Source organism: Pseudophryne corroboree, chromosome 10 (genome assembly GCF_028390025.1).
Source record: "Pseudophryne corroboree isolate aPseCor3 chromosome 10, aPseCor3.hap2, whole genome shotgun sequence".
NCBI lineage: Eukaryota > Metazoa > Chordata > Amphibia > Anura > Myobatrachidae > Pseudophryne > Pseudophryne corroboree.
The window spans coordinates 93546939-93619027 of record NC_086453.1 but is presented as its reverse complement, the minus strand read 5'-3'; the positions used below and the strand labels follow the sequence as shown (position 1 = coordinate 93619027).

The following is a 72089-nucleotide window of genomic DNA, read 5'->3' as shown; positions in this document are numbered from 1 at the left end:
GACTCAGTCTGTGTGCACTGCTCAGCCCAGTGTGCTGCACATCAATGTATTGTATATAAAGCTTATAATTGTGGGGGAGACTGGGGAGCACTGCAGGTTGTTATAGCAGGAGCCAGGAGTACATGATAAATAATATTATATTAAAATTAAACAGTGCACACTTTTGCTGCAGGAGTGCCACTGCCAGTGTGACTAGTGGTGACCAGTGCCTGACCACCAGTATATTAGTAGTATTGTATACTATCTCTTTATCAACCAGTCTATATTAGCAGCAGACACAGTACAGTGCGGTAGTTCACGGCTGTGGCTACCTCTGTGTCGGCACTCGGCAGGCAGTCCGTCCATCCATCCATAATTGTATTATAATATATACCACCTAACCGTGGTTTTTTTTTCATTCTTTATACCGTCGTCATACTAGTTGTTACGAGTATACTACTATCTCTTTATCAACCAGTGTACAGTGCGGTAGTTCACGGCTGTGGCTACCTCTGTGTCGGCACTCGGCAGGCAGTCCGTCCAACCATAATTGTATTATATACCACCTAACCGTGGTTTTTTTTTCATTCTTTATACCGTCGTCATACTAGTTGTTACGAGTATACTACTATCTCTTTATCAACCAGTGTACAGTGCGGTAGTTCACGGCTGTGGCTACCTCTGTGTCGGCACTCGGCAGGCAGTCCGTCCATCCATAATTGTATTATAATATATACCACCTAACCGTGGTTTTTTTTTCATTCTTTATACCGTCGTCATACTAGTTGTTACGAGTATACTACTATCTCTTTATCAACCAGTGTACAGTGCGGTAGTTCACGGCTGTGGCTACCTCTGTGTCGGCACTCGGCAGGCAGTCCGTCCAACCATAATTGTATTATAATATATACCACCTAACCGTGGTTTTTTTTTCATTCTTTATACCGTCGTCATACTAGTTGTTACGAGTATACTACTATCTCTTTATCAACCAGTGTACAGTGCGGTAGTTCACGGCTGTGGCTACCTCTGTGTCGGCACTCGGCAGGCAGTCCGTCCAACCATAATTGTATTATAATATATACCACCTAACCGTGGTTTTTTTTTCATTCTTTATACCGTCGTCATACTAGTTGTTACGAGTATACTACTATTTCTTTATCAACCAGTGTACAGTGCGGTAGTTCACGGCTGTGGCTACCTCTGTGTCGGCACTCGGCAGGCAGTCCGTCCAACCATAATTGTATTATAATATATACCACCTAACCGTGGTTTTTTTTTCATTCTTTATACCGTCGTCATACTAGTTGTTACGAGTATACTACTATCTCTTTATCAACCAGTGTACAGTGCGGTAGTTCACGGCTGTGGCTACCTCTGTGTCGGCACTCGGCAGGCAGTCCGTCCATCCATAATTGTATTATAATATATACCACCTAACCGTGGTTTTTTTTTCATTCTTTATACCGTCGTCATACTAGTTGTTACGAGTATACTACTATCTCTTTATCAACCAGTGTACAGTGCGGTAGTTCACGGCTGTGGCTACCTCTGTGTCGGCACTCGGCAGGCAGTCCGTCCAACCATAATTGTATTATAATATATACCACCTAACCGTGGTTTTTTTTTCATTCTTTATACCGTCGTCATACTAGTTGTTACGAGTATACTACTATCTCTTTATCAACCAGTGTACAGTGCGGTAGTTCACGGCTGTGGCTACCTCTGTGTCGGCACTCGGCAGGCAGTCCGTCCATCCATAATTGTATTATATACCACCTAACCGTGGTTTTTTTATACCACCTAACCGTGGCAGTCCGTCCATAATTGTATACTAGTATCCAATCCATCCATCTCCATTGTTTACCTGAGGTGCCTTTTAGTTCTGCCTATAAAATATGGAGAACAAAAAAGTTGAGGTTCCAAAATTAGGGAAAGATCAAGATCCACTTCCACCTCGTGCTGAAGCTGCTGCCACTAGTCATGGCCGAGACGATGAAATGCCAGCAACGTCGTCTGCCAAGGCCGATGCCCAATGTCATAGTACAGAGCATGTCAAATCCAAAACACCAAATATCAGAAAAAAAAGGACTCCAAAACCTAAAATAAAATTGTCGGAGGAGAAGCGTAAACTTGCCAATATGCCATTTACCACACGGAGTGGCAAGGAACGGCTGAGGCCCTGGCCTATGTTCATGGCTAGTGGTTCAGCTTCACATGAGGATGGAAGCACTCAGCCTCTCGCTAGAAAACTGAAAAGACTCAAGCTGGCAAAAGCACCGCAAAGAACTGTGCGTTCTTTGAAATCCCAAATCCACAAGGAGAGTCCAATTGTGTCGGTTGCGATGCCTGACCTTCCCAACACTGGACGTGAAGAGCATGCGCCTTCCACCATTTGCACGCCCCCTGCAAGTGCTGGAAGGAGCACCCGCAGTCCAGTTCCTGATAGTCAGATTGAAGATGTCAGTGTTGAAGTACACCAGGATGAGGAGGATATGGGTGTTGCTGGCGCTGGGGAGGAAATTGACCAGGAGGATTCTGATGGTGAGGTGGTTTGTTTAAGTCAGGCACCCGGGGAGACACCTGTTGTCCGTGGGAGGAATATGGCCGTTGACATGCCAGGTGAAAATACCAAAAAAATCAGCTCTTCGGTGTGGAGGTATTTCACCAGAAATGCGGACAACAGGTGTCAAGCCGTGTGTTCCCTTTGTCAAGCTGTAATAAGTAGGGGTAAGGACGTTAACCACCTCGGAACATCCTCCCTTATACGTCACCTGCAGCGCATTCACAATAAGTCAGTGACAAGTTCAAAAACTTTGGGTGACAGCGGAAGCAGTCCACTGACCAGTAAATCCCTTCCTCTTGTAACCAAGCTCACGCAAACCACCCCACCAACTCCCTCAGTGTCAATTTCCTCCTTCCCCAGGAATGCCAATAGTCCTGCAGGCCATGTCACTGGCAAGTCTGACGAGTCCTCTCCTGCCTGGGATTCCTCCGATGCATCCTTGCGTGTAACGCCTACTGCTGCTGGCGCTGCTGTTGTTGCCGCTGGGAGTCGATGGTCATCCCAGAGGGGAAGTCGTAAGCCCACTTGTACTACTTCCAGTAAGCAATTGACTGTTCAACAGTCCTTTGCGAGGAAGATGAAATATCACAGCAGTCATCCTACTGCAAAGCGGATAACTGAGGCCTTGGCATCCTGGGTGGTGAGAAACGTGGTTCCGGTATCCATCATTACTGCAGAGCCAACTAGAGACTTGTTGGAGGTACTGTGTCCCCGGTACCAAATACCATCTAGGTTCCATTTCTCTAGGCAGGCGATACCGAAAATGTACACAGACCTCAGAAAAAGAGTCACCAGTGTCCTAAAAAATGCAGCTGTACCCAATGTCCACTTAACCACGGACATGTGGACAAGTGGAGCAGGGCAGGGTCAGGACTATATGACTGTGACAGCCCACTGGGTAGATGTATGGACTCCCGCCGCAAGAACAGCAGCGGCGGCACCAGTAGCAGCATCTCGCAAACGCCAACTCTTTCCTAGGCAGGCTACGCTTTGTATCACCGGTTTCCAGAATACGCACACAGCTGAAAACCTCTTACGGCAACTGAGGAAGATCATCGCGGAATGGCTTACCCCAATTGGACTCTCCTGTGGATTTGTGGCATCGGACAACGCCAGCAATATTGTGTGTGCATTAAATCTGGGCCAATTCCAGCACGTCCCATGTTTTGCACATACCTTGAATTTGGTGGTGCAGAATTTTTTAAAAAACGACAGGGGCGTGCAAGAGATGCTGTCGGTGGCCAGAAGAATTGCGGGACACTTTCGGCGTACAGGCACCACGTACAGAAAACTGGAGCACCACCAAAAACTACTGAACCTGCCCTGCCATCATCTGAAGCAAGAAGTGGTAACGAGGTGGAATTCAACCCTCTATATGCTTCAGAGGTTGGAGGAGCAGCAAAAGGCCATTCAAGCCTATACAATTGAGCACGATATAGTAGGTGGAATGCACCTGTCTCAAGTGCAGTGGAGAATGATTTCAACGTTGTGCAAGGTTCTGATGCCCTTTGAACTTGCCACACGTGAAGTCAGTTCAGACACTGCCAGCCTGAGTCAGGTCATTCCCCTCATCAGGCTTTTGCAGAAGAAGCTGGAGGCATTGAAGGAGGAGCTAACACGGAGCGATTCCGCTAGGCATGTGGGACTTGTGGATGCAGCCCTTAATTCGCTTAACAAGGATTCACGGGTGGTCAATCTGTTGAAATCAGAGCACTACATTTTGGCCACCGTGCTCGATCCTAGATTTAAAGCCTACCTTGGATCTCTCTTTCCGGCAGACACAGGTCTGCTGGGGTTGAAAGACCTGCTGGTGACAAAATTGTCAAGTCAAGCGGAACGCGACCTGTCAACATCTCCTCCTTCACATTCTCCCGCAACTGGGGGTGCGAGGAAAAGGCTCAGAATTCCGAGCCCACCCGCTGGCGGTGATGCAGGGCAGTCTGGAGCGACTGCTGATGCTGACATCTGGTCCGGACTGAAGGACCTGACAACGATTACGGACATGTCGTCTACTGTCACTGCATATGATTCTCTCAACATTGATAGAATGGTGGAGGATTATATGAGTGACCGCATCCAAGTAGGCACGTCACACAGTCCGTACTTATACTGGCAGGAAAAAGAGGCAATTTGGAGGCCCTTGCACAAACTGGCTTTATTCTACCTAAGTTGCCCTCCCACAAGTGTGTACTCCGAAAGAGTGTTTAGTGCCGCCGCTCACCTTGTCAGCAATCGGCGTACGAGGTTACATCCAGAAAATGTGGAGAAGATGATGTTCATTAAAATGAATTATAATCAATTCCTCCGCGGAGACATTGACCAGCAGCAATTGCCTCCACAAAGTACACAGGGAGCTGAGATGGTGGATTCCAGTGGGGACGAATTGATAATCTGTGAGGAGGGGGATGTACACGGTGATATATCGGAGGGTGAAGATGAGGTGGACATCTTGCCTCTGTAGAGCCAGTTTGTGCAAGGAGAGATTAATTGCTTCTTTTTTGGGGGGGGTCCAAACCAACCCGTCATATCAGTCACAGTCGTGTGGCAGACCCTGTCACTGAAATGATGGGTTGGTTAAAGTGTGCATGTCCTGTTTTGTTTATACAACATAAGGGTGGGTGGGAGGGCCCAAGGATAATTCCATCTTGCACCTCTTTTTTCTTTTCTTTTTCTTTGCATCATGTGCTGATTGGGGAGGGTTTTTTGGAAGGGACATCCTGCGTGACACTGCAGTGCCACTCCTAGATGGGCCCGGTGTTTGTGTCGGCCACTAGGGTCGCTAATCTTACTCACACAGCTACCTCATTGCGCCTCTTTTTTTCTTTGCGTCATGTGCTGTTTGGGGAGGGTTTTTTGGAAGGGACATCCTGCGTGACACTGCAGTGCCACTCCTAGATGGGCCCGGTGTTTGTGTCGGCCACTAGGGTCGCTAATCTTACTCACACAGCTACCTCATTGCGCCTCTTTTTTTCTTTGCGTCATGTGCTGTTTGGGGAGGGTTTTTTGGAAGGGACATCCTGCGTGACACTGCAGTGCCACTCCTAGATGTGCCCGGTGTTTGTGTCGGCCACTAGGGTCGCTAATCTTACTCACACAGTCAGCTACCTCATTGCGCCTCTTTTTTTCTTTGCGTCATGTGCTGTTTGGGGAGGGTTTTTTGGAAGGGCCATCCTGCGTGACACTGCAGTGCCACTCCTAGATGTGCCCGGTGTTTGTGTCGGCCACTAGGGTCGCTAATCTTACTCACACAGCTACCTCATTGCGCCTCTTTTTTTCTTTGCGTCATGTGCTGTTTGGGGAGGGTTTTTTGGAAGGGACATCCTGCGTGACACTGCAGTGCCACTCCTAGATGGGCCCGGTGTTTGTGTCGGCCACTAGGGTCGCTTATCTTACTCACACAGCGACCTCGGTGCAAATTTTAGGACTAAAAATAATATTGTGAGGTGTGAGGTATTCAGAATAGACTGAAAATGAGTGTAAATTATGGTTTTTGAGGTTAATAATACTTTGGGATCAAAATGACCCCCAAATTCTATGATTTAAGCTGTTTTTTAGTGTTTTTGGAAAAAAACACCCGAATCCAAAACACACCCGAATCCGACAAAAATAATTCGGTGAGGTTTTGCCAAAACGCGTTCGAACCCAAAACACGGCCGCGGAACCGAACCCAAAACCAAAACACAAAACCCGAAAAATTTCAGGCGCTCATCTCTACTAGACATGGCAGATTAGTACAGACGATTCGGACAAGAGCACACAAGGCACATCAGGCAAAGTACATACAATTCTGGAAAATAGAAGGGCAAAGAAGTTGACAATATCAACAACAATAGTCTCCTGGGAGACCCTTTTAAAAACTGAGATCATTCTTTAAAATCAGGGACGGATTGTGAAACTGTAATAATTACAATTACCTTTATCTCTAATAATTTGATTCTTATCCATTATCCATTTTTATCCATTATAGCTCATTAAGAGCAATTAACGAAGTTTGCAACAATGCTGCGTTCTGTGCAAATGCTGTTTTGTGACATGGACCGCCTATTTCTGCTGGGGTATGCCAATATATATATGTGTGTGGCCTAGTGGGTCAAGATGGCGGTTACAAGGAAAGTGCAGCATTTTATATCTTTGGATATAAAGAACCTGGATGGATTGAGATTAGTTCTTCTTAACAAACAATGGAGGCTTCTTTTATGCTAGGGGCTGCCCATGTGCTGCAGTCCTAGCAGCAGTCTAACCCCTGTTCTGATTAGCGGCTGCCAGGGCCCATGGCCGTCATATGCACACAAATGATAGCTTAAAAGGGGCTACATTGGCTGCAGACCCTAGAAGCAGTGTAGAGCTGTTGGAAAGGCAGAGAAGTGGCTTCCTTTTGAAAGTACTCTTGGCCCTGGACTGACAGTCCAAAGAAAAGAAAACACCTCTCCCTGGGTCTGCCTGTCTGACGTTTGAATAGCAAATAACACTTCTAATAGGAAGCACTCCCACTGCCCGAAGACTCAGGGGCCCATTTATCATTGATTGCATATTGAATGCGATCTGGGCTTCATCTTTCCGCCCACAATCGTATTGCAATATGTGATCTCTTTGTCTGGATGTGCCTTCCAGCACCTGCAGGCAGGGGCGGATCCAGAAAAAAATTACAGGGGGGGCACCATAAGGGGCGTGGCTTCATTGGAATGGGCGTGGCTTCGTTTGAATGGGCGTGGTATTGCAGGAAAAGACTACCTTATACCCCAGTTTTGCAACCTGCACGCCCAGACGTTGGCCACCACAGGAAAGAAAAATAATCCTGATTCATGCCCCTTACATTATTTGTCATTTTTCCTCCTTATAGTAATGCCCAGTATACATTATGCCACATACTGCAATGGCCCTTAGACATTATGCCACACACAATAATGCACATGACACAGTATGCACACACCGTAATGCCCCCGACACATTATGCCACACACCGTAATGCCCCCGACATATTATGCCACACACTATAATGCCTGTGACACATTATGACAGGAATTGCAATGCCCGTTATACATTATGCTACACACTGCACTGCCCCTGATACATTATAGCACATACAATGTCTGTGACACATTATGCCACACACTGCAATGACCTTGAGACATTATACCACAATGCCCGTGATATAGTATACCATACACCGTAATGCCTGTGACACATACCGCAATGCCCGTTATACCCTATGCCACACACCGCAATGCCCGTTATATATTATGCCACACTGCAATGACCCTGAGACATTATACCACATACCACAATGCCCGTGATATAGTATACCACACACCGTAATGCCTGACACATTATGACACACACCGCAATGTCCGTGATACATTATGCCACACACTGCAATGACCCTGAGACATTATACCACATATCACAATGCCAGCGATATAGTATACCATACACCGTAATGCCTGTGACACATTATGACACACACCGCAATGTCCGTGATACATTATGCCACACACCGTAATGCCCATTACACATTAAGTCCTACAGTAAGGCTTCTAATTACTTTTCAAATACCTGCTCGTTGTCAGGGGTTTCATGCACTGGGTGTCATGCTCGTTGCCAGGGGTTTCATGCTCTTGGTTCCATGCACGGTGCCAGGGGTTTTCATGCTCAGGGTGTCATGCTCGTTGCCAGGGGTTTCATGCACTGGGTGTCATGCTCGTTGCCAGGGGTTTCATGCACTGGGTGTCATTGCTCGTTGCCAGGGGTTTCATGCACTGGGTGTCATGCTCGTTGCTAGGAGGTAGTCCTTGTTGCTAGGGCTGTGCTCCCAGTGCCACATATGTCCCCAGTGCCAGATATTCCCCCACGGTGCCAGGTACTCACATGCCCCCAGTGCCAAATATAGCCCCCCCCATGTGCCAGGTACACATATACCCCCCCAGTGCCACATATGCCCCCAGTGCCAGATATTCCCCGACAGTGCCACATATGCCCCCAGTGCCAGATATCCCCCCCCAGTGCTATATATGCCCCCAGTGCCACATATGCCCCAGTGCCAGATATTCCCCCCCAGTGCCACATATGCCCCCAGTGCCAGATATTCCCCCCCCAGTGCCACATATGCCCCCAGTGCCAGATATTCCCCCCCCCCAGTGCCACATATGCCCCAGTGCCAGATATTCCCCCCCAGTGCCACATATGCCCCCAGTGCCAGATATTCCCCCCCCCAGTGCCACATATGCCCCCAGTGCCAGATATTCCCCCCCCAGTGCCATATATGCCCCCAGTGACAGATATTCCCCCCAGTGCCATATATGTCCCCAGTGCCAGATATTCTCCCCCCCCTCCCTGCCAAATATGCCCCCAGTGCCAGATATTCCCCCCCAGTGCCAGATATGCCCCCTCAGTGCGTCCCCCCCCCGCTTCCTCCGCCGCCGCCGCCGCTGCTCCCCCCGCTCCCCTGCTGTTAGGAGGGACACGGAGGGCACAGTGCATGCCTCCCTGTGTCCCTCCTGTGTCTCCGGCGGCCGCGGGTCACTCTAATAAAGGAAGTGCTCACGAACGGCACTTCCTTTATGAGACCCGCGGCCGCCGGAGACCCAGGAGGGACACAGGGAGGCGTGCACTGTGCCCTCCGTGTCCCTCCTAACAGCAGGGGAGGAAACGAGACTGCAGACTGACATGCGGACGCTCGTCCGCATGTCAGTCTGACAGCACTAAATCAGTGGCGCCCCCGCAGCCCCTCGCCCCCAAGCCACCGCGAGGGCTGCGGGCTGCGGCGTGCGCATAAAATAAAAATACACAAATCAACTAAAAATGACAGGGGGGGCACGTGCCTTGGTGCCCCCCCCCCCCCTAAATCCGCCACTGCAGGCTGCAGGGACAGGGGCTCCAAACAGATCCTGTACCTGCGATGTGCTCAGATGTCTGCCGGGGGATCTGCGCATGGGCGGTCACACGTAACCATTTCCAGGGAGGGTTCTGGGGGAACCCTCTGCCCGGACACAAGTGCGGTGAGTAACCCATAGGCTACAATGGGCTACTGCCATCTTTAGGTGGCAGTAGCCCTGGGGACCAATATCAGGAATGCTTCGCATTTCGGATATTGGTAAATATGGCAGCATTGCATTCCCCATAGAAACCTGTGGGGGATGCGGCTGCCAGCATACTTGCTGCGATCCCTCCTACATACATTCAGGAGAAACCTTTAATTTGCAGCTAACCCCCGAAAACAAGTGTTTTCAGTGATATAGCCGCAAATATACTTTGATAAATGGGCCCCAAAATGTCCACAGAGTAGTGCCTTTTACTGGTGTAGCACTTAGGTAAAATAGGCCACTGGTTCTCACTGAATACAGACTATATACACCCATGTACTATTATGTCCACGTTCAAGAACAAGATTCTCAGGAAAGGATATTTAAATGTAGGGGTGGAAAGTATGCTGCAGAGCTTTATCTCCTGGTACAGTAACCAGATTCCTTCCTATATGTGCTTAGTGGCAGCTGGACACCTTTTTTATCAACCAGGTTAATTTTAGACATGAAAGCTATATTTTATGTGATACATGAAACAAAGAAATGTGGCAGTATTTGAGGTGAAAATGTGAAAGTTGAAACTAGGGACCAGTGACGGCCACAAAGTGCAGGTGGGGGACCGCTTAGCATATATAAACATACATGTTATCGTGTATGTAATATATGTTCAAGCTGGTTCCCCAAGGGATCGGCAGCGTTGTGTGCCTCAGGTGCCTACTGGGGACTCGACATAAGGCGTCACACTGCTTCTAAGCCTGCCCCCAAACTACTGTGAAACTAGCCAATGGGAGTCTAGAGGCGGGCTTAGAAGCAGTGTGACGCCTTATGCCGAGTCCCTTGTGCCACACGGCGCCTAATGCATGCAGCGCTGCCGATATCCGGGGTAACAAGTCAACATATATATTATATACATCATAACATGTACATGTATTGCTAAGCAGTTCTCCCTGCACGATGTGGGCGGTGCTGCAGCCTGCGCTGGTCCCTAGACTCCATTTATCCATTTAAATTCAAGAGTGCTTTCAGGGGAGTGGAGAAGCACTGGACACCCACATGAAGCCTGATTAGGCCATGTTCAAAAAAAGTATCTGCACCTCCATAGGGCTGGAGCAATATTTTATGGTGCGACTGATGATGAGCACAATATGGATTTGCACCACAGCCAGTGGGTGGAAGACCATCGGCAGTAGCATTAGCATAAATATTAGAGATGAGCGCCTGAAATTTTTCGGGTTTTGTGTTTTGGTTTTGGGTTCGGTTCCGCGGCCGTGTTTTGGGTTCGAACGCGTTTTGGCAAAACCTCACCGAATTTTTTTTGTCGGATTCGGGTGTGTTTTGGATTCGGGTGTTTTTTTCAAAAAACACTAAAAAACAGCTTAAATCATAGAATTTGGGGGTCATTTTGATCCCAAAGTATTATTAACCTCAAAAACCATAATTTACACTCATTTTCAGTCTATTCTGAATACCTCACACCTCACAATATTATTTTTAGTCCTAAAATTTGCACCGAGGTCGCTGTGTGAGTAAGATAAGCGACCCTAGTGGCCGACACAAACACCGGGCCCATCTAGGAGTGGCACTGCAGTGTCACGCAGGATGTCCCTTCCAAAAAACTCTCCCCAAACAGCACATGACGCAAAGAAAAAAAGAGGCGCAATGAGGTAGCTGTGTGAGTAAGATTAGCGACCCTAGTGGCCGACACAAACACCGGGCCCATCTAGGAGTGGCACTGCAGTGTCACGCAGGATGGCCCTTCCAAAAAACCCTCCCCAAACAGCACATGACGCAAAGAAAAAAAGAGGCGCAATGAGGTAGCTGTGTGAGTAAGATTAGCGACCCTAGTGGCCGACACAAACACCGGGCCCATCTAGGAGTGGCACTGCAGTGTCACGCAGGATGTCCCTTCCAAAAAACCCTCCCCAAACAGCACATGACGCAAAGAAAAAAAGAGGCGCAATGAGGTAGCTGTGTGAGTAAGATTAGCGACCCTAGTGGCCGACACAAACACCGGGCCCATCTAGGAGTGGCACTGCAGTGTCACGCAGGATGTCCCTTCCAAAAAACCCTCCCCAAACAGCACATGACGCAAAGAAAAAAAGAGGCGCAATGAGGTAGCTGACTGTGTGAGTAAGATTAGCGACCCTAGTGGCCGACACAAACACCGGGCCCATCTAGGAGTGGCACTGCAGTGTCACGCAGGATGTCCCTTCCAAAAAACCCTCCCCAATCAGCACATGATGCAAAGAAAAAGAAAAGAAAAAAGAGGTGCAAGATGGAATTGTCCTTGGGCCCTCCCACCCACCCTTATGTTGTATAAACAAAACAGGACATGCACACTTTAACCAACCCATCATTTCAGTGACAGGGTCTGCCACACGACTGTGACTGATATGACGGGTTGGTTTGGACCCCCCCCAAAAAAGAAGCAATTAATCTCTCCTTGCACAAACTGGCTCTACAGAGGCAAGATGTCCACCTCATCTTCACCCTCCGATATATCACCGTGTACATCCCCCTCCTCACAGATTATCAATTCGTCCCCACTGGAATCCACCATCTCAGCTCCCTGTGTACTTTGTGGAGGCAATTGCTGCTGGTCAATGTCTCCGCGGAGGAATTGATTATAATTCATTTTAATGAACATCATCTTCTCCACATTTTCTGGATGTAACCTCGTACGCCGATTGCTGACAAGGTGAGCGGCGGCACTAAACACTCTTTCGGAGTACACACTTGTGGGAGGGCAACTTAGGTAGAATAAAGCCAGTTTGTGCAAGGGCCTCCAAATTGCCTCTTTTTCCTGCCAGTATAAGTACGGACTGTGTGACGTGCCTACTTGGATGCGGTCACTCATATAATCCTCCACCATTCTATCAATGTTGAGAGAATCATATGCAGTGACAGTAGACGACATGTCCGTAATCGTTGTCAGGTCCTTCAGTCCGGACCAGATGTCAGCATCAGCAGTCGCTCCAGACTGCCCTGCATCACCGCCAGCGGGTGGGCTCGGAATTCTGAGCCTTTTCCTCGCACCCCCAGTTGCGGGAGAATGTGAAGGAGGAGATGTTGACAGGTCGCGTTCCGCTTGACTTGACAATTTTGTCACCAGCAGGTCTTTCAACCCCAGCAGACCTGTGTCTGCCGGAAAGAGAGATCCAAGGTAGGCTTTAAATCTAGGATCGAGCACGGTGGCCAAAATGTAGTGCTCTGATTTCAACAGATTGACCACCTGTGAATCCTTGTTAAGCGAATTAAGGGCTGCATCCACAAGTCCCACATGCCTAGCGGAATCGCTCCCTTTTAGCTCCTTCTTCAATGCCTCCAGCTTCTTCTGCAAAAGCCTGATGAGGGGAATGACCTGACTCAGGCTGGCAGTGTCTGAACTGACTTCACGTGTGGCAAGTTCAAAGGGCATCAGAACCTTGCACAACGTTGAAATCATTCTCCACTGCGCCTGAGACAGGTGCATTCCACCTACTATATCGTGCTCAATTGTATAGGCTTGAATGGCCTTTTGCTGCTCCTCCAACCTCTGAAGCATATAGAGGGTTGAATTCCACCTCGTTACCACTTCTTGCTTCAGATGATGGCAGGGCAGGTTCAGTAGTTTTTGGTGGTGCTCCAGTCTTCTGTACGTGGTGCCTGTACGCCGAAAGTGTCCCGCAATTCTTCTGGCCACCGACAGCATCTCTTGCACGCCCCTGTCGTTTTTTAAAAAATTCTGCACCACCAAATTCAAGGTATGTGCAAAACATGGGACGTGCTGGAATTTGCCCATATTTAATGCACACACAATATTGCTGGCATTGTCCGATGCCACAAATCCACAGGAGAGTCCAATTGGGGTAAGCCATTCCGCGATGATCTTCCTCAGTTGCCGTAAGAGGTTTTCAGCTGTGTGCGTATTCTGGAAACCGGTGATACAAAGCGTAGCCTGCCTAGGAAAGAGTTGGCGTTTGCGAGATGCTGCTACTGGTGCCGCCGCTGCTGTTCTTGCGGCGGGAGTCCATACATCTACCCAGTGGGCTGTCACAGTCATATAGTCCTGACCCTGCCCTGCTCCACTTGTCCACATGTCCGTGGTTACAGCTGCATTTTTTAGGACACTGGTGACTCTTTTTCTGAGGTCTGTGTACATTTTCGGTATCGCCTGCCTAGAGAAATGGAACCTAGATGGTATTTGGTACCGGGGACACAGTACCTCCAACAAGTCTCTAGTTGGCTCTGCAGTAATGATGGATACCGGAACCACGTTTCTCACCACCCAGGATGCCAAGGCCTCAGTTATCCGCTTTGCAGTAGGATGACTGCTGTGATATTTCATCTTCCTCGCAAAGGACTGTTGAACAGTCAATTGCTTACTGGAAGTAGTACAAGTGGGCTTACGACTTCCCCTCTGGGATGACCATCGACTCCCAGCGGCAACAACAGCAGCGCCAGCAGCAGTAGGCGTTACACGCAAGGATGCATCGGAGGAATCCCAGGCAGGAGAGGACTCGTCAGAATTGCCAGTGACATGGCCTGCAGGACTATTGGCATTCCTGGGGAAGGAGGAAATTGACACTGAGGGAGTTGGTGGGGTGGTTTGCGTGAGCTTGGTTACAAGAGGAAGGGATTTACTGGTCAGTGGACTGCTTCCGCTGTCACCCAAAGTTTTTGAACTTGTCACTGACTTATTATGAATGCGCTGCAGGTGACGTATAAGGGAGGATGTTCCGAGGTGGTTAACGTCCTTACCCCTACTTATTACAGCTTGACAAAGGCAACACACGGCTTGACACCTGTTGTCCGCATTTCTGGTGAAATACCTCCACACCGAAGAGCTGATTTTTTTTGGTATTTTCACCTGGCATGTCAACGGCCATATTCCTCCCATGGACAACAGGTGTCTCCCCGGGTGCCTGACTTAAACAAACCTCCTCACCATCAGAATCCTCCTGGTCAATTTCCTCCCCAGCGCCAGCAACACCCATATCCTCATCCTGGTGTACTTCAACACTGACATCTTCAATCTGACTATCAGGAACTGGACTGCGGGTGCTCCTTCCAGCACTTGCAGGGGGCGTGCAAATGGTGGAAGGCGCATGCTCTTCACGTCCAGTGTTGGGAAGGTCAGGCATCGCAACCGACACAATTGGACTCTCCTTGTGGATTTGGGATTTCGAAGAATGCACAGTTCTTTGCTGTGCTGCTTTTGCCAGCTTGAGTCTTTTCATTTTTCTAGCGAGAGGCTGAGTGCTTCCATCCTCATGTGAAGCTGAACCACTAGCCATGAACATAGGCCAGGGCCTCAGCCGTTCCTTGCCACTCCGTGTGGTAAATGGCATATTGGCAAGTTTACGCTTCTCCTCCGACAATTTTATTTTAGGTTTTGGAGTCCTTTTTTTACTGATATTTGGTGTTTTGGATTTGACATGCTCTGTACTATGACATTGGGCATCGGCCTTGGCAGACGACGTTGCTGGCATTTCATCGTCTCGGCCATGACTAGTGGCAGCAGCTTCAGCACGAGGTGGAAGTGGATCTTGATCTTTCCCTAATTTTGGAACCTCAACATTTTTGTTCTCCATATTTTAATAGGCACAACTAAAAGGCACCTCAGGTAAACAATGGAGATGGATGGATTGGATACTAGTATACAATTATGGACGGGCTGCCGAGTGCCGACACAGAGGTAGCCACAGCCGTGAACTACCGCACTGTACTGTGTCTGCTGCTAATATATAGACTGGTTGATAAAGAGATAGTATACTCGTAACTAGTATGTATGTATAAAGAAAGAAAAAAAAACCACGGTTAGGTGGTATATACAATTATGGACGGGCTGCCGAGTGCCGACACAGAGGTAGCCACAGCCGTGAACTACCGCACTGTACTGTGTCTGCTGCTAATATAGACTGGTTGATAAAGAGATAGTATACTCGTAACTAGTATGTATGTATAAAGAAAGAAAAAAAAACCACGGTTAGGTGGTATATACAATTATGGACGGGCTGCCGAGTGCCGACACAGAGGTAGCCACAGCCGTGAACTACCGCACTGTACTGTGTCTGCTGCTAATATAGACTGGTTGATAAAGAGATAGTATACTCGTAACTAGTATGTATGTATAAAGAAAGAAAAAAAAACCACGGTTAGGTGGTATATACAATTATGGACGGGCTGCCGAGTGCCGACACAGAGGTAGCCACAGCCGTGAACTACCGCACTGTACTGTGTCTGCTGCTAATATATAGACTGGTTGATAAAGAGATAGTATACTCGTAACTAGTATGTATGTATAAAGAAAGAAAAAAAAACCACGGTTAGGTGGTATATACAATTATGGACGGGCTGCCGAGTGCCGACACAGAGGTAGCCACAGCCGTGAACTACCGCACTGTACTGTGTCTGCTGCTAATATAGACTGGTTGATAAAGAGATAGTATACTCGTAACTAGTATGTATGTATAAAGAAAGAAAAAAAAACCACGGTTAGGTGGTATATACAATTATGGACGGGCTGCCGAGTGCCGACACAGAGGTAGCCACAGCCGTGAACTACCGCACTGTACTGTGTCTGCTGCTAATATATAGACTGGTTGATAAAGAGATAGTATACTCGTAACTAGTATGTATGTATAAAGAAAGAAAAAAAAACCACGGTTAGGTGGTATATACAATTATGGACGGGCTGCCGAGTGCCGACACAGAGGTAGCCACAGCCGTAAACTACCGCACTGTACTGTGTCTGCTGCTAATATAGACTGGTTGATAAAGAGATAGTATACTCGTAACTAGTATGTATGTATAAAGAAAGAAAAAAAAAACCACGGTTAGGTGGTATATACAATTATGGACGGGCTGCCGAGTGCCGACACAGAGGTAGCCACAGCCGTGAACTACCGCACTGTACTGTGTCTGCTGCTAATATATAGACTGGTTGATAAAGAGATAGTATACTACTAATATTATATATACTGGTGGTCAGGTCACTGGTCACTAGTCACACTGGCAGTGGCACTCCTGCAGCAAAAGTGTGCACTGTTTAATTTTAATATAATATTATGTACTCCTGGCTCCTGCTATAACCTATAACTGGCACTGCAGTAGTGCTCCCCAGTCTCCCCCACAATTATAAGCTGTGTGAGCTGAGCAGTCAGACAGATATATAATATATATAGATGATGCAGCACACTGGCCTGAGCCTGAGCAGTGCACACAGATATGGTATGTGACTGACTGAGTCACTGTGTGTATCGCTTTTTTCAGGCAGAGAACGGATATATTAAATAAACTGCACTGTGTGTCTGGTGGTCACTCACTATATAATATATTATGTACTCCTGGCTCCTGCTATAACCTATAACTGGCACTGCAGTAGTGCTCCCCAGTCTCCCCCACAATTATAAGCTGTGTGAGCTGAGCAGTCAGACAGATAGATATATATAATATTATATATAGATAATAGATGATGCAGCACACTGGCCTGAGCCTGAGCAGTGCACACAGATATGGTATGTGACTGAGTCACTGTGTGCTGTGTATCGCTTTTTTCAGGCAGAGAACGGATTATAAATAAAACTGGTGGTCACTGGTCACTATCAGCAAAACTCTGCACTGTACTGAGTACTCCTAATGCTCCCCAAAATTAGTAAATCAAGTGTCTCTCTAATCTATTCTAAACGGAGAGGACGCCAGCCACGTCCTCTCCCTATCAATCTCAATGCACGTGTGAAAATGGCGGCGACGCGCGGCTCCTTATATAGAATCCGAGTCTCGCGATAGAATCCGAGCCTCGCGAGAATCCGACAGCGTCATGATGACGTTCGGGCGCGCTCGGGTTAACCGAGCAAGGCGGGAAGATCCGAGTCGCTCGGACCCGTGAAAAAAAACATGAAGTTCTGGCGGGTTCGGATTCAGAGAAACCGAACCCGCTCATCTCTAATAAATATTAGTCAGTTAAGTGGTTAATTATATTAAAATGGATGGGTTTTATTAGTTTACATTTCATTGGGTTAGATCCCTAAAAAGCATACCTCGCAAAGTCCAGATACAGAGGGTCATTCACCATGAATCAGAGAAGTGCGCAAATCACTATTTGATGATTTCCGTATTTCGGCACATGCATGCACACAGCTGCGCGCATGTGTGAGGACTTAAACTGCGATTGCAGACTGAGTCCCGGCGGTGGGCGGGGACAGGGCATCCCCAAGATGTTTTAGGGGCAGCGTGCAAGGTTGAGGGGCCATGGTCCGGATTGAGATGGTCAGGAACGGCCAAATTTGGCCGTTCATTGAATAGCCCTTTTCGGATCCATTCCGACAAATGCATGTTGGAATAGATCCAACTTTCATTGAATATATCCATAAGCCTTTAATCAATTTTGTAGCTCTTCTCTGAACCTTTTCTAGTTCTACTATGTCTTTTTTATAATGAGGAGCCCAGTATTCTTGATGGGGGGTGTAGTATGTTATGATGGCGGTTGGGCTCCCGGCGGCCAGCATACCGGCGCCGGAATCCCAACCGCCGGCATGCCAACAGCTGGGCAAGCGCAAATGAGCACCTTGTGGGCTTGCTGCGCTCGCCACGCTGCGGGCACAGTGGCGCACTATGCGCGCAACACTATCTATTCTCCCTCCAGGGCGGTCGCGGACCCCCAAGAAGGAGAAAAGCTGTTAGTATGCCGCTGGTCGGGATTCCGCGACCGGTATGCTGGTCGTCGGGAGCCCGGCCACCAGCAAACTGAAGACCACCCCTAGATGGGACCGTACCAATGATTTATACAGTGGCAGGATTACACTTCCATCCCTAGTCTTTATTCCCCGTTTTATGCATGCTAATACCCTATTGGCCTTAACTACAGCATCTTGACATTGTGAACTACTGCTAAGTCTACTGTCAATGATCACCCCCAAATCCTTCTCCATTACTGATTTTCCAAGAATTACCCCATTCAATGTATAGATTGCCTGTTTGTTTTTGATCCCATATTGCATAACTTTACATTTCTCTATATTAAACCTCATACTCCACTTTTCTGCCCGAACCCCCAGTTTAGTTAAGTCTCTTTGGATAGAGTCAACATCCTGATCTGATCTAATTATCTTACAAAGGGGTGGGTCTATGATCCAGTGAGGAGTGATTAGCTTGGTTTGTCTGCCCACTGTGAGACAGCTAATTGGCTAAGCTTGAAGAATCATGCTTGCCACAGCCAAGAAGGAGGACTCACTCACTAGGGCCCTCTTCTCCTCCTGTGATGTGGGACTGTCCTCCTGCAATGCCAATCTGTTAAATGTTCTCTGAATCTTCTCCTCTATCCAGTGCTGGGTGCAGCTCCCTCCTCTCTCTCACTGGGCAAAGTTCCAAAGCGCCAGCCATTTTCAGATACAGTACATGGTGCCACTCCTAGTTCCCATTTCTGTTGACTTTCATGTCCAATGCCTGGACCATTTCTTAATGTGTTTGCACCTTAGTGAATTATCCTCATTGCCTGAATACTAAAATAAAGATTTATCATATAGCCAAAGAATCAACTAGAAAGCATAAACTGTTGTTCCATTGTGATTCAGGATTGGCATTTCTACAAATACTCAGCATTCCTCATAGTATACTGAAAGCTCTCTCTCTGATCAAGGGAATTAGCCATATTTACTAAATGTGAATGATTTTAATTTAATTGTGACAAGAACACTGGAATAGTGTTGGAAGGCAGGTATATTTGCCCCAGGTTTCTTTCTTATGTGTTTTAAAACCTCAGGAATGTTGTGTTGGTTCTGCTGAGAGTTTTTTGGCTTTAAGTAAGAGCTGGTTAAGGGGTCCCGGGGTATGGATGTGAGAAAGGAGGGTGGGCTCCAACCAGGGCCGGATTAAGGGAAGGGAAAAAGTGGCGGTAGTCCTGGGGCCCCCACACATTAGGAGCCCCCGCACAATGTAAGTGGAATAATGTAACTCTGGTGGCTCAGCTGTCAGCAGCCTGCAAGGAGCTATGTAAATGCAGTCTCGCGGATAGTTCAGTGAATTCCTGGGAGACACTGATCCCCACTGGCTGTGTCTGGTGCAGTGGTGCACTGTCCCTGCTGCTACGCCCAGGTAGTCTAAGTGCTGCTGTGTGTGTGTTTAATGGTACTCGGAGGGCGAGGGGAAGGTTGCTCATGGTTTACGAGCAATTTAACCACCAGCCTTAATCCAGACCTGGCTCCATCCATAAGGCCCAGTCCATGTCTGAGGGCTTGTAGCCTCAGCCCAGGCTAATTAGTGATTTTGCAAAAAGGAACAGGACAGCGCTGACAGGAGATTAGGATGTATGTAGTTTTTACTGTTAATAAAACATATTTATAAAACAATCATATAGTAAATATACAGACACTGGCCGGCATTATAAAACACTCAAAATATACATAAAAATTTCTAAATTACTGTGTATAAATTAGATGAGCAGCAACAACTGATATAAAGGAACATAAATCCTTTTTCTCTCTATAGCTGTGCAGTCATTCAGAGTCCACAAATAGACAGATTTCTCCAATATTAATCAATCTGTAGCTCATAGAAATTAGTCTCTCATTTATGAGGATTTTGGGGGTCATTCTGAGCCGATCGCACGCTGCTGTTTTTCGCAGCATAGCGATCGAGTGCGCCTGTGCATGGCCGCCCGTCGCTGCGCTACGATCGCCTCTGCCTGATTGACAGGCAGAGGCGGTCGACGTGCGGGAGGGGGCGAAACAGCGGCGTTTGGCCGCTGTTTAGTGGGCGCAGTCCGGCCAACGCAGGCGTGGCCGGACCATGCGGGGAGTGGCCCGCAGCGGCTGCGTGACGTCACACGCAGATACTGCGGGCCGGGGAGTGATGAGTAGCTCCTGGCCAGCACGCTAAAGCTGCGCTGGTCGGGAGCCACTCTTGAAGTGCAAAGGCATCGCCGCTGTGCAATGCCTTTGCACTTCTGCGCGGGGGGGGGGGCAGCACTGATGTGCGGGGCGGACTAGCCCTGTGCGGGGCGTCCCCCCGCATGTCTGAGTTCATGATCGTAGCTGTGCTAAATTTAGCACAGCTACGATCAACTCGGAATGACCCCCTTTGTGCACTAAATGTGCTAAAACATGCTCTGCTTTGTAACCGTTCTTAGTCCTGGCCATGACAATATAAAAAGGTAGGCAATTCCTGGGTAACAACCCACTCACTCAGCCACTGAAGAGGTCCTGATGTCTCTGCATCCCTTGTAGGTTCTGATTTTTTAGGAGCACCTGGAGAGACAGCTGTTCAGGAATATTATCCTCCTTGTAGTTGGTGAGATAATGCCGGCTTGTACAATGTGCAGTAAGGGCCTCTGACGCGTTTCTCTGCCTCCTCTAGGGGTCAGCGGCTTCCTCAGAGGTTATGCATCAGGGTATTACAAGGCTGCCAGCCATCTGTCATCTACATTGTACAGGTTCTGGGACCCAGCTGGCAGCAGGGACAAGGGGCAGGGGCCCAGCAGCACAAACAGCATCAGCCCCCCCCCCCCCCCCCTCTACTCCTTAGTGTCACTTTTTAAACATGGGAGAGGGAGAGGGGGATGAATCAAAGCTTGTAGAGCGATAACATGGAGAGAGATAAAGTATTAACCAATCAGCTCCTGACATTTATCAAACACAGCCTGTAAAATGACAGTTAGGAACTGATTGGTTGATACTTTTTTTTTATCTCTCTGAAATGTACATCTTCCCCATTATCTTAAAAGCATTTCTGTGTATTACTGTAAGTTACAAATGGGGTCTGGTTTTCACTTACCACTACTTTTCTTTTACTGCTGTAAATGTAACATGGCTGTAATGAGTGTCACTATGATGGTAACGTTGCCTGTAACATGTCATCAGACACTATTGGTGCCTTGGTACAAGAAACTTCTAAATAACTTCAAAAATGTCCAATGTTTAAATGACACAATAATAAACACCTCCTCATACTTCATGTGAATAGTGGGTGTTAAATCCTTTTGGGAATTAAAGGTGGGGGCATGCTGTGGGAGGAGATCAGGCACATAAGAGGATGTCTGGCTGTAATCAGGGGAACAGAAGCTCTTTGTGTGCTGTCAGGTACGTTGTGAGCAGATTTGTATGGTGCATTAGTCTCCTATGTGTAACCAGGGCAAGGTACAGTGTAGGCAAGGGGTTGTGTAATGCAGTCTAAATAATTATAACAATATCAAAACAAGACACTTACAGTTTTCTAACTCTCTCTTTTTTCGTCTGTACAGTTCAACATTATTCTAATGTATTTTGCTAAATTTCTTCCTATATTACGTTAGCTGAAAATGAATATTGTTAGAAAATGTATGTCAATCTGTTTTACTGACTACTTATCAGCCCTCAATAGCAGAATGTGATGTAGATTATGGTGCATATAAAAATGCTGATGTAGTTACCTATACAGTATGTGGGCACACAGCCAGCTTTCCAAGTTGGTGACTTCAAAAAGTGTCTTTTATATGATGAGGTAATACTTTAGTATGTTTATGTATACCAACATTTAGTCAGAAGTCTGAAGTGTGCCCACCAAACAAACGGTCACTATTATGGGAGCTCTGTGTTTTAAGGTTGATCTCTGATGAGGGTCGTTTTTTAATATCTCTTTCTTATTTTTAATTTTGGTGATTAGTGATCAAGCAGAAAACGTTCCATTGTCTCCCTTGATATCTCCTTTACTACCCACAGAGGTAAATTCAAAATAATAGCGTGTGCAGATAGAACATAAAAAGGTAGATGCAGAACTGAACGATAGTTATTCACACACTTCCATAACTACGTAGTCTATTTACTAAACGTTGGATAGAGATAAAGTGGACGGAGATAAAATTCCAGCCTATCAGCTCCTAACTGCCATGTTACAGGCTGTGTTTGAAAAATGACAGCTAGGAGCTGGTTGGTTGGTACTTTATCTCCGTCCACTTTATCTCTCTCCAAGACTTAGTAAACCCATAGTTGTGTCTTTCCACCTTCACCTCATCCTCACAAATCCTAGACTACGTACAAACACACTGGCACCATCTGTCTACAAGTAAAGATGCACAGTGCAAAGACAGGCTTGATCCTTACGCAAAGCCCCAAGGTGGGTAAGGGGGGGTTGTCTTGGCATTGAAGGATGGCTTCACATGATTATACGGGGGCAACATTTTAAAAAATAATCATTGATGCTCTCCTTATCCACCCACCCCATATGCAGTTAAATTATAGGCACATAAATTGTTGGTGCCAGTGCCCGTGCAAATATTGGTGATGCTTAAACAGCCACAGCACCCTCATTTTTTTTTCACCTGCATCTTTTTTCTTACATCCAGCCTTTTTTATTTTTTCAATAGAGTTGGGTTTGGCTACACAAGCAGATTTTGTGTGCTGACAGCTGGTAAAACATATTTGTGGCCAGCAGGAAAACAGTTTCAAATAAAAAAAGGGTTTCGTTGTTATTCCTCAAGCATTTGTCACATGAGCAGCTACTTATACACTACATGGCCACTATGTAGAGCTATTATCGTCAGCGTAGTTTCCTGCCAGCAGGTAAAGACGCTGAAGTACAGGTATGGCAAGGATTTTTCCGCTAGCTATTTTTCAGTTTATTGTGTACAGTATCTACACAGTTCTGATTTCTGCATACAAAACTTCACAATGGGATTGAGCCTGAGGGGTAACTTTACTAAGGTGGGAGTTTTTTTTTAGAACTGGTGATGTTGCCTATAGCAACCAATCAGATTCTATCTATTATCTTCTAGAAGCAGCTAGATAAATGTTAAGTAGAATATGATTGGTTGCTATGACCAGTTCTAAAAACCTCCCTCCTTAGTAAATTTACCACTGAGTGTATCATTCGCTGAAACGGTCGTAGATTAGACAGATTGGGCATGTTTGAGTGGACTGGCGCATTACAACACCAGATAACTGCGCTGATATATCCTGTTGAATAAATCTCTATCAGACCGGTATAATCATACAAATACATTTATTTATTGGTATCCTATATTCAAGTTCAGTATATATACCACAGTCAACTAGAATTGTACATATGACACATATCGGGGGTCATTCCGAGTTGATCGCTAGCTGAATTTGTTTGCAGCGCAGTGATCAGGCAAAAAAAGGCATTTCTGCGCAGGCGTATGCAGCGCAATGCGCATGCGCGACGTACGGGCACAACGAACGATGTAGTTTTGCACAGGGTCTAGCAATGCATTTCAGTCGCACTGCTTGCCGCAGAGTGATTGACATGAAGTGGGAGTTTCTGGGTGGCAACTGACCATTTTCAGGGAGTGTTCGGAAAAACGCAGGCGTGCCAGGAAAAACGCAGGCGTGGCTGGGCGAACGCTGGGTGGGTTTGTGACGTCAAATCCGGAACTGAATAATCTGAAGTGATCGCAAGAGCTGAGTAGGTTTTGAGCTTCTCCGAAACTATACAAATTTTTTTTGGCAGGCACTCTGCGATACAACCGTTTGCACTTCTGCTAAGCTAAAATACACTCCCAGTGGGAGGCGGCATAGCGTTTGCACGGCTGCTAAAACTAGCTAGCGAGGGATCAACTCGGAATGACCCCCATAGTATTAGACATATTACACATAAAATGTGTATAATCTTGAATATAAGATTATTACCGATAAATAAATTGTATTTCATATGATTATACTGGTCTGATATAGATTTATTCAGTAGAACAGTGGTTCTCAAACTCGGTCCTCAGGACCCCACACAGTGCATGTTTTGCAGGTAACCTGGCAAGTGCACAGGTGTATTAATTACTCACTGACACATTTTAAAAGGTCCACAGGTGGAGCTAATTATTTCACTTGTGATTCTGTGAGGAGACCTGGAAAACATGCCCTGTGTGGGGTCCTGAGGACCGAGTTTGAGAACCTGTGCACTAGAAGATATCAGTGCAGTTATCTGGCTTTCTAATGTGTTTTATGTGAGGCTGGCAAATACCTATTTTTTAACAGCAGCAGATATACTTATATATCAAAGGTGCAAATAAAGTGCTTTGAGAATATTTATTTAATTTAGATAGGAGATAGTACATTGTCACCATCCTCTGCCTGGGCCACAGCCCCGGATTGCGGTCATTAGGTCGACATGAGTTAGGTCGTCACACATTGGGTCGACCACGTTTGGTCGACATGCATTAGGTCGGCATGATCACTAGGTAGACATGGTCATTAGGTCAACATGTACTAGGTCGACATGGAAAAAGGCCGACATGAGTTTTTCACAATTTTTTTCCTTTTTTGACCTTTTTCATACTTAACGATCCACGTGGACTACAATTGGGAATGGTAACCTGCCCGAAGCATGCGAGGGGACACAATGCAATAATTGGGGTTCCCAGTCACTGTACAGAGAAAACGACACCAAAAAAACCTAAAAAAAACCTCATGTCGACCTTTTCCATGTCGACCTGCTCAGGCTTTGATTATATAGATATCCTGCATTAAAAAAGTTGGAAAAACGTCAATATAATTGAATAGGTCGAATCCAAATTCGACCTAAAAAAGTGCAGTTTTTCTGACTTTTTTAAAAATCCGACAGTAATTGACCCGATAGACTACATCTGTCTTTCACACAGCCACTAAAGATCTTTGGGGAAGATGTATCATTACATAGAAACAGCAAATTTGACAGCAGATGAGAATCACATGGTCCATCTAGTCTGCCCTAAACACACGTACATGCACACTATTTTTGTCAGGGGCCAATTAACGTATTTTTGGATTGTGGGAGGAAACCAACGGAAGCACAGGGAGAATATACATACTCCAGTTAGAGCTGTGTGTGCTGGATATCAAACCCATGACCTCAGTGCTGTGAGGCAATAACGCTAACCATTACACAATCTGTACTGCCCTCATTGGGAGAAGATTCCTAAATCATACGAACACAGCTGTTTTCTACAGGATTAGGGGATTTCCCTACTTAGCACACCTAGCAGACTGCAATAGACATTGCCAGGTTAGGACAGTGGTGGCCATCACAAGGAATCTCCTGCAATAACTTACACATGCAAAGTATGTACCTCAAATATACCATGGACAGCGGTACCTGTTCTCCAGTGCTGTCGCCATCTCAGAATAACAACAGCAGATGCGGTACAGAGGAAATATTATTTTTCAAATACAGCATTTTATTCTTGTACAAATGATGCTACATATTTTTTCTTAAATATTTTATCACTTTTTTGCAATGACAAAATATATGCTTTGTGTGAATGGAGCAGAAGGGTGGTAATGGGGTAGAATATTTTAGAGAGTTAAGAAGGTCCTTTACACATGCCACAACATCTCCGCAACACATAAACAAGTGCTGGAATTTGTAACTCTCACATTCCAGAGAGAATAATCTACGATGGATTCTGTAAAGGAACAAGAAAGGCGTTTTAAACACTCTGTACAACCAATAAGGGGTCTATTCATGAAGCAGTGAAAAGAGTGGAGAAGTGAGCCTGTGGAGAAGTTGCCCGTGGCAACCAATGAGCTGCTCCGTACAATTGTATAGTATGCAAATTATAAATGTTACTTCAATGCTGATTGGTTGCCATGGGCAACTTCTCCACTGGCTGACTTCTCCACCCTTTTCACCGCTTCATGAATAGACCCCTAAGGGGTCTATTTACTAAGCCTTGGATGGAGATAAAGTCGCTGGAGATAAAGTACCAGCCAATCAGCTCCTAACTGTCATTTTTCAAACACAGCCTGCGGCCTAGCAGTTAGGAGCCGATTGGCTGGTACTTTATCTCGAGTGACTTTATTTCCATCCAAGGCTTAGTAAATAGACCCCTTAGTGAAATATGACACACCAAAAGTTTGAAGAACAAAAACAATATATAAGAACAACAACAATGTACAATGACAATACACAATATAAAACAGCAGATTAAAGCTTCTCATGCTGATGTATATTAGGTTAGAACTTTTGAATAAAATTGAAGTTAAATTGTCAATTATATGAATTTAAATACAGTGCCTTGCTAAAGTATTCACCCCCCCCCCCCCCCCTTCCTTCCATGGCTTTTTACCTATTTTGTTACATTACAACCTGTAATTTAATTTTTTTTTATCTGAATTTTATGTGATAGATATGCACAAAATAGTCTAATAGGCCCTACACACATGCCGATTTGTTTGAAAGATATGAACGATCTCGTTCATAAATGAACGAGAACTCGTTCATATCTTTCAGTGTGGAGGCTCCAGCGATGAACGATGCGCGGCCCCGCGCTCGTTCATCGCTGGTCCCCCGTCGGCTGCACATGCAGGCCAATATGGACGATCTCGTCCATATTTGCCTGCACTTCAATGGAGCCGCGTGACGGGGGGAGTGAAGAAATGTCACTCCCCCCGTCACTGTCCCCCCGCCGCCGGGTCGCCCGTCGGCCGTATCCACCGTCGGGCAGCTCGGCGGCGGATCGGCATGTCTGTAGGGCCCTTAAATTGGTGAGGTCAAATGAGAAAAATTTATATAAAAAAGCATTTTTATAAACAAAAAATTTAAATTTGGCATGTGCATATGTATTCACCCCCTTTTCTATGAAGCCCCTCAAAAGTTCTGGTGCAACCAATTACCTTCAAAAGTCACATAATTAGTGAAATGAAGTCCACCTGTGTGCAATCTAAGTGTTACATGATCTGTCAATATAAACACACCTTTTCTGAAAGGCCCCAGAGGCTGCAATACCACTAAGCAAGAGGCATCACACCATTAAGACCAAGGAGCTCTCCAAACAAGTCAGGAGCAAAGTTGTTGAAAAGTACAAGTCAGGGTTGGGTTATAAAAAAAAATCCAAGTCTTTGATTATCCCCCGGAGCACTATCAAATCCATCTTCTTCAAATGGAAAGAACATGGTACCACAACAAACCTGTCAAGAGAGGGCCGGCCACCAACACTCACAGACCTGGCAAGGAGGGCATTAATCAGAGAGGCAGCACAGAGACCAAAGGTAACTCTGAAGGAGCTGCAGAGTTCCACAGCAGAGACTGGTGTATCTGCTCATGTGACCACAATAAGCATTACACTTCATTAGGTGGAAGAGTGGCCAGAAAAAAGCCTTTACTTAGTGCTAAAAATAAGAAGGCACGTTTTGAGTTTGCCAAAAGGCATGTGGACGACTCCCCAAATGTATGGAGGAAGGCACTGGTCAGGTGAGACAAAAATTTTACTTTTCGGCCACCAAGGAAAACGCTATGTCTGGCGCAAACTCAACACATCCCATCACCCCAAGAACACCATCCTCACAGTGAAACATGGTGGTGGCATCATCATGCAGTGGGGATGTTTTTCAGCAGCAGGGACTGGGAAACTGTTTCGAGTCGAGGGAAAGATGGATGGTGCTAAATACAAGGATATTCTTGAGCAAAACCTGTTTCAGTCTGCCTGTGATTTGAGACTGGGACGGAGGTTCACCTTCCAGCAGGACAATGACCCAAAGCATAGCAATATATAAGCAACACTCGACTCGAGTGGTTTAAAAGTAAACATTTAAATGTGTTGGAATGGCCTAGTCAAAGCCCAGATCTCAATCCAATTGAGAATCTGTGGTCAGACTTGAAGATTGCTGTTCACAAGCGGAAACCATCCAACATGAAGGAGCTGGAGCAGTTTTGCCTTGAGGAATGGACAAAAATCCCGGTGTCAAGATGTGGCAAGCTCATAGAGACTTATCCAAAGTGACTTGCAGCTGTAATTGCCGCAAAAGGTGACTCTACAAAGTACTGACTTTAGGGGGGTGAATAGTTATGCATGCTGAAGTTTTCTGTTATTTTGTCTTATTTGTTGTTTGCTAAACAATAAAAAACAAAAATCTTCAAAGTTGTAGCCATGTTCTGTGAATGAAATGATGCAAACCTTTAAACAATCCATTTTAATTCCAGGTTGTGAGGCAACAAAAAATGAAAAATGCAAAGGGGGGGTGAATACTTTAGCAAGGCACTGTACATCTGCCTCGTATGTAGCCGGGAGAGAGAGGCATTGAGGGATGGTGGTGGTGGGTAAGGTTCATTAGGTCGACATTAAAAAAGTCGTCAGTGTCTAGGTTGACCCCAAAAGGTCGACTTGCACAAGGTCGCCATGAGAAAAAGGTCAACACAAGCAAAAGGTCGACTTTAAAATGGTCGACACATGAAAAGATCGACATGAGATTTTTAGGTTTTCATGGTCTCAATTTTCAACTTTTAGCACATGGACCCCCAATTAGTGCACCACGTCCCCTCGCATGGTTCGTCTCACTTGCCATGCTTTGGGCAGGTTACAGTTCCCAATCATAGTCCACGTGGATGGTAAAGTATGAAAAAGTTATAAAAAAAAAAATGATAATTTTTTTTTTAAAAACGACCATGTGTTATGTCAATCATTGTCATGTTGGCCTCTTGACCATGTCAACTTTTTTACTATTGAACTGAAGATCGGATACAGTAGTGGGGTGTGTGGGGGCGGGTGTTTGGCCTTTGCAAAACATCAGCCATGTCCTGTACTGCTAACTCATGCATGCCTACTCTCCTAATTTCAGGAGGTACACCCTCCCTCCGGAATAACAGGATAGGAAAATACAGCACTGGTGGTAGCTACTAATAGTAGAGTAGCTAGCTACTATAAAATCACTACATTTCTTATTTTTTTTTTATCTCTTTTTAAGAACATGTAACCACACAAAACTCTATACCTTCCTGTCTTCTCAGGTTGTTGTCTCCAGCTGTGGTGAAGATGAAGCTAATACTCGCAGTGTCTGTGGTCCTTGTAGCTCTCTCTGTGATGGCAGGTATGTCTTAAAGTTAGGTGTGACCATTCTCATTCAGATATGCCGACAGATCCCCATGTTCTGTGTTTTTAAATGAACTACAGTAAAAAACAAATTTAAAATCTGAGATGTGTAAATAAAAAGAAAAAGGGAAAAAAGTCTAAAAATACAAAAAGAAATCGCAAATTGGGTTATTTTGGAAACTGTTCCAACAGTCAAGAAAACATTTACACATAATGAACTTGCAAATAACATTTGCACAGTAGTATTACACTTAGCACATGCAAATACACAGGGAGGGGTTTCAGTTGCCCAGAAACTTTCCTCCCTCAAAATCCCCTCTCCCCAGGCAGTATAAGATCTACACAAATTAGATAGACAGTCAATAGATTGACTCCATATGGCACGCATGGCCAACCTGGGGCTCTCCAGCTGTTGTAAAACTACAAATCCCAGCATGCCTTGCCACAGTTTTGCTATTAGGGATTGCTAAAACTGTATCAGGGCATGCTGGGATGTGTAGTTTAACAACAGCTGGAGAGACACAGGTTGGCCAGGTCTTCCATATGGTCGACATGCAAAAGGTCAGCAAGGTCAAAAGGTCGACAGTGAAAAAGCTGATTGTTTCTAAGGTCTAGTGGTACAAAAGGTTGGTAGGGTTAAAAGGTCCATATGGAAATGGTAGATGCAAAAAAGGTTGACACAAGTTTTTTTTATGTTTTTGGCCAATATTTGTCCATTCACAATCTGTGACCACAATTACTACAAAAGTAGACCCTTGCTTCACTCACCACGCTTTGGGCAAGGTTAATATTCCCAGTCGTAGTCCATGGGGATGGTAAATGAAGCAAAAGTTGAAAAAAAAAATGTAAAAAAAATCCCCAAAAAGTTGTGCTGACTATTCGTGAGTCAGCCATTATCATGTCGACCCTTTGAAGCTATTGATTCTTTGTATCTGTCGACCTTTCATCTGTCATCCTTTTGACCATGTCATCATGTTGCATGTCAACCATATAGGGTCAACCTATTGACTGTCTAGCTACACATTGGAACCCTGTTTCCTACTGGTTACTGTAAAAGTATATTTATTATGAGATGTTTATCATTTTCCTGACCACTTATGTTAGTTAAATGAGATAAATATTTTGATACAATTATTTTATAAACTCTCTTCCCTTCAGCCTGTACTATAGACCATATATAGTGTTAATTATTAATACTGTATTATATAGACAATCCAGTGTATATATGTGTTAGGGGTTGCCGCAGAGACGGATTATCCACAAACAGGGCCTGCCTCTAAACTTTTGGAAATATGTGCGTACAGGCTTGAGGATGTAGCCGAGTTTCTGTACACACCAGCGGATGCCTTACAGCTATAAACTGCCCGGTTACTTGACCAGTGGAGTGGTTTTATGGAAGATACAGTAAAGAAGGTATAGCCGCACTCACTGTTACACACACTGGTAAATAGAGCGAGGCTTGGGTAGACAAAGAGGGCCATACAGATCACTAGCCGGTGAGTATGTGTAGGTACCTTATAGCATTGCAGGATGCTGTAATAGTGGTTATATAGCAGGCAAACATGGGTCTAACTTTAGCTATGTGGAAGAATACTGTCCAGGGTCGGACTGGCCCACAGGGGTACCAGGGAAACCACCGGTAGGCCCCACTGCCTGAGGGCCCACTCCTTCCTCTCGGGATCAGGTTCCAGACTGTGTACTTGTATTATACATGGTAGATATGTTGCATTACACTGCACTAAACTATTGTGTATTTCAAACCTCTGTGGAGGCTGGCCACACACCCTTTGTGGGCTGGTCACACCCCTAAGTATGGGCCCCTATAACGGCATTCCCCCAGTGGGCCCTTCATGCCCCAGTTCGACACTGCTACTGTCTCCCACTGTGACATTCTTAAATAATCTCAAGAGGGGGGCCCAGCACATGCTCAGTCGTAGCAGATGAGACAGGTACTATGGGCCTAATTCAGACCTGATCGCAGCAGCAAAATTTGGCTCTAATGTTGCACTGTAGATGGGGCAGATATAACATGTGCAGAGAGAGTTAGATTTGGGTGGGTTATATTGTTTCTGTGCAGGGTAAATACTGGCAGCTTTATTTTTACACTGCAATTTTGATTTCACTTTGAAACCCCCCCCCCTCCCTCCCCAATCTAACTCTCTCTGCACATGTTATATCTGCCCCACCTGCACTGCACATGGTATGGCCCATTATTGAAATATTTTGCTGCTTCATTCTGGTCTGAATTAGGCCCTATGTCCTTCTTGTATTGCGTTTGGTCCTTCCAAAGATCTTACCCTTTGTGTATTGCCTACTTCTGTGTTTTAGAGCCTAGCTCCGCCCAGAGCGAAGAGTCCACCATAAAGACTGGTTTGAAGTCCTTTGTAGAGTCAGTCAAACAAGTAGCCACCAAAGTGGGTGAGAAGACCAAGGCTGTATTTAAAGAACTGCATGAAAGTGAACCAGCCACCAAAGCAAGGTTTGTCATGGACAGTCACCCACTGACTCTATGGGTTTACTAAAGTGCAGGTTTATAGAAGTGAAGATGTTGCCAGAGCCGGCCCTAACCAATATGATGCCCTAGGCAAGATTTTAGCTGCTGCCCCCTAGCACCACTGCTGGTTCTGCCTCTGACCTTGCACCTCTTTCCCAGCACCATCACCCCTCACCCATAGCAGTCCTTATTTTGGTGTTTGTACCCCCTATATTTTAAACAGGAACAGCTCGCACATTTGGCACACAGCCCAAAAGGGAATGTTTTTGCTGGCAAGGGGCATGGCAAGGGGCATGGCCACCCCAATTCCAATTACGTCACACAGTACTGCAACTTTATTCACATTTGATCATGCGATAGTGTCCATAATTCATATTACATCCCACAGTAGTATCACTTTACCTTATAAACGTTACTCCTCACATTAGTGCCCCTTATTCACATTACATCACACTGAATTGCTCGTTATTCACATTAAACCACACCCTATTGCTCTTTATTCACATTAGACGACACAGTAGTGCCCTTTCTATACGCAATGCCACATAGTAGAGCACCTTATACACATAATGCCACACATTAGTAATGCATTTATACACATAATTCCACACAGCAATGCCCCTTACACATATGAGACACCTTATTAATGTCTTTATAAACATAATGCGCCTTACACATTATGACAACCTTTATTAATGCCCTTTTGCACATAATGTCCCATACACATATGCCGCACATTATTAATGCCCTTATACACATAATGACACACATAGTGCCACCTACACATTTGCTGCACATTATTAGTGCCCCTTTACACATAATGACACACATACAGTAGTACCGTTACACATATGCCGCACATTATTAATGCCCTTATACACATAATGACACACACAGTGCCCCTTACACATATGTTGCACATTATTAATGCATTTTTACATTACACACATAATGCTCCTTACACATATTCTGAACACTACTGCACAACCAACCCACTCACATGCACACAGCACTCACACTGCCACTAACACTGTGACCTCTGCCTCTGCTTGGATACAGATGTGTCCTCATAAATCTTGCCTCAATGCTAATGTCAGGCACCTTTTTTTTAATGAAAATGCATCTTATTTGCATTGCTATGTGGCTAGGATGCACAAGCAGCTTCTGCTGATTAAAATGATATGCAGCATGCCTATATACTGTGTGAGACTGTGGCTGTATCTGTATATGAAATGCTACACACAGAATATAGGCATGCCACATATAATTTTAATCAGCAGAAGCTGCTGATGCCCCTAGTAGGCATAACAAATGCCCTAAGCAATTGCATAGTTTGCCAATGCCTATGGCCGGCTCTGGATGTTGCTCTTAGCAACCAGTCAGATTCAACTTATCATTTCTCTTGCACCTTCTATAAGATAGTAGCTAGAATCTGATTGGTTGCTATGGCAACATCTCCACTGCTACAAACCTGCACTTTAGTAAATATACCCCTATGTTCTGGAGAAATCCTTTCAGAAATATATGGCCTGATTCCGAATCGCACATGAAGCGGTAGCAATTCCAGTTACTACAAGATATCTTATATTGTGCTTACCGTGGTTAGAGGACGACTACGCTGATAGTCATTAGTGTGCAGTGATGCAGAATGAGCGTACAGTGGTGTAGGTGGTCACACTCTGGCTTATGGGACACAGGAGTCTATTTACTAAGCCTTGGATGGAGATAAAATGGACGGAGATTTAGTGGGACATGTACTAAGCAGTGATAAAAGTGGAGAAGTGAGCCAGTGAAGAAGTTGCCCATGACAACCAATCAGTTGTTTTGTACACTTTTATAGTATGCAAATTATAAATGTTACATCAATGCTGATTGGTTGCCATGGGCAACTTCTCCACTGGCTCACTTCTCCACTTTTATCACTGCTTAGTACATGTCCCCCAAAGTCCCAACCAACTAGTTCCTAACTGTCATTTTTCAAACACAGCCTGTGACATGGCAGTTAGGAGCTGATTGGCTGGAACTTTATCTCTGTCCACTTTATCTCCATCCAAGGCTTAGTAAATAGTCCACTAATTGTAAATACTGGGGCCATGCTCAATGCAATGGAAACTGATCATCCCAGAGAATACAGAAGTCATTTGGGCACAATACTATTTAAAGTGGATAAATCATTTAATACCAGTTTTGTGAATTGATATCCAATATAGGGTGAAAAGTAGAGATGAGCGCCTGAAATTTTTCGGGTTTTGTGTTTTGGTTTTGGGTTCGGTTCCGCGGCCGTGTTTTGGGTTCGAACGCGTTTTGGCAAAACCTCACCGAATTTTTTTTGTCGGATTCGGGTGTGTTTTGGATTCGGGTGTTTTTTTCCAAAAACACTAAAAAACAGCTTAAATCATAGAATTTGGGGGTCATTTTGATCCCAAAGTATTATTAACCTCAAAAACCATAATTTACACTCATTTTCAGTCTATTCTGAATACCTCACACCTCACAATATTATTTTTAGTCCTAAAATTTGCACCGAGGTCGCTGTGTGAGTAAGATAAGCGACCCTAGTGGCCGACACAAACACCGGGCCCATCTAGGAGTGGCACTGCAGTGTCACGCAGGATGTCCCTTCCAAAAAACCCTCCCCAAACAGCACATGACGCAAAGAAAAAAAGAGGCGCAATGAGGTAGCTGTGTGAGTAAGATTAGCGACCCTAGTGGCCGACACAAACACCGGGCCCATCTAGGAGTGGCACTGCAGTGTCACGCAGGATGGCCCTTCCAAAAAACCCTCCCCAAACAGCACATGACGCAAAGAAAAAAAGAGGCGCAATGAGGTAGCTGTGTGAGTAAGATTAGCGACCCTAGTGGCCGACACAAACACCGGGCCCATCTAGGAGTGGCACTGCAGTGTCACGCAGGATGGCCCTTCCAAAAAACCCTCCCCAAACAGCACATGACGCAAAGAAAAAAAGAGGCGCAATGAGGTAGCTGACTGTGTGAGTAAGATTAGCGACCCTAGTGGCCGACACAAACACCGGGCCCATCTAGGAGTGGCACTGCAGTGTCACGCAGGATGTCCCTTCCAAAAAACCCTCCCCAAACAGCACATGACGCAAAGAAAAAAAGAGGCGCAATGAGGTAGCTGACTGTGTGAGTAAGATTAGCGACCCTAGTGGCCGACACAAACACCGGGCCCATCTAGGAGTGGCACTGCAGTGTCACGCAGGATGTCCCTTCCAAAAAACCCTCCCCAATCAGCACATGATGCAAAGAAAAAGAAAAGAAAAAAGAGGTGCAAGATGGAATTGTCCTTGGGCCCTCCCACCCACCCTTATGTTGTATAAACAAAACAGGACATGCACACTTTAACCAACCCATCATTTCAGTGACAGGGTCTGCCACACGACTGTGACTGATATGACGGGTTGGTTTGGACCCCCCCCAAAAAAGAAGCAATTAATCTCTCCTTGCACAAACTGGCTCTACAGAGGCAAGATGTCCACCTCATCTTCACCCTCCGATATATCACCGTGTACATCCCCCTCCTCACAGATTATCAATTCGTCCCCACTGGAATCCACCATCTCAGCTCCCTGTGTACTTTGTGGAGGCAATTGCTGCTGGTCAATGTCTCCGCGGAGGAATTGATTATAATTCATTTTAATGAACATCATCTTCTCCACATTTTCTGGATGTAACCTCGTACGCCGATTGCTGACAAGGTGAGCGGCGGCACTAAACACTCTTTCGGAGTACACACTTGTGGGAGGGCAACTTAGGTAGAATAAAGCCAGTTTGTGCAAGGGCCTCCAAATTGCCTCTTTTTCCTGCCAGTATAAGTATGGACTGTGTGACGTGCCTACTTGGATGCGGTCACTCATATAATCCTCCACCATTCTATCAATGTTGAGAGAATCATATGCAGTGACAGTAGACGACATGTCCGTAATCGTTGTCAGGTCCTTCAGTCCGGACCAGATGTCAGCATCAGCAGTCGCTCCAGACTGCCCTGCATCACCGCCAGCGGGTGGGCTCGGAATTCTGAGCCTTTTCCTCGCACCCCCAGTTGCGGGAGAATGTGAAGGAGGAGATGTTGATAGGTCGCGTTCCGCTTGACTTGACAATTTTGTCACCAGCAGGTCTTTCAACCCCAGCAGACCTGTGTCTGCCGGAAAGAGAGATCCAAGGTAGGCTTTAAATCTAGGATCGAGCACGGTGGCCAAAATGTAGTGCTCTGATTTCAACAGATTGACCACCCGTGAATCCTTGTTAAGCGAATTAAGGGCTGCATCCACAAGTCCCACATGCCTAGCGGAATCGCTCCCTTTTAGCTCCTTCTTCAATGCCTCCAGCTTCTTCTGCAAAAGCCTGATGAGGGGAATGACCTGACTCAGGCTGGCAGTGTCTGAACTGACTTCACGTGTGGCAAGTTCAAAGGGCATCAGAACCTTGCACAACGTTGAAATCATTCTCCACTGCACTTGAGACAGGTGCATTCCATCTCCTATATCGTGCTCAATTGTATAGGCTTGAATGGCCTTTTGCTGCTCCTCCAACCTCTGAAGCATATAGAGGGTTGAATTCCACCTCGTTACCACTTCTTGCTTCAGATGATGGCAGGGCAGGTTCAGTAGTTTTTGGTGGTGCTCCAGTCTTCTGTACGTGGTGCCTGTACGCCGAAAGTGTCCCGCAATTTTTCTGGCCACCGACAGCATCTCTTGCACGCCCCTGTCGTTTTTTAAAAAATTCTGCACCACCAAATTCAAGGTATGTGCAAAACATGGGACGTGCTGGAATTTGCCCATATTTAATGCACACACAATATTGCTGGCGTTGTCCGATGCCACAAATCCACAGGAGAGTCCAATTGGGGTAAGCCATTCCGCGATGATCTTCCTCAGTTGCCGTAAGAGGTTTTCAGCTGTGTGCGTATTCTGGAAAGCGGTGATACAAAGCGTAGCCTGCCTAGGAAAGAGTTGGCGTTTGCGAGATGCTGCTACTGGTGCCGCCGCTGCTGTTCTTGCGGCGGGAGTCCATACATCTACCCAGTGGGCTGTCACAGTCATATAGTCCTGACCCTGCCCTGCTCCACTTGTCCACATGTCCGTGGTTAAGTGGACATTGGGTACAACTGCATTTTTTAGGAGACTGGTGAGTCTTTTTCTGACGTCCGTGTACATTCTCGGTATCGCCTGCCTAGAGAAGTGGAACCTAGATGGTATTTGGTAACGGGGGCACACTGCCTCAATAAATTGTCTAGTTCCCTGTGAACTAACGGCGGATACCGGACGCACGTCTAACACCAACATAGTTGTCAAGGACTCAGTTATCCGCTTTGCAGTAGGATGACTGCTGTGATATTTCATCTTCCTCGCAAAGGACTGTTGAACAGTCAATTGCTTACTGGAAGTAGTACAAGTGGGCTTACGACTTCCCCTCTGGGATGACCATCGACTCCCAGCGGCAACAACAGCAGCGCCAGCAGCAGTAGGCGTTACACGCAAGGATGCATCGGAGGAATCCCAGGCAGGAGAGGACTCGTCAGACTTGCCAGTGACATGGCCTGCAGGACTATTGGCATTCCTGGGGAAGGAGGAAATTGACACTGAGGGAGTTGGTGGGGTGGTTTGCGTGAGCTTGGTTACAAGAGGAAGGGATTTACTGGTCAGTGGACTGCTTCCGCTGTCACCCAAAGTTTTTGAACTTGTCACTGACTTATTATGAATGCGCTGCAGGTGACGTATAAGGGAGGATGTTCCGAGGTGGTTAACGTCCTTACCCCTACTTATTACAGCTTGACAAAGGGAACACACGGCTTGACACCTGTTGTCCGCATTTCTGGTGAAATACCTCCACACCGAAGAGCTGATTTTTTTGGTATTTTCACCTGGCATGTCAACGGCCATATTCCTCCCACGGACAACAGGTGTCTCCCCGGGTGCCTGACTTAAACAAACCACCTCACCATCAGAATCCTCCTGGTCAATTTCCTCCCCAGCGCCAGCAACACCCATATCCTCCTCATCCTGGTGTACTTCAACACTGACATCTTCAATCTGACTATCAGGAACTGGACTGCGGGTGCTCCTTCCAGCACTTGCAGGGGGCGTGCAAATGGTGGAAGGCGCATGCTCTTCACGTCCAGTGTTGGGAAGGTCAGGCATCGCAACCGACACAATTGGACTCTCCTTGTGGATTTGGGATTTCAAAGAACGCACACTTCTTTGCGGTGCTTTTGCCAGCTTGAGTCTTTTCAGTTTTCTAGCGAGAGGCTGAGTGCTTCCATCCTCATGTGAAGCTGAACCACTAGCCATGAACATAGGCCAGGGCCTCAGCCGTTCCTTGCCACTCCGTGTGGTAAATGGCATATTGGCAAGTTTACGCTTCTCCTCCGACAATTTTATTTTAGGTTTTGGAGTCCTTTTTTTACTGATATTTGGTGTTTTGGTTTTGACATGCTCTGTACTATGCCATTGGGCATCGGCCTTGGCAGACGACGTTGCTGGCATTTCATCGTCTCGGCCATGACTAGTGGCAGCAGCTTCAGCACGAGGTGGAAGTGGATCTTGATCTTTCCCTAATTTTGGAACCTCAACATTTTTGTTCTCCATATTTTAATAGGCACAACTAAAAGGCACCTCAGGTAACCAATGGAGATGGATGGATTGGATACTAGTATACAATTATGGACGGGCTGCCGAGTGCCGACACAGAGGTAGCCACAGCCGTGAACTACCGCACTGTACTGTGTCTGCTGCTAATATATAGACTGGTTGATAAAGAGATAGTATACTCGTAACTAGTATGTATGTATAAAGAAAGAAAAAAAAACCACGGTTAGGTGGTATATACAATTATGGACGGGCTGCCGAGTGCCGACACAGAGGTAGCCACAGCCGTGAACTACCGCACTGTACTGTGTCTGCTGCTAATATATAGACTGGTTGATAAAGAGATAGTATACTCGTAACTAGTATGTATGTATAAAGAAAGAAAAAAAAACCACGGTTAGGTGGTATATACAATTATGGACGGGCTGCCGAGTGCCGACACAGAGGTAGCCACAGCCGTGAACTACCGCACTGTACTGTGTCTGCTGCTAATATATAGACTGGTTGATAAAGAGATAGTATACTCGTAACTAGTATGTATGTATAAAGAAAGAAAAAAAAACCACGGTTAGGTGGTATATACAATTATGGACGGGCTGCCGAGTGCCGACACAGAGGTAGCCACAGCCGTGAACTACCGCACTGTACTGTGTCTGCTGCTAATATATAGACTGGTTGATAAAGAGATAGTATACTCGTAACTAGTATGTATGTATAAAGAAAGAAAAAAAAACCACGGTTAGGTGGTATATACAATTATGGACGGGCTGCCGAGTGCCGACACAGAGGTAGCCACAGCCGTGAACTACCGCACTGTACTGTGTCTGCTGCTAATATATAGACTGGTTGATAAAGAGATAGTATACTCGTAACTAGTATGTATGTATAAAGAAAGAAAAAAAAACCACGGTTAGGTGGTATATACAATTATGGACGGGCTGCCGAGTGCCGACACAGAGGTAGCCACAGCCGTGAACTACCGCACTGTACTGTGTCTGCTGCTAATATATAGACTGGTTGATAAAGAGATAGTATACTCGTAACTAGTATGTATGTATAAAGAAAGAAAAAAAAACCACGGTTAGGTCACTGGTATATACAATTATGGACGGGCTGCGGAGTGCCGACACAGAGGTAGCCACAGCCGTGAACTACCGCACTGTACTGTGTCTGCTGCTAATATAGACTGGTTGATAAAGAGATAGTATACTACTAATATTATATACTGGTGGTCAGGTCACTGGTCACTAGTCACACTGGCAGTGGCACTCCTGCAGCAAAAGTGTGCACTGTTTAATTTTAATATAATATTATGTACTCCTGGCTCCTGCTATAACCTATAACTGGCACTGCAGTAGTGCTCCCCAGTCTCCCCCACAATTATAAGCTGTGTGAGCTGAGCAGTCAGACAGATATATAATATATATAGATGATGCAGCACACTGGCCTGAGCCTGAGCAGTGCACACAGATATGGTATGTGACTGAGTCACTGTGTGCTGTGTATCGCTTTTTTCAGGCAGAGAACGGATTATAAATAAAAGTGGTGGTCACTGGTCACTATCAGCAAAACTCTGCACTGTACACACTACTGAGTACTCCTAATGCTCCCCAAAATTAGTAAATCAAGTGTCTCTCTAATCTATTCTAATTCTAAACGGAGAGGACGCCAGCCACGTCCTCTCCCTATCAATCTCAATGCACATGTGAAAATGGCGGCGACGCGCGGCTCCTTATATAGAATCCGAGTCTCGCGATAGAATCCGAGCCTCGCGAGAATCCGACAGCGTCATGATGACGTTCGGGCGTGCTCGGGTTAACCGAGCAAGGCGGGAAGATCCGAGTCGCTCGGACCCGTGAAAAAAAACATGAAGTTCTGGCGGGTTCGGATTCAGAGAAACCGAACCCGCTCATCTCTAGTGAAAAGCCCTATAACCTGTTTTCATCAGCAGTAGAGCTTTGAGCTGGCTTTGGACTGGCCCACAGAGGTACAGGGGAATTCCTGATGGTCCGCACTGCCTGGTGGCACACCCCTCCTCTAGGGGTAGGTTCCAGACTGAGAGCGGGATGTACTAACCTTGTGCGTACATACTGCCACATATCGCATCCATATTAATCGCATATGTACTAACATATGCGATTAGTAGCATAAAGGACAGCTCCCCCAATAAGAGCTGTCCTTTGCGATCAGCGCCAGTCCCTCAACTTCCGGGTTTATGACCCGGGAGTCCATCTGCCCATTCGCAGACTCATGCAGCTGCCACAGGGGATGCTGGAAGGGATCCCCCTCAGCTAGGAATACCGCCTTTATACTTTAGTACATCCCACCCTGAGCACTCAATTTATACATTATTACCCTATTAGAGGGTCAGTTACCTGGTGTAGCAGGAGCACTCGTGAACATGGATGTTTGCTTCACTTCTATAGAAATTACAGCAAGAACTGCCCTCTTGCCAATCAAAGTGGGTGTTTCCGCCACAGCCCTGTCCCCTCTCCTTGTTGACTGTGGGCTTTAACATTATGAACATTAAGAACATAGGCATCTCCTTGACCTACAATTTAGTCATCCAGGTAGTAAGAACTTAGTTGAAATTATAATAATGGCATATATTTTGCCTTTACTAGACCTCATACTGTTCTCATTGAGTTTTAGGGACATATATATTTTTTGTTGTGTCTTAGACCTGATAATTATAATTTCTTATCACAGCTAACTGTGGCAATTATAAATTAAGATTTGCCACTGTATGAAAAATCACATCCACGGACATGGGCTCCGAACGATACTTGTCCCTGCGATGTGATAGAATTGGTCCCTAATGCGATCCCTTCACTTCACTTTCTGGATGCTGCAGCGCTTCTGCACATGTGCAGTGTAATGAGATTCAATTAAGCACTGCATACACAAGAGGTTATTGTTTTTGTTAGTGTTACATTAGCACAGGTGGTTCCAACAGAACCTCAACTAAATTTGAATCGACCCCTTGGCCTAGGTGTACCGCAAAACAAAAACACTATGGGGGTCATTCCGACCCGTTCGCACACCGGTTTATTGCTGCGGTGCGAACGGGTCCGGAATGCGCATGCGCGGCGGCCACAGTGCATGTTCGTGATGTTGTCCGGCGACTGGCGTCGCCGGGTTACATCGCGTCTAACGAAGGAAGCGGTCGCAGAGCCGACCGCAAAGAAGATTGACAGGAAGAAGGCGTTCCAGGGCAAATCCGGACCGTTGGCTGTCGTTTTCGGGGAGTGGTAAGGAAAACGCAGGCGTGTCCAGGAGAACGGAGGGCTGATGTCTGACGTCAGAGGCGGCTTCAGCATCGCAGGGATCGTCGCACAGGGTAAGTAGGTATAGGCATAGTCTACTTCTGCTTGAATTTTTTTTAGCTTAGCAGGGCTGCACAAACGATCGCAGCCCTGCTAAGCTAAAATACACTCCCCCATAGGTGTGTACCAGTAGCGTAAGTTCATCCTCGTCGCCCGGAGGCAAGTTAGAGCTTGGTGCCCCTACCCCTCGAAAAAAAAAGTGCCAGGACAGAGGTGACAGGGCAAGTACGGAGATGAAAGGGAAAGTCCAGTGAGGCCAGGACAGACTAAGACAGAGGTGACGGGGCCAGGACGGAACAGAGGGGCAGAAGAGATGGGTGACAGGACCAGGACAGAGGGGACAGGGAGAGAACAGGGATGACAAGGCCATGACAGAATATAGGGGACAGGAGAGAAGTGTGTTGGGGACAGGACAGAGGTGACAGGGCCAATACAGAGATGACAGGGACAGTACAGTGGGGAAGAACAAAAATGACAGGACCAAGATAGAGACCCAAGATAGAGGTGATAGGACCAGGACATAGGTGACAGGGCCAGGACAGAGAGGACAGGGACAGGGCAGGGGTGACATGGGCAGAACCAGGAAAGAGATACCAGGACAGAACTGAAGGGATAGGAGAGAGGGTTAACACGGCCAGGACAGAGTTGACAGGGACAGGGGTGGCAGGGACTGGACAGAGGGGACAGAACGGAAGGGTCAGCAGAGAGATGACAGGGCCTGCAGCACAGAGGTGACAAGGACAGGACAGGGGTGACAAGAAAGAGGGGAGACAGGGCCAGCACAGAGGTGGCAGGGATGGGACAGTACATGGGTAGGAAAGAGGGGTGACAGGGCCAGCACAGGTGTGACAGGGTCAGGACAGGGGTGACAGGGACTGTACAGAAGGTTCAGCTGAGAGAGATGACAGGGCCGGTAAGAGGTGAGAAGGACAGGACAAGGGTGACAGGAGAGAGGGGAGGCAGGGATAGGACAGGGGTGACAGGGATAGGACAGGACAGGGGTGAGAGGGACAGGAGAGAGGGGAGACAGGGACAGCACAGGTGTGACAGGGACAGCACAGGGGTGACAGGGATAGGACAGGGGTGAGAGGGACAGGAGAGAGGGGAGACAGGGACAGCACAGGTGTGACAGGGATAGGACAGGGGTGACAGGGATAGGACAGGACAGGGGTGAGAGGGACAGGAGAGAGGGGAGACAGGGACAGCACAGGGGTGACAGGGATAGGACAGGGGTGAGAGGGACAGGAGAGAGGGGAGACAGGGACAGCACAGGGGTGACAGGGACAGCACAGGGGTGACAGGGATAGGACAGGGGTGAGAGGGACAGGAGAGAGGGGAGACAGGGACAGCACAAGTGTGACAGGGACAGCACAGGGGTGACAGGGATAGGACAGGGGTGAGAGGGACAGGAGAGAGGGGAGACAGGGACAGCACAGGGGTGACAGGGATAGGACAGCGGTGAGAGGGACAGGAGAGAGGGGAGACAGGGACAGCACAGGGGTGACAGGGACAGCACAGGGGTGACAGGGACAGCACAGGGGTGACAGGGATAGGACAGGACAGGGGTGACAGGGATAGGACAGGGGTGACAGGGACAGGAGAGAGGGGTGACAGGGATAGGACAGGACAAGGGTGACAGGGACAGGAGAGAGGGGAGACAGGGACAGCACAGGGGTGACAGGGATAGGACAGGGGTGACAGGGACAGGAGAGAGGGGTGACAGGGATAGGACAGGACAAGGGTGACAGGGACAGGAGAGAGGGGAGACAGGGACAGCACAGAGGTGGCAGGGATAGGACAGGGGTGACAGGGATAGGACAGGACAAGGGTGACAGGGACAGGAGAGAGGGGAGACAGGGACAGCACAGGGGTGACAGGGATAGGACAGGGGTGACAGGAATAGGACAGGACAGGGGGGACAGGAGAGAGGGGAGACAGGGCCAGCACAGAGGTGGCAGGGATAGGACAGGGGTGACAGGAATAGGACAGGACAGGGGGGACAGGAGAGAGGGGAGACAGGGCCAGCACAGAGGTGGCAGGGATAGGACAGGGGTGACAGGAATAGGACAGGACAGGGGGGACAGGAGAGAGGGGAGACAGGGCCAGCACAGAGGTGGCAGGGATAGGACAGGGGTGACAGGAATAGGACAGGACAGGGGGGACAGGAGAGAGGGGAGACAGGGCCAGCACAGAGGTGGCAGGGATAGGACAGGGGTGACAGGAATAGGACAGGACAGGGGGGACAGGAGAGAGGGGAGACAGGGCCAGCACAGGGGTGGCAGGGATGGGGTGAGAACAGGGAAGGAGAGAGAGCCAAGCTTAGTCAAAAGGACTCTGTAAGCGGTGACAGCAGCAGGTGTTCTGTTACATTACATACTGTACATGAGTAACAGGACAGAGGACACTCAGCCACTTCCCAGCCACGCACCCCATCCCATACCTCTGCCTCTCCGCTCCCCACGCTGGTCTTCTCTTGTTTCGGCTGGGATCACTTGGTACAGCAGAAGTAGTGGCCGGGAGCCGGGAGGGGGCGGAGCGTGCAGACGGGCAGCTACAGCGCTGGCCGCTGCCCGGCTTGCTGTATGTGCTGTGGCAGTGTGTGAAGGAGCGGAGGCAGCGTGTACAGCGCAGGGACTAGTAACAGGCTCTGCCGTACTATCATCACCCAGCACGGCTTCCCTGCTGTTCCCCACCGCTGGCAGTGCTGCAGCTAGCGGTGGGGAACAGCGGGGAAGCCATGCTGGGTGATGATAGTACAGCGGAGCCTGTTACTAGTCACTGCGCTGTACACGCTGCCTCCGCTGACGCGGCTGCCCTCCATCTGGCAGCTGCTGTATTTACTATAGTTAAAAGGGCACGGAACGGCCGGGGAACAATGGATGAAGTGCCCCTTTCAGGGCTGAAGCCCGGCGGCAAAAGACTCCGGGGGTCATTCCGAGTTGTTCGCTCGTTATATTTTTCTCGCAACGGAGCGATTAGTCGCTAATGCGCATGCGCAATGTCCGCAGTGCGACTGCGCCAAGTAAATTTGCTATGCAGTTAGGTATTTTACTCACGGCATTACAAGGTTTTTTCTTCGTTCTGGTGATCGTAATGTGATTGACAGGAAGTGGGTGTTTCTGGGCGGAAACTGGCCGTTTTATGGGTGTGTGCGGAAAAACGCTACCGTTTCTGGGAAAAACGCGGGAGTGGCTGGAGAATGCTGGGAGTGTTTGTGACGTCAAACCAGGAACGAAACTGACTGAACTGATCGCAGTTGCCGAGTAAGTGTGGAGCTACTCAGAAACTGCTAAGAAGTGTCTATTCGCAATTTTGCTAATCTTTCGTTCGCAATTTTGATAAGCTAAGATTCACTCCCAGTAGGCGGCGGCTTAGCGTGTGCAAAGCTGCTAAAAGCAGCTTGCGAGCGAACAACTCGGAATTAGGGCCTCCATTGTCTCCGGTAGTTCCGCCCCTGGCATGTACTAGTTGATCGCAGCAGCAGCAAAAAGTTGCTGGCTGCGATCAACTCGGAATGACAACATATGGCCCAGATTTATCAAGCCTTGTAGAGTGATAAATTGCACGGTGATATTTTGCCAGTCAATCAACTCCTAACTGTCATGTTACATGAGGTGTTTAAAAAATGACAGGAGCTGACTGGTTAGTACTTTCAGGTAAATGTATGAAGCAGTGATAAGAGTGGAGAATTGAGCCAGTGGAGAAGTTGCCCATGGCAACCAATCAGCTGCTCCGTACAATTGTATAGTATGCAAATTATAAATGTTACGTCAATGCTGATTGGTTGCCATGGGCAACTTCTGCACTGGCTCACTTTTCCAGTCTTATCACTGCTTCATACATTTACTGCAATAATATCACCATGCAAGTTATCACTCTCCAATGCTTGATAAATCTGGGCCTAAGGCTGCCATGAACTGAGAAAATTTGGTAACCACTGTCATAATTCATAAAACTTTTTTCAATATTGTCTTAAGGTGTGTACACACGGTAAGATATTTTCTTCCGATTCTGACTATATAGTCAGAATCGGAAGAAAATATAGTGCAGATCGCAAGGTGACAGTCACCTTGCGATCCCGATCCGATGCCGATGCACGGCCCCGCGCGGTCGGCATCGGAAGAAAAAATAGGCTGTGCAGGCAAGTCAATCCTGACTATCTCTATAGAAGAGATAGTCAGGATTGAAATCGCACATAGCCAGCATCGCAAGCACAGTTATTATGTGCTTGCGATACTGGCTAAGTGCCGACCCGGCCCCCTGTCGCACGGTGAGAATCGGATAAGTCCGAATCTCACCGTGTGTATGCACCCTTAGAGTAGTCCATTGCGAATTCCACAAATATCATATTGTATAAGAAAATGTACTAATAATTGTACTATGATATAAATACATATTCTTAACTTGTCTTACTGTATGTCAACTTTTTTCCCTCTTGATGAACATTTTGGGGCAGATTCAGTTAGCTTCAGGTCAACTTGTGCAGTCTGTTCTCCCATGTAAAGTGCACAACGCAAACAGCAGCTATTTGAATCTTAAGGCTTAAGAAGGCTTAAGAACAGTTATCCACAGGCAGTGTCAGACTGGGGCATGAAGGGCCCACCGGGGGAATGCTGATGTAGGGGCCCATGCTTAAAGGTGTAGCCAGGTTCCAGTAGGGGCGTGGCCAGCCACCATAGAGGTTTGGCTAACCATTACATGTTCTGTGCCCCTTGGTGAATATATAATAAACCAAATTATTGTGAAGTATAATGTAACATATGTATAATGCATAAATCCAGTGCACTAGGATAGTCTGGAACTTGATCCCTAGAGGAGGAGGAGGGCCCACAGGCAGTAGGGCCCACAGGTGGTTTCCCCTGTTCCCCTGTGGGCCAGTCTGACCCTGTCCACAGGGCTTAAAGTGGTCCCGAAGAGGTGGTGGAACTCATTTCCCCTGTCACCCCAAATTATATATTTGTGCCCTGCCTCTCAGAGTTTCTAAAGGAACAGTGCGTGTCGAAGGTGTGCGGCACAAAAAGGGGCGTGGTCTCACAGGGAAGCGGCATGACCATACAATAGTACCCCCAATTCCAATATACAGTAGCACAATCCTATTCTTATTACACCGCATGTAGTGCACCTAATTCATATTGCACCATATAGTGCCCCTTACTCACGTTACAACACACAGTAGTGCCCCTTATTCACATTTAGTCACACAGTAGTGCCCCTTATTCACATTATGCTACACAGTAGTGCCCCTTATTCACGTTTAGTCACACAGTAGTGCCCCTTATTCACAGTAGTGCCCCTTAAATACAATTCCCACAGTAGTAGTGCCCCTTACTCACATTACAACACACAGTAGTGCCCCTTATTCACATTAAGTCACACAGTAGTGCCCCTTATTCACAGTAGTGCCCCTTAAATACAATTCCCACAGTAGTAGTGCCCCTTATACATATATTTATTATTATTTATTTATTACCAGTTACATATATAGCGCACACATATCCCGCAGCGCTTTACAGAGAATATTTGCCCATTCACTTCAGTCCCTGCCCTAGTGGAGCTTACAATCTATAGTCCCTATCACATGTACACGCACACACATTCACACTAGGGTTAATTTTGATGGAAGCCAATTAACCTACCAGTATATTTTTGGATTGTGGGAGGAAACCAGAGTACCCGGAGTAAACCCACGCAAGTACGGGGAGAATATACAAACTCCACACAGTTGGGGCCATAGTGGGAATAGAACCCATGACCTCAGTGCTGTGAGGCAGTAATGCTAACCATTACACCATCCGTACTGTCCACAGTTGTAGTGCCGCTTATACACAGCTCCCCCTACACAGTTTACACCTCACACAGTTCTCCCCGTCTCATCGTATCCCTCACAGAGCTCTTTCCCGACACAGCTCTTCCCTCATACAACTTATCCCCTCACTTCTCTCACCTTGACAGAGTATCCATCACACAGATTTCTGCCCATTCACATAGCTCTCCCACCTCAGATTTCTTCCCTCATATGGCTTCCCCATGCAGCTCATCTCACCTCGGGCGGGATGTACTAATGTACATCGCCGCCCATCGCCGTCCTGTGCCACGATGCTGATCGCATATGTACTTACATATGCGATCAGCATTGCGGAGGACAGCTCTTCCGATAAGAGCTGTCCTCCGCGATGCACAGCGGCAGCCTAACTTCCGGGATTCGGCCCCAGGAGTCAGTCTGCACATGCGCAGGGTGACGGGGGTGGCCGCAAGGCATGCTGGGAGGGATCCGATCGGATCCCTCACACAGCGCTGCGGAGAGAAGCCCATAGGCTTCTATGGACTATCGCCAGCTACAGCTGGCGAACCCCGCCGCGGCGCTGACCTGCCGGCCGGGGGATAGTACATCAGGAAAATGCGGTAAACAGGGGGTTTACCGCATTTTCCGCTTAGTACATCCCGCCCCTCATGTTGCTCCCCCTCATGCAGCATTGCAGCCTATCTTCCCTCATGTGGCTCCCCCATGCAGCTCTTTCACTGCGTGGCTCCTGTGATGTGTCTCTCCTCTCAGCACACTGGCGGCTCCTCTTCCCTTGGCAGCAGATAGACGGTGTCACTGTGTCATCACCGCCAATGCCTAGAGGGGGTCTGCAGGAGGCGGTGTTAGCGGAGCCACTCACACTGTCTAGCACTGCCAGCTCGCCACATTTATTGATGTGGGAGATGTGGTGGCAGGCAGCTCCTTCAAGCAGGCAGCCACAGCACATGCTGTACACAGTGCTGTGGCCTGGTAAGATGGGCCGGCAGAGAGCGGAACGTACTACAGACAGAACGCAGGCCCTCTTCTGGCTCTCTTTAACCCCTGGTTATCCACGTGGAGAAATGCCTTGCCCTCATCACTCTGGTCTGTTCCCTCTAACCAGTGTTTCCCAGCCTTGGGCCTCAAGGCACGCTAACAGTCCAGGTTTTAGAGATATCTACTCTTGGGCACATGTGACTTACTTAGTACCTCAGTTTTAGTACCTCCAATAATTTAACTATATGTGCTCAAGCAAAGGTCCTTAAAACTTGGACTGTTAGTGTACCTTAACCACTTAGTGTACCTTAACCAATCAGATGCGACCATGCCTGCAAGTGCTTTATCTGACCTGGTTGCACAGGACGCGACCAGTCAGATAAACTGTTAGCAGTGGCAGGGAAGGGAAACTTCCCTCCGCTGCTGCTCTCAGAGGGACCCCAGTGTTACCGTGCTGATGATCATCAGCACGGCAGGATTCCCCATCCCCAGTGACTGCAGACAATAGCAGCCGCTGGTAAGTTTAAATCATCCCCTGTGTACTTGGCAGCTGTCCGGGCTCTAAAAACTAAAGTCGCGATGTTACCGATGTTCTGATGGTTACGATGTTCCTGATCAATGTTCCGATGTTTTTGGGAAAATTAGGGGGGGGGGGGAGATTTTTTAACAAAAATCATTTTGGATAAGGTTAAATTCGTGTTCTTCATCTAATTCACTCACAAAAAAACCCAGACAATTTCTGAGAGTTTTTTGGGGAAAAAAATCATCAGTTAAGTGGCTAAGGGCCAAGGTTGGGAAACACTGATCTAACTTAATGACAATAATATAATAGGCCGTATTCAGAGGTGGACGCAGATGTGGCATCGGACAGAAGCAGCGGATGTTTTCAGTCTGTGCATGCATCCTGATGATTACCACTGGTGGATGCAGGATGAATTTGGACGCAATGAGAGACAGTTTTGGTAGGCACTCCTGGGTGGCGACGGGCATGGCTAGCCAGATGCAGGCATGTCATGGACAGCAGGTGTGGCATTTTCTGCAGTTGCGCTTATTTTGGTGGCCATGTTCAGACTGACTTTATGCACCTCCATAGGGATGAATTAAGTTCAACGATGTGCGTCCAATAACATACCTCCCAACATTTGGGCACTCCAAACCAGGAAGCCTGTGCACCAAAAAGGGAGTGTAACCTCGACTGGATGGGGGTGTGGGCTTGGGTGGGAGGGCATGGCCAAGCTGCATGTCCCCTGTTCTTGTCATTATGGAGGCGTGCCCAGTGCTCGCTGAGCCGCTGGGTAGCCTCCGGATCACCTCCGGATCACCTCCCTGCACTGTTTAGATGTGCACGCCATGTATTCAGGGATGACCTGTTGCTTTGCTGAACAGAGCAGTGGCCATCAAAGACTCACAACCAACCACCCTTCCCCCCCATAGGATGCTGCAGCCTGCAGGTTGGACAGCGGGACAGTATCTGAAAAGTGGGACTGTCCTGCAGGAATCAGAACGGTTGGGAGGTATGTGGTAGTATGCCTGGATTAGCACAGCAGCCAGTGGGCATCTTTGCACTCACAACCGGTGGACACAAAATAGGTTTTCCCCAGAGCACCACGGAGTATTAGCAATAAGATTTGAACACTTCATGGTGGCAGATAATTCAGAGATCTTAGTAACATTTATTTGCAAGGCTTCTCTGATACTGGTGGTCCCTAACACTGCATGATAACAGTACCCACTCTGGGCCATATACTGTAAGGCCACTGATAATAGCACTTCCAAAAATATATCTAAATTGAGAGCCATCTTACCTGGATTCACCCCCTAGCTCCTCCAAATGGCACTACAAAAACCACCATCGGCTGGGGCATTAGCATAAAGGTGCAGTTGCATTGTGTAAAAAGACACATTTGCACTTGCATTAGTGTCCACCTCTGAATCAGGACCAAGGAGTGTATTCAAAATCTGCTGTTCATTGAAAATCTACTCACTGGATTCATCCTAGAGCAGAGTTGGCAACTTTATGGCTGCCCCCTCCACGTCGGTACAGCAGTGGGAGATGCTGAGTAGGGGGCGTGGCTTGACATATGAGGCGGAGAGGGGATATGACACGGTGCAAGAGGCTTTGGGGTGGGGGTGTGGCTGCATGTTTGCATCATTATAGCCACACCCCACTGCCGAGGTGGCTACATGATGCTATTTGGTGCAAATTGCATCATCAGCCACCTGGTCCACCCACTTTACTCGGCAAGTGGGCGGCTGGGTGGCGGGGGTAGCGGGTGTGCAGGGGAGACTTGCCCACTTTCCTGGGGGCCAGGAGCACTACCCAATTTTCTGGAGCCTCCCAGCAGTTCCGGAATATTAGGCAAGTACTGTATGTCATAGAGTCTTCAGTACAGAAGGAAGAATGGTCAAGACGTCGAGAGAGTAAACAAAAAAGGACAGCTTAGCTTGCTATTTGCATTCTAGTTTTGATGATACTAATCAGGCACTTGCCATAATATAATTAAAATAAAACCTGTTTGCCGATTCACCGTCATAAGCGTTATGTCCGGATTTAAGTACTTCCTGATGTAGATGGGCGTTCTCACTATAACTGACAGCTATAGTACATGCCATAATAGAGGAGGTATACCATTAAAATGCTCAACACAAAGAACATATTTTCATCCCTAAAACAAAAACTTTATGTGTTCATAATTTCATATTATTACCCTCTTTTAAATGCACAACTTTTTGTTTTTTTTCCAATAGGAACTTTTTCAGCGACACATTCCAGAAAATTAAAGACAAGTTGTCCTAGTGATGAACATCAATCATTCCACTGAGAAACCCTAACTCCTGATTGGGGCTGTAACTATTTTTCAACAACAAGCTCAAATGTTATAACAACTTAATAAACTGTATGTTGTTTGAAACTGTGTGTTATTATTTCATATATAGTTTTGAACAGATAGACGCTGATTCTGGGTTGGGAGGAAAGGAAAAAAGCAAGCAACGTTCCACTTGAACAATTCAAGGGGTGTACATTTATTAAACCTCCTAATGGCTGATGTGTGCCTCCATTCTAACAGTAAAAACATCCTATATCCTTATACTAAGAATAAAGACACGGAGACTTGAATTTGGCAGAAAATTGTTAGCTATTTATTGTAACCCTAACCACTAGAAAAAACCTGTAAAAGAAAATATTAAATTAGCATATAATATTAACCGAATATGGTGGCAGAAAAAAGAACGGCTAAAAACCCACAGAAGATAACCTCAAAGACATTAAAACTAAAACAATCCTAATCTACCACAAAAACCATACATAGGTATCCAACTCAGACCTCCACAGTCCACACTGACTACCCACCCTGATGGGTGATGACGCTGCCCCCTGTCAGGTGATCTAGCGGCCTTAAAAGTCAATGGAGGTGAGTGCACCTAAACCACACCAACACCGTAAAAACTGTGACTAACAAACCAAACCAGAACCTGCCGTTCTTTTTAGAGATGAGCGGGTTCGGTTTCTCTGAATCCGAACCCGCCAGAACTTCATGGTTTTTTTCACGGGTCCGAGCAGACTCGGATCTTCCCGCCTTGCTCGGTTAACCCGAGCGCGCCCGAACGTCATCATGACGCTGTCGGATTCTCGCGAGACTCGGATTCTATATAAGGAGCCGCGCGTCGCCGCCATTTTCACACGTGCATTGAGATTGATAGGGAGAGGACGTGGCTGGCGTCCTCTCCATTTAGATTATAAGAGACTGAGAGAGATTTACTGGAGCTGACTAGGAGGAGTACTGTTACTGTAGAAGTGTAGAGACTGAGTGGAGAGAGTTTACTAGTGAGGACAGTGCAGTTTACTTTATAATCCGTTCTCTGCCTGAAAAAAGCGATACACAGCACACAGTGACTCAGTCACATACCATATCTGTGTGCACTGCTCAGGCTCAGGCCAGTGTGCTGCATCATCTATTATCTATATATAATATTATATATATCTGTCTGACTGCTCAGCTCACACAGCTTATAATTGTGGGGGAGACTGGGGAGCACTACTGCAGTGCCAGTTATAGGTTATAGCAGGAGCCAGGAGTACATAATATATTATATAGTGAGTGACCACCAGACACACAGTGCAGTTTATTTAATATATCCGTTCTCTGCCTGAAAAAAGCGATACACACAGTGACTCAGTCAGTCACATACCATATCTGTGTGCACTGCTCAGGCTCAGGCCAGTGTGCTGCATCATCTATTAATATCTATATATAATATTATATATATCTGTCTGACTGCTCAGCTCACACAGCTTATAATTGTGGGGGAGACTGGGGAGCACTACTGCAGTGCCAGTTATAGGTTATAGCAGGAGCCAGGAGTACATAATATATTATATAGTGAGTGACCACCAGACACACAGTGCAGTTTATTTAATATATCCGTTCTCTGCCTGAAAAAAGCGATACACACAGTGACTCAGTCAGTCACATACCATATCTGTGTGCACTGTGCAGTGCACTGCTCAGGCTCAGGCCAGTGTGCTGCATCATCTATATATATTATATATCTGTCTGACTGCTCAGCTCACACAGCTTATAATTGTGGGGGAGACTGGGGAGCACTACTGCAGTGCCAGTTATAGGTTATAGCAGGAGCCAGGAGTACATATTATATTAAAATTAAACAGTGCACACTTTTGCTGCAGGAGTGCCACTGCCAGTGTGACTGACCAGTGACCTGACCACACTGACCACCAGTATAGTTAGTAGTATACTTATATTGTGATTGCCTGAAAAAGTTAAACACTCGTCGTGTGACTTCACTTGTGTGTTTTTTTTTTTTTTATTCTATAAAAATAAAACTCATTCTGCTGACAGACAGTGTCCAGCAGGTCCGTCATTATATAATATATAATATATACCTGTCCGGCTGCAGTAGTGATATATATATATTTTTTATATCATTTATCATCCAGTCGCAGCAGACACAGTACGGTAGTTCACGGCTGTGGCTACCTCTGTGTCTCTGCACTCGGCAGGCAGTCCGTCCATAATTGTAATACCACCTAACCGTGGATTTTTTTCATTCTTCTTTATACAAACATAGTTACATAGACATCTTCTCTTTATCAACCAGTCTATATTAGCTGCAGACACAGTACAGTACGGTAGTTCACGGCTGTGGCTACCTCTGTGTCTGCACTCGGCAGGCAGTCCGTCCATAATTGTATACCACCTAACCGTGGTTTTTTTTCATTCTTCTTCATACATACATAGTTACATAGACATCTTCTCTTTATCAACCAGTCTATATTAGCTGCAGACACAGTACAGTACGGTAGTTCACGGCTGTGGCTACCTCTGTGTCTGCACTCGGCAGGCAGTCCGTCCATAATTGTATACCACCTAACCGTGGATTTTTTTCATTCTTCTTTATACATACATAGTTACATAGACATCTTCTCTTTATCAACCAGTCTATATTAGCTGCAGACACAGTACAGTACGGTAGTTCACGGCTGTGGCTACCTCTGTGTCTGCACTCGGCAGGCAGTCCGTCCATAATTGTATACCACCTAACCGTGGATTTTTTTCATTCTTCTTTATACATACATAGTTACATAGACATCTTCTCTTTATCAACCAGTCTATATTAGCTGCAGACACAGTACAGTACGGTAGTTCATGGCTGTGGCTACCTCTGTGTCTGCACTCGGCAGGCAGTCCGTCCATAATTGTATACCACCTAACCGTGGATTTTTTTCATTCTTCTTTATACATACATAGTTACATAGACATCTTCTCTTTATCAACCAGTCTATATTAGCAGCAGACACAGTACAGTGCGGTAGTTCACGGCTGTGGCTACCTCTGTGTCGGCACTCGGCAGCCCGTCCATAATTGTATATACCACCTAACCGTGGTTTTTTTTTCTTTCTTTATAGTCATACTAGTTACGAGTATACTATCTCTTTATCAACCAGTCTATATTAGCAGCAGACACAGTACAGTGCGGTAGTTCACGGCTGTGGCTACCTCTGTGTCGGCACTCGGCAGCCCGTCCATAATTGTATATACCCCCTAACCGTGGTTTTTTTTTCTTTCTTTATACATACATACTAGTTACGAGTATACTATCTCTTTATCAACCAGTCTATATATTAGCAGCAGACACAGTACAGTGCGGTAGTTCACGGCTGTGGCTACCTCTGTGTCGGCACTCGGCAGCCCGTCCATAATTGTATATACCACCTAACCGTGGTTTTTTTTTCTTTCTTTATACATACATACTAGGTACGAGTATACTATCTCTTTATCAACCAGTCTATATATTAGCAGCAGACACAGTACAGTGCGGTAGTTCACGGCTGTGGCTACCTCTGTGTCGGCACTCGGCAGCCCATCCATAATTGTATATACCACCTAACCGTGGTTTTTTTTTCTTTCTTTATACATACATACTAGTTACGAGTATACTATCTCTTTATCAACCAGTCTATATATTAGCAGCAGACACAGTACAGTGCGGTAGTTCACGGCTGTGGCTACCTCTGTGTCGGCACTCGGCAGTCCATCCATAATTGTATACTAGTATCCAATCCATCCATCTCCATTGTTTACCTGAGGTGCCTTTTAGTTGTGCCTATTAAAATATGGAGAACAAAAATGTTGAGGTTCCAAAATTAGGGAAAGATCAAGATCCACTTCCACCTCGTGCTGAAGCTGCTGCCACTAGTCATGGCCGAGACGATGAAATGCCAGCAACGTCGTCTGCCAAGGCCGATGCCCAATGTCATAGTACAGAGCATGTCAAATCCAAAACACCAAATATCAGTAAAAAAAGGACTCCAAAACCTAAAATAAAATTGTCGGAGGAGAAGCGTAAACTTGCCAATATGCCATTTACCACACGGAGTGGCAAGGAACGGCTGAGGCCCTGGCCTATGTTCATGGCTAGTGGTTCAGCTTCACATGAGGATGGAAGCACTCAGCCTCTCGCTAGAAAAATGAAAAGACTAAAGCTGGCAAAAGCAGTAGCACCGCAAAGAACTGTGCGTTCTTCGAAATCCCAAATCCACAAGGAGAGTCCGACTCCAATTGTGTCGGTTGCGATGCCTGACCTTCCCAACACTGGACGTGAAGAGCATGCGCCTTCCACCATTTGCACGCCCCCTGCAAGTGATGGAAGGAGCACCCGCAGTCCAGTTCCTGATAGTCAGATTGAAGATGTCAGTGTTGAAGTACACCAGGATGAGGAGGATATGGGTGTTGCTGGCGCTGGGGAGGAAATTGACCAGGAGGATTCTGATGGTGAGGTGGTTTGTTTAAGTCAGGCACCCGGGGAGACACCTGTTGTCCGTGGTAGGAATATGGCCGTTGACATGCCTGGTGAAAATACAAAAAAAATCAGCTCTTCGGTGTGGAAGTATTTCACCAGAAATGCGGACAACAGGTGTCAAGCCGTGTGTTCCCTTTGTCAAGCTGTAATAAGTAGGGGTAAGGACGTTAACCACCTCGGAACATCCTCCCTTATACGTCACCTGCAGCGCATTCATAATAAGTCAGTGACAAGTTCAAAAACTTGGGCCGACAGCGGAAGCAGTCCACTGACCAGTAAATCCCTTCCTCTTGTAACCAAGCTCACGCAAACCACCCCACCAACTCCCTCAGTGTCAATTTCCTCCTTCCCCAGGAATGCCAATAGTCCTGCAGGCCATGTCACTGGCAATTCTGACGAGTCCTCTCCTGCCTGGGATTCCTCCGATGCATCCTTGCGTGTAATGCCTACTGCTGCTGGCGCTGCTGTTGTTGCTGCTGGGAGTCGATGGTCATCCCAGAGGGGAAGTCGTAAGACCACTTTTACTACTTCCACCAAGCAATTGACTGTCCAACAGTCCTTTGCGAGGAAGATGAAATATCACAGCAGTCATCCTACTGCAAAGCGGATAACTGAGGCCTTGACATCCTGGGTGGTGAGAAACGTGGTTCCGGTATCCATCATTACTGCAGAGCCAACTAGAGACTTGTTGGAGGTACTGTGTCCCCGGTACCAAATACCATCTAGGTTCCATTTCTCTAGGCAGGCGATACCGAAAATGTACACAGACCTCAGAAAAAGAGTCACCAGTGTCCTAAAAAATGCAGCTGTACCCAATGTCCACTTAACCACGGACATGTGGACAAGTGGAGCAGGGCAGGGTCAGGACTATATGACTGTGACAGCCCACTGGGTAGATGTATGGACTCCCGCCGCAAGAACAGCAGCGGCGGCACCAGTAGCAGCATCTCGCAAACGCCAACTCTTTCCTAGGCAGGCTACGCTTTGTATCACCGGTTTCCAGAATACGCACACAGCTGAAAACCTCTTACGGCAACTGAGGAAGATCATCGCGGAATGGCTTACCCCAATTGGACTCTCCTGTGGATTTGTGGCATCGGACAACGCCAGCAATATTGTGTGTGCATTAAATCTGGGCCAATTCCAGCACGTCCCATGTTTTGTACATACCTTGAATTTGGTGGTGCAGAATTTTTTAAAAAACGACAGGGGCGTGCAAGAGATGCTGTCGGTGGCCAGAAGAATTGCGGGACACTTTCGGCGTACAGGCACCACGTACAGAAAACTGGAGCACCACCAAAAACTACTGAACCTGCCCTGCCATCATCTGAAGCAAGAAGTGGTAACGAGGTGGAATTCAACCCTGTATATGCTTCAGAGGTTGGAGGAGCAGCAAAAGGCCATTCAAGCCTATACAATTGAGCACGATATAGGAGGTGGGATGCACCTGTCTCAAGCGCAGTGGAGAATGATTTCAACATTGTGCAAGGTTCTGATGCCCTTTGAACTTGCCACACGTGAAGTCAGTTCAGACACTGCCAGCCTGAGTCAGGTCATTCCCCTCATCAGGCTTTTGCAGAAGAAGCTGGAGACATTGAAGGAGGAGCTAACACGGAGCGATTCCGCTAGGCATGTGGGACTTGTGGATGGAGCCCTTAATTCGCTTAACAAGGATTCACGGGTGGTCAATCTGTTGAAATCAGAGCACTACATTTTGGCCACCGTGCTCGATCCTAGATTTAAAGCCTACCTTGGATCTCTCTTTCCGGCAGACACAAGTCTGCTGGGGTTCAAACACCTGCTGGTGAGTAAATTGTCAAGTCAAGCGGAACGCGACCTGTCAACAACATCTCCTCCTTCACATTCTCCCGCAACTGGGGGTGCGAGGAAAAGGCTCAGAATTCCGAGCCCACCCGCTGGCGGTGATGCAGGGCAGTCTGGAGCGACTGCTGATGCTGACATCTGGTCCGGACTGAAGGACCTGACAACGATTACGGACATGTCGTCTACTGTCACTGCATATGATTCTCTCACCATTGAAAGAATGGTGGAGGATTATATGAGTGACCGCATCCAAGTAGGCACGTCACACAGTCCGTACTTATACTGGCAGGAAAAAGAGGCAATTTGGAGGCCCTTGCACAAACTGGCTTTATTCTACCTAAGTTGCCCTCCCACAAGTGTGTACTCCGAAAGAGTGTTTAGTGCCGCCGCTCACCTTGTCAGCAATCGGCGTACGAGGTTACATCCAGAAAATGTGGAGAAGATGATGTTCATTAAAATGAATTATAATCAATTCCTCCGTGGAGACATTGACCAGCAGCAATTGCCTCCACAAAGTACACAGGGAGCTGAGATGGTGGATTCCAGTGGGGACGAATTGATAATCGGTGAGGAGGGGGATGTACACGGTGATATATCGGAGGATGATGATGAGGTGGACATCTTGCCTCTGTAGAGCCAGTTTGTGCAAGGAGAGATTAATTGCTTCTTTTTTGGTGGGGGTCCAAACCAACCCGTCATATCAGTCACAGTCGTGTGGCAGACCCTGTCACTGAAATGATGGGTTGGTTAAAGTGTGCATGTCCTGTTTATACAACATAAGGGTGGGTGGGAGGGCCCAAGGACAATTCCATCTTGCACCTCTTTTTTCTTTTCTTTTTCTTTGCGTCATGTGCTGTTTGGGGAGGGTTTTTTGGAAGGGACATCCTGCGTGACACTGCAGTGCCACTCCTAGATGGGCCCGGTGTTTGTGTCGGCCACTAGGGTCGCTTATCTTACTCACACAGTCAGCTACCTCATTGCGCCTCTTTTTTTCTTTGCGTCATGTGCTGTTTGGGGAGGGTTTTTTGGAAGGGACATCCTGCGTGACACTGCAGTGCCACTCCTAGATGGGCCCGGTGTTTGTGTCGGCCACTAGGGTCGCTTATCTTACTCACACAGTCAGCTACCTCATTGCGCCTCTTTTTTTCTTTGCGTCATGTGCTGTTTGGGGAGGGTTTTTTGGAAGGGACATCCTGCGTGACACTGCAGTGCCACTCCTAGATGGGCCCGGTGTTTGTGTCGGCCACTAGGGTCGCTTATCTTACTCACACAGCTACCTCATTGCGCCTCTTTTTTTCTTTGCGTCATGTGCTGTTTGGGGAGGGTTTTTTGGAAGGGACATCCTGCGTGACACTGCAGTGCCACTCCTAGATGGGCCCGGTGTTTGTGTCGGCCACTAGGGTCGCTAATCTTACTCACACAGCTACCTCATTGCGCCTCTTTTTTTCTTTGCGTCATGTGCTGTTTGGGGAGGGTTTTTTGGAAGGGCCATCCTGCGTGACACTGCAGTGCCACTCCTAGATGGGCCCGGTGTTTGTGTCGGCCACTAGGGTCGCTTATCTTACTCACACAGCGACCTCGGTGCAAATTTTAGGACTAAAAATAATATTGTGAGGTGTGAGGTATTCAGAATAGACTGAAAATGAGTGGAAATTATGGTTTTTGAGGTTAATAATACTTTGGGATCAAAATGACCGCCAAATTCTATGATTTAAGCTGTTTTTTAGGTTTTTTGGAAAAAAACACCCGAATCCAAAACACACCCGAATCCGACAAAAAAAATTCGGTGAGGTTTTGCCAAAACGCGGTCGAACCCAAAACACGGCCGCGGAACCGAACCCAAAACCAAAACACAAAACCCGAAAAATTTCCGGCGCTCATCTCTAGTTCTTTTCCGCCAAACAAATAGCCAACGAGAAAACCACTACTAACAACCTAAAGCCACAAAACTCCGTGCCTTTTTAAACTAAAATGGGGTGGGAGGGCGGGAAGGCAAACTAAAAGAGACCCCTAATGCCCTATGCATCTCCTATGTATACTGTTCCCTCCCCTAACTATAATTGGCTGTAACCTGTCATGCCATTCTGGCCCACACCCATCACAGGAGGTTTAACTCTCTCCATTCCCATGCCTGTCATTCTATTCTCCTAAACCTCCTAATGGCTGATGTGTGCCTCCATTCTAACAGATTAAACATCCTATACCCTTATACTAAGAATAAAGACATGGAGACTTGAATTTGGCAGAAAATTGTTAGCTATTTATTGTAACCCTAACCACTAGAAAAAACCTGTAAAAGAAAATATTAAATTAGCATATAATATTAATCGAATATGGTGGCAGAAAAAATCCTAATCTACCACAAAAACCATACATAGGTATCCAACTCAGACCTCCACGCTGACTACCCAGCCTGATGGGTGATGACGCTGCCCCCTGTCGGGTGATCTAGCGGCCTTAAAAGTCAATGGAGGTGAGCACCTAAACCACACCAACACCGTAAAAACTGTGACTAACAAACCAAACCAGAACCTGACGTTCTTTTCTGCCAACAGCAAAAGACTCTTCTATAGAGGCTTCACACCGCCACCATACCCTCAAACTAAATCCTGCACTCCCTCAAACAGATCCTCCAGGAAAAACATCATCCCTTCCTTGGACAAATGTACACCATCAGGCTGAAAAAGGTGAGTGTCACGGAACTGAATCCTAGCCTGGCGAACCACTGTCCCTCCGTGAGCCAACACCCACTTTGCTATTGCTGCATTCACTTTTTGCCTGGCCTCATCAATAGGGCAATGATCCTTCACTCCTCGCCAACGCAACCTCGGCACAATCATTGAGAACACCAAAACGCAGCTAGGCCAAGCTGTGGCAATACTGGACAAATCTTCCACCATGGACCATCTCAAATCCAAAGACACCCTCTTACCCAGATCGTTACCACCCAAATGGACGACTAGGACCCTCGGGACTCCATGCTCCCTGGCTTGACTGACCAACCTACCCTTCAAATCATGACACATCATTCCATGCCAACCAAGCCAACGAACACTATGAGCCTGGGGAAATAACCGCGCCCCTTCCGAGGCCAAAAACTTGGCTGCCCAGTAAACAAAAGAGTGACCGACTACCCATACTGACAACTTGTCATCCACCCAACCTAAAGTGAAGGAAAGGAATAAAAAGTAGGTTAGTAAATGTCCTAACATGAGCTTAATACATGACTTAACCTGAAGGATCTGCCAAAAGAAAAAAGGTTTTCATTTCTGATTGAGTCACGGCCTAGCCGTGCTAAACAAGCTTCAAGCCAATCAAAGCGTAACATAAAGGCACAAAGGGAAAGATCAAAGTAAAACAGAGCAAAAGTAAAAGGGGGGGAGGGGTGTAAATGGGGAAAACATAGAAGAACTCAGCTGGAGGTGAAAGCTTAAAAACCTGCTGAGGGACTTTTAATTGGAACCAATCAGCTAAATTATGGTAAAACTGAAATTCAGTCCGTCAGGTCAGGCAAAAAGTGCAAAAGAACTCCAGACCCCCACTGCCAACAGCGGCGAGTAGCTAATCCCTGAGTAGGATGAACATGGGAGACAAACGAACACAAACTGTACAAAGACGGACTCAACAAAAATCTGAGCGACATAAAAAAATGTAAATTTTTTTTTTCTCTATCAAGAAAAAATTCTTGCAAAAAAAATGAATGTGGAATATAGCTACTCACAGTCCAGATAATGTCTGACATTTTTGTTTTATGAATGCTATTGCCTATACCTGAACTTTTTGGAAAAAACCACACATTGTCAACAGTGAACATTAGATCTTATCAGATTCCTTTTACACACTGACTGGTGAAATCTTTAAAGACCGGACAGAATAACCATTCTGGTCCAAAAGATACCCTGATAGGATTCAACTATTCCATTTCAACGTGAGTCTGGGTACGCCTATATTTAAGAAGCAAGGTGTAAAGATACCTTTACAGGAGTGTCTGATACATATCCCGTGTGAGTTCGGGTACGCCTGTGTGAATCAATACATTTTGGATAAACTTCAGTTTATGAGCTGTGAGAGTCACCGTATAGAGGATACTTTTACGGGCACATCACCATCTAATTTTTGGTGTGAGTGGGGTACGCGAGACATCAGTTATCCACTATTATTCACCAAAGTATTAGTGCCTCATAATTTGTGCACTTTGAATTGCCCAAACAACACTACACACTGTCCGTTATTGTCTCTTCTTTGCATACTTGTGAGCTACTGAATCAAACCATCGAAGTCTGCCAGCAGCACCACCATAGAGCAAAGATACCTTGATAGGAGCGGAATATTCAGTTCCAGTGTGAGTTGGGGTACGCCTCATTTATATGAAGAATATTAAGTATAAAGATACCTTTTAAGGAGTGCCCTCCACATCCTCCGTGTGAGTTTTGGGTACGCCTGTGTATGATTAACCTATTATAATTTGACGTCTGGTTACCTGGAAGCTGTGAATACCACTGTGCAAAAGATACCTTTATAGGCACACCAACACCTATTTCAGTGTGAGTGGGGTACGCAAGACATCACAAGATCACTACTATCTACAATATATACCATTTGTCTATAATTTATGTTAACATTGGATTATAAACAATATTACACATTGCATGTTATTATTTTTTATCCTATATGTACGAATAACTACGACATATTATAACTGGATGAAATTACGAGTCTTCCTTATTGAGTGAACCAACTCCGAGGTCATCTTTCCCTAAAAGGAACGTATTGTATACATAACTTATGGTTTAATCATCTTTTAAGCGCCTAGGACACAGTTTAGTGTCTACTTTTTGTGTATATTTGTGTTCTATAAATGTGGTGACATTTATTTTGACATTAGAAGTGTACAGGCAGCTTTGCGCCTAAAGAACTCGCTTGACTGTTTTTTTATATATCTGCAATGACAGTTAGAAGCTGATTGCTGTTAAATGAACCCCTATATATGTAGAACATTGAGCTTAACTAGATTTTAGCTAACACATTGATAGCAAAAGGTTGCCAAGGAGGCACCCAGGGAGTCAATGGTCCCCGCATCTGCATTGGTGCAACGGAGTACCAGGTGCTGAGCAAGTTACGATGGCTTTAGTGGGTGTGTCTGTTCACTTGTGGGAGGGTTCTACACTAGTCCATTATTATAATAGGGATGTTATGGCTGCAATTGATATTATCGCCCCTGCGCGTATAAGACCTCGTAAACCACAACGTCGAGCTCCCTGGTTCGACAACAGTGTTAGTGAGCTCAAGAAAAGGGGGCGTAGACTGGAAAGACGATGGAGGAAGACTAACCTAGTGGATGACAAAATAAAACTAATAAAGCATAACGAAGAATATCAATCGACAATCACTCATAAGAAATCACAGTTCCTGTCAAATGAGATCACAGCAGCAAACAATAGGCCAGCTCAACTTTTCCGCACAGTGGAGATGCTTTGCAAGCCAGCATGCCTGCAGACTGGTGAGACCCTCTCCCAGGCAAGATGCAGCGAGTTTGCATACTTCTTTGCAGATAAAATATCCACCATCCGGGCTGGAATCTCCACAGTGCCATCAAAGGAGTGCCAAACTACAAAGCCTGTCAATATAAGCTACCTGCCTTCATGGACCAGCTTTGACCCAGTGGATGTAAAGGATATTGCTGAAATTGCTCGGATTTTGCGTCCCACCACCTGTGATCTGGACCCGGCCTCAACCAAGCTTCTAATAGGTTGTATGGATATAATTGGGCCTGTCTTTACAAAAATTATTCAATGCTCTTTGCAGACAAGCATTTTTCCTGGACCCTTAAAGGAAGCAATTGTTAGACCTCTCCTTAAAAAACCTAATTTAGATCCCGACTGCATGACCAACTACAGACTGGTATCAAACCTTACTTTCCTAGGAAAGGTTATTGATAAAGTGGTTGCAAATCAACTGGGAACCCGCCTGACAACCCATGATATTTATGATCCATTCCAATCAGGATTCAGGAGAAGACACGGGGGTAATTCTGAGTTGATCGCAGCAGGAACTTTGTTAGCAGTTGGGCAAAACCATGTGCACTGCAGGGGAGGCAGATATAACATGTGCAGAGAGAGTTAGATTTGGGTGGGTTATTTTGTTTCTGTGCAGGGTAAATACTGGCTGCTTTATCTTTACACTGAAATTTAGATTGCAGATTGAACACACCACACCCAAATCTAACTCTCTCTGCACATGTTATATCTGCCTCCCCTGCAGTGGACATGGTTTTGTCCAACTGCTAACAAAGTTCCTGCTGCGATCAACTCAGAATTACCCCCATAGCACTGAAACAGCCCTGGTGTGTGTGTTAAATGATCTTGTGATGGCAAGAGACAGAGGTGACTGTTCAATGGGGGTCATTCCGAGTTGATCGCTCGCTAGCAGTTTTTAGCAGCCGTGCAAACGCATTGTCGCCGCCCACTGGGGGAGTGTATTTTCACTTTACAGAAGTGCGAACGCTTGTGCAGCAGAGCGCCTCCAAAATCTTTTTGTGCAAAACAAGACCAGCCCTGTAGTTACTCTTCGTGTGTGTTGATACTAACGACGGAGGGACGGCTTTTGACGTCACACACCCGCCCAGCGTTCGCCCAGCCACGCCTGCGTTTTTCCAGGAACGCCTGCGTTTTTCTAAGCACTCCCTGAAAACGGTCAGTTGCCACCCAGAAATGCCCACTTCATGTCAATCTTCCTGTGTTCGGCCGTGCGACTGGAATCTTCGTTAGACTCTGTGCAAACCCACGATGGTCATTGTACCCGTACGACGTGCCTGCACTTTGCGATGCATTCGCATGCGCAGAAATGCCGATTTTTAGCCTGATCTCTGTGCTGCGAACAACGGCAGCTAGCGATCAACTCGGAATGACCCCCAATATTAATCCTACTGGATCTCTCTGCAGCAATTGATACCGTTGATCATGAGCTTCTGATTGAGCAACTGATACATTTTGTGGACTGGATGGCACAGTCCTAAGCTGGTTCAAATAATTTCTCACAGGCAGGTCACAGAGAGTATTGTCTGGAGTATACTCATCACCATCAGTGCCATTGTGTTAGGGTCTCCTGCTCTGTGCTGCCACGTCGTCATGGCAACCGGGAGACAAGTGCTAGCGGAGTAACCTGAGCGTAGCTGATACTCCGGTTCGGGTCTTTTGCTGTGCAGTGGTTACAGGCTCTGTGCACGGCAGGGGATCCGGTGCTGGTTTTTGTGCTCACAGTCTGTGAGGTCTGAGTGGGGCGTGGACAGCACCTGCTATATAAACCCTCTTCTCAGGTTAGGCAGATGCTGCTGAATCTTTGTTGGTTAGTCAGTTCCTGAAAGCTAGCTAGTACTGTGTAAACTTTGTATTTGTTTGCTGCTTACTGCAAATAGGCCTTGGGATTTGGTATTACACTCTGCCAATCCAGACCTAGCAGTAAGACTGGAGTCAGTCGTTTAACCTGCTGGGGTTCTTTTGCTACTCTGTGAACCTAGCAAGTTTGCGGCTGTATTCTCAGACTTGCCTGCCAAAATCCTTTCTCACTGTGCAAGGTGTTCAGGTGTCAGTTTAGTGGCAGTAAGCTGAACCAGTGCACTGCAAGTGAGGACTAGGATTGTGGAGACTCTCCTTGTGTCTATTATTCCATCTCTGACCAAGGAGTTTACTGCCACACCCGTTGGTAACCCTTTAGGGTTTTGCTGTTGCCCTTAGCAACAGCATTTCGGGTTCTCTACGTATTAAATCACAACATCTCGCTTCTTTCCATCTGAGCATTCCTAATACTAGGGAGACACCCAGTTTCTTAGCCTTTGGGCTTCTCTGTTCACTTTGTGTTTATTTTGTTACCCTATCACCTTCTGTGTATGTAATGTCATATTCCCCAGTCTGTCTGTGAGTTCATTTGTTTTGCATCCCTCACTGTTCAGACACCAGTACATTCCTGCTGGCACTGGTGTGCATAACACATTGCCATGTGGTGTCCCACAAGGTTCTATACTATCCCCCATGCTTTTTGCAGTATACATGTTCCCACTGGGTGAAATAATCAGGCACCATGGCCTGGTCTACCACTGCTATGCAGATGATATACAACTGTACTTGTCCTTTGCTCCGGGCACTGATAACCCAATAGCAACCCTAAATGGCTGTCTAGCTGAGCTCCAGGAGTGGATGAGTGCCAGTTGGCTGCGACTGAACCCAGACAAAACAGAGGTCCTTATAGGACCGCAACATCAAAGGACAAGACTGCAGCATAGCCAACCAACTGGACTTACATCCACGGGGATTCTGGACGGGTATTCAGAATTACAAACCACTGATCGTGTGTGGAATCGTTGCTTTGTCCTGGATGTTGGCTTGACACTTAAACATCAGATATCAGCCACAATCAAATCCTCATTCTTTCACCTGAGGAACATAGCCAGTATCAAGCACTTAATTCCCTCAGATGATATGCCAAAAGTCATACATGCACTTGTATCATCTCGATTAGGCTACTGTAATGCCCTCTACCTTGGTCTCCCAGCAAAAGAATTACACCGCTTACAGCTGGTGCAGAACACAGCTGCCAGGCGGTTAACTAACCAGCCCCGTTCTAGCCACATAACACCCATCAGTGGCGTAACTACTGCCCCCGCAGCCCTCACGGTGGCTTGGGGGTGAGGGGCTGCGGGGGCACCACTGATTTAGCGCAGATTGACATGCGGACGAGCGTCCACATGTCAATCTGCGGTCTCCTTCCCTCCGCTGCTGTAAGGAGGGACACGGAGGGCACAGCGCGCGCCTCTCATGTGTCCCTCCTGGGTCTCCGGCGGGTCTAATAAAGGAAGTGCTGTTCGTGAGCTCTGATTGGCTCATGAACCGGCACTTCCTTTAACAGACCCGCTGGAGACCCAGGAGGGACACAGGAGAGGTGCGCGCTGTGCCCTCCGTGTCCCTCCAACACAAAGGAGTGGGGGGGGAGCGAGGCACTGGGGGAGCATATGTGGCAGGCACTGAGGGGGCATATGTGGCACTGGGGGCGTATATTTAGCACTGGGGCACGTGAGTACCTGGCACTGTGGGGGAATATCTGGCACTGGGGGCATATGTGGCACTGGGGGGATATATTTAGCACTGGGGGCACGTGAGTACCTGGCACTGTGGGGGAATATCTGGCACTGGGGGCATATGTGGCACTGGGGGGGTATATTTGGCACTGGGGGCACGTGAGTACCTGGCACTGTGGGGGAATATCTGGCACTGGGGGCATATGTGGCACTGGGGGGGTATATGTGTACCTGGCACATGGGGGGGGCTATATTTGGCACTGGGGGCATGTGAGTACCTGGCACTATGGGGGACTATCTGGCACTGGGGGCATATGTGGCACTGGGGGGGGGGGTATATGTGTACCTGGCACATGGGGGGGACTATATTTGGCACTGGGGGCATGTGAGTACCTGGCACTGTGGGGGAATACCTGGCACTGGGGGCATATGTGACACTGGGAGCACGGCCCTAGCAACAAGCACTACCCCATAGCAACGAGCATGACACCCAGTGCATGAAACCCCTGGCAACGAGCATGACACCCTGAGCATGAAAATCCCTGGCATCGTGCATGGAACCAAGAGCATGAAACCCCTGGCAACGAGCAGGTAATTTAAAAGTAATTAGAAGCCTTACTGTAGAACTTAATGTGTAATGGGCATTACGGTGTGTGGCATAATGTATCACAGACATTGCGGTGTGTGTCATAATGTGTCACAGGCATTACGGTGTGTGGCATACTATATCCCTGGCATTGTGGTATGTGGTATAATGTCTCAGGGGCATTGCAGTGTGGCATAATGTATAATGGGCATTGCGGTGTGTGGCATAGGGTATAACGGGCATTGCGGTATGTGTCATAGGCATTACGGTGTATGGTATACTATATCACGGGCATTGTTATAAGTGGTATAATGTCTCAGGGTCATTGCAGTGTGTGGCATAATGTATCACGGACATTGCGGTGTGTGTCATAATGTGTCAGGCATTACGGTGTGTTGTATACTATATCACGAGCATTATGGTATGTGGTATAATGTCTCAGGATCATTGCGGTGTGTGTCATAATGGGCGGGATGTACTAAGCGGAAAATGCGGTAAACTGATGTACTGATGTACTAACCCCCGGCCGGCAGGACAGCGCCGCGGCGGGGTACGCCAGCTTTAGCTGGCGTACGTCCATAGAAGCCTATGGGCTTCTCTCCGCGGCGCTGTGTGAGGGATCCGATCGGATCCCTCCCAGCATGCCCTGCGGCCGCCCCCGTCACCCCGCGCATGCGCAGACTGACTCCTGGGGCCGAATCCCGGAAGTCAGGCTGCCGCTGCGCATCGCGGAGGACAGCTCTTATCGGAAGAGCTGTCCTCCGCAATACTGATAGCATATGTTAGTACATATGCGATCAGCATCGTGGCGCAGGGCGGCGATGGGCGGCGATGTACATTAGTACATCCCGCCCAATGTGTCACAGACATTGTATGTGCTATAATGTATCAGGGGCATTGCAGTGTGTAGCATAATGTATAACGGGCATTGCGATTCCTGTCATAATGTGTCACAGGCATTACGGTGTGTGGCATAATGTGTCGGGGGCATTACGATGTGTGCATATTGTGTCATGTGCATTATTGTGTGTGGCATAATGTCTAAGGGCCATTGCAGTATGTGGCATAATGTATACTGGGCATTACTATAAGGAGGAAAAATGACAAATAATGTAAGGGGCATGAATCAGGATTATTTTTCTTTCCTGTGGTGGCTAACGTCTGGGCGTGCAGGTTGCAAAACTGGGGTATAAGGTAGTCTTTTCCTGCAATGCCACGCCCCTTTATGCAAAGCCACGCCCATTGCAACGAAGCCACACACCTTTTGCCGGGGATATTGGGGGGGGGGGGGGGGGGGGCGCCGAAGAATTTTTTTGGCTTGGGGGAGAAAAATTTCTAGTTACGCCACTGACACCCATCCTCTACTCTCTTCACTGGCTGCCTGTAAGATGGCGAATCATCTTCAAGATTGGCTTACTGAGTTTCAAAGCACTACATGACCAGGGCCCAAGGTACCTGAAGCAGCTTCTGATCCCGTACTGCCCCACTCGATTACTGCGATCTGTAGATGAAGGACTTTTAGCAGTACCTAGAATCTTCCGTAATTCATCTGGGGGTCGAGCTTTTAGTCATGCGGCTCCGACTCTATGGAACTCACTTCCCCACACAGTGCGAGAGGCCCCAACTATAGAATTCTTCAAAAGTAGACTCAAGACTTTCCTGTTTACTCAAGCATTTCTATAATGTCCCTTTAGTATCTTCATGCTTCTGTATTTTATGAAAAGCTGTTCTGTACTTCATTATTTTCTGTACTATATTATGCTATGTATCTGTTAAGCGCCTTGAGTCCTATTGGAGAAAGAGCGCTATATAAATAAAAATAAGAATTTACTTACCGATAATTCTATTTCTCATAGTCCGTAGTGGATGCTGGGGACTCCGAAAGGACCATGGGGAATAGCGGCTCCGCAGGAGACTGGGCACAAAAGTAAAAGCTTTAGGACTACCTGGTGTGCACTGGCTCCTCCCCCTATGACCCTCCTCCAAGCCTCAGTTAGGATACTGTGCCCGGACGAGCGTACACAATAAGGAAAGATTTTGAATCCCGGGTAAGACTCATACCAGCCACACCAATCACACCGTACAACTTGTGATCTGAACCCAGTTAACAGCATGATAACAGAGGAGCCTCTGAAAAGATGGCTCACAACAATAATAACCCGATTTTTGTAACAATAATTATGTACAAGTATTGCAGACAATCCGCACTTGGGATGGGCGCCCAGCATCCACTACGGACTATGAGAAATAGAATTATCGGTAAGTAAATTCTTATTTTCTCTGACGTCCTAGTGGATGCTGGGGACTCCGAAAGGACCATGGGGATTATACCAAAGCTCCCAAACGGGCGGGAGAGTGCGGATGACTCTGCAGCACCGAATGAGAGAACTCCAGGTCCTCCTCAGCCAGGGTATCAAATTTGTAGAATTTAGCAAACGTGTTTGCCCCTGACCAAGTAGCTGCTCGGCAAAGTTGTAAAGCCGAGACCCCTCGGGCAGCCACCCAAGATGAGCCCACTTTCCTTGTGGAATGGGCTTTTACAGATTTTGGCTGTGGCAGGCCTGCCACAGAATGTGCAAGCTGAATTGTACTACAAATCCAACGAGCAATAGTCTGCTTAGAAGCAGGAGCACCCAGCTTGTTGGGTGCATACAGGATAAACAGCGAGTCAGATTTTCTGACTCCAGCCGTCCTGGAAACATATATTTTCAGGGCCCTGACTACGTCCAGCAACTTGGAATCCTCCAAGTCCCTAGTAGCCGCAGGCACCACAATAGGCTGGTTTAAGTGAAATGCTGAAACCACCTTAGGGAGAAATTGAGGACGAGTCCTCAATTCTGCCCTGTCCGTATGAAAAATTAGGTAAGGGCTTTTATAGGATAAAGCCGCCAATTCTGAAACACGCCTGGCTGAAGCCAGGGCTAACAGCATTACCACTTTCCATGTGAGATATTTTAAGTCCACAGTGGTGAGTGGTTCAAACCAATGTGATTTTAGGAACCCCAAAACTACATTGAGATCCCAAGGTGCCACTGGAGGCACAAAAGGAGGCTGTATATGCAGTACTCCCTTGACAAACGTCTGAACTTCAGGAACTGAAGCTAGTTCTTTTTGGAAGAATATTGACAGGGCCGAAATTTGAACCTTAATGGACCCTAATTTTAGGCCCATAGTCAGTCCTGTTTGCAGGAAATGCAGGAAACGACCCAGTTGAAATTCCTCTGTAGGGGCCCTTCCTGGCCTCACACCACGCAACATATTTACGCCAAATACGGTGATAATGTTGCACAGTTACATCCTTCCTGGCTTTGATCAGGGTAGGGATGACTTCATCCGGAAATCCTTTTTCCTTCAGGATCCGGCGTTCAACCGCCATGCCGTCAAACGCAGCCGCGGTAAGTCTTGGAACAGACATGGTCCCTGCTGAAGCAGGTCCTTTCTTAGAGGTAGAGGCCACGGGTCTTCCGTGAGCATCTCTTGAAGTTCCGGGTACCAAGTCCTTCTTGGCCAATCCGGAGCCACGAGTATAGTCCTTACTCCTCTCCTTCTTATGATTCTCAGTACCTTGGGTATGAGAGGCAGAGGAGGGAACACATACACTGACTGGTACACCCACGGTGTTACCAGAGCGTCCACAGCTATTGCCTGAGGGTCCCTTGACCTGGCGCAATATCTGTCCAGTTTTTTGTTGAGGCGGGACGCCATCATGTCCACCTTTGGTTTTTCCCAACGGTTCACAATCATGTGGAAGACTTCTGGGTGAAGTCCCCACTCCCCCGGGTGGAGGTCGTGTCTGCTGAGGAAGTCTGCTTCCCAGTTGTCCACTCCCGGAATGAACACTGCTGACAGTGCTATCACATGATTTTCCGCCCAGCGAAGAATCCTTGCAACTTCCGTCATTGCCCTCCTGCTTCTTGTGCCGCCCTGTCTGTTTACGTGGGCGACTGCCGTGATGTTGTCCGACTGGATCAGCACCGGCTGACCCTGAAGCAGAGGCCTTGCCTGACTTAGGGCATTGTAAATGGCCCTTAGTTCCAGGATATTTATGTGAAGTGACGTTTCCATGCTTGACCACAAGCCCTGGAAATTTCTTCCCTGTGTGACTGCTCCCCAGCCTCGCAGGCTGGCATCCGTGGTCACCAGGACCCAGTCCTGAATGCCGAATCTGCGGCCCTCTAGAAGATGAGCACTCTGCAACCACCACAGGAGAGACACCCTTGTCCTTGGAGACAGGGTTATCCGCTGATGCATTTGAAGATGCGATCCGGACCATTTGTCCAGCAGATCCCACTGAAAAGTTCTTGCGTGGAATCTGCCGAATGGAATCGCTTCGTAAGAAGCCACCATTTTTCCCAGGACCCTTGTGCATTGATGCACTGACACTTGGCCTGGTTTTAGGAGGTTTCTGACTAGGTCGGATAACTCCCTGGCTTTCTCCTCCGGGAGAAACACCTTTTTCTGTACTGTGTCCAGAATCATTCCTAGGAACAGCAGACGTGTCGTCGGAATCAGCTGCGATTTTGGAATATTTAGAATCCATCCGTGCTGTCGTAGTACTACTTGAGATAGTGCTACTCCGACCTCTAACTGTTCTCTGGACCTTGCCCTTATCAGGAGATCGTCCAAGTAAGGGATAATTAAGACGCCTTTTCTTCGAAGATGAATCATCATTTCGGCCATTACCTTGGTAAAGACCCGGGGTGCCGTGGACAATCCAAACGGCAGCGTCTGAAACTGATAGTGACAGTTCTGTACCACAAACCTGAGGT

At 47.0% G+C, this 72089-nt stretch overlaps 1 protein-coding gene and 1 long non-coding RNA gene across 3 annotated transcripts; both read left to right on the top strand.

The window, feature by feature from the left end:
• The first annotated feature begins 21558 nt into the window (after positions 1-21558).
• On the top strand, positions 21559-51429 carry LOC134966110 (apolipoprotein C-I-like). 2 transcript variants are annotated; one of them, XM_063942596.1, is made up of 4 exons: positions 21559-21620; positions 29233-29312; positions 31643-31793; positions 51266-51429. In XM_063942596.1, the coding sequence occupies exons 1-4, from the start codon at positions 21574-21576 to the stop codon at positions 51312-51314; spliced, it is 327 nt and encodes a 108-aa protein (XP_063798666.1). In that variant the 5' UTR covers positions 21559-21573; the 3' UTR covers positions 51315-51429. The 2 variants fall into 2 exon arrangements, with proteins under 2 accessions (XP_063798666.1, XP_063798667.1); XM_063942597.1 differs by lacking the exon at positions 31643-31793 and adding an exon at positions 22183-22240.
• An 8617-nt stretch (positions 51430-60046) lies between these two features.
• Positions 60047-60353, top strand: LOC134965048 (uncharacterized). The gene is made up of 2 exons (XR_010188283.1): positions 60047-60137; positions 60220-60353. It is a non-coding gene; the product is annotated as an uncharacterized LOC134965048 (long non-coding RNA).
• Positions 60354-72089: the final 11736 nt, after the last annotated feature.

What these genes read in the sequence shown, in the direction of transcription:
- LOC134966110 (XM_063942596.1), top strand. Translation starts at nt 21,574, where the DNA reads ATGTCTGGCTGTAATCAGGGGAACAGAAGCTCTTTGTGTGCTGTCAG. An exon ending in AGCTCTTTGTGTGCTGTCAG is followed by an intron (nt 21,621 to 29,232) that starts GTACGTTGTGAG and finishes CTGTCTTCTCAG; the next exon opens with GTTGTTGTCTCCAGCTGTGG. An exon ending in GAACCAGCCACCAAAGCAAG is followed by an intron (nt 31,794 to 51,265) that starts GTTTGTCATGGA and finishes TTTTTCCAATAG; the next exon opens with GAACTTTTTCAGCGACACAT.